Below are 72,089 nucleotides of genomic sequence, written 5' to 3'. Positions count from 1 at the left end.
GTTTTCTGCCCATTTATACCATTCTGAAGTTCAGGGTTTTATTGGAGCAGGATTGGTAAAGAATGATGCAGCAGATGGGGAAAAAAAGCGGAGACAAGAAACCCGAAATAATACTGTGGAAATACACCTCCTAGCCACAACTAATAGTTGCTTTTTGTCTGAGGGTTTGGTTGGTATCCTGTTAAAACAGTACAGGGTTATGTTTCCAGGAGACAGAGGATAAAATCAATAAAAGGGGGGGAAATCCTCCCAAATCTAAAATACAGTTCCAACTGGCAAAACTAGCTGCCAACAGAATTTAATCTGCTCCATTTTAAAAGGGCTTGTTGTTGGTCCTCCACTGTCTCCCGGAGTCTACCCAAATTCATGTTCATTGCATCAGTGATGTTGTCTAACCATCTCATCCTCTGCCGTCCCCTTCTCCTCTTGCCTGCAGTCTTTCCCAGCATCAGGGTCTTTTCCGGTGAGTCCTCTCTTCGCATTAGGTGGCCAGAGTATTTGAGCTTCAGCTTCAGTATCTGTCCTTCCAATGAACAGTCAGGGTTGATTTCCTGTAGGATTGACTGGTTTGACCTCCTTGTAGTCCAAGGGGCTCTCAAGAGTCTTCTTCAGCACCACAGTTCGAAAGCATCAGTTCTTCAGTGCTCAGTCTTCCTTTTAGGCTGACCATACATCCCGTTTTGAATGGGACAGTCCCATTTTTTTAACATTTCCTGACTGCCCCGTCGTTTTAATATAGATGTCAATTTTGTCCCATTTTTTTTAAAACGTTGGAGCCATTATTGGGAAAGCGAGAAAAAAAAGAAATTGAAATTGAAAAGGAGGGTGACTTGGCAGTAGTTCTCAATCTGGCAAGAAACCTAGAGCAGAACCACAGGAACAGCTGATTGCTGGTGAGCAACAGGAAGAGTCACTGCCATCAATCAGTGCAGTGGAAGACGGTTGGAAAAGCGCACCAAGCAGAAAAGAAGCCGATTGGATCTCAGGCCAAAATGGCAGGAAGAAAATAAAATAAAAGGGTGCGCCAGAGAGGAACAGGTTGTCGGGGACAACCATTCACTAGACTCCTCCGTTCCTGTCCTCCCATCCCAGCTCGCCACTGCCCTCAGCCCTCCATTTCTCCAGCCTCCTGCCGCCTCATTCCTGTCCTCCCATCCCAGCCTGCCCTTGCCCTCAGCCCTCCGCTGCCCTCACCCCTCTGCTTCTCCAGCCTCCTGCCGCCTCATTCCTGTCCTCCCATCCCAGCCTGCCACTGCCCTCAGCCCTCTGCTTCTCCAGCCTCCTGCCGCCTCATTCCTGTCCTCCCGTCCCAGCCCGCCCTTGCCCTCAGCCCTTCGCTGCCCTCAGCCCTCCACTTCTCCAGCCTCCTGCTGCCTTGTTCCTGTCCTCCCATCCCAGATCACCACTGCCCTCAGCCCTCCTGCAACCTCTCCACCCAACGTCACCCCTGCACCAGCCTCTCCGGACTCAACCATTGCCGCACCTCCCCCACATGCACCTTCCCAGCTTATTGTCGATAAATTTTTTTATCGTCTTTTTCATGAATACGGAATATTACATAAGTTTAACCCCGTCCCGTTTTGCCATCCCAATGTCCTGTTTTTGTCTCAAGGAAATATGGTCAACCTACTTATGGTCCAACTCGCACAGCCATACATTACTACTGGGAAAACTATAGCTTTAATTATACAAACCTTTGCCAGCAAGGTCATGTCTCTGCTTTTTAATATGCTGTCTAGGTGTATCATAGCTTTCCTCCCAAGGAGCAGGGGCCTTTTAATTTCATGGCGGCAGTCACCATCTGCGATGATCTTGGAGCCCAAGATAATAAAATCTGTCACTGCTTCCATTTCTTTCCCTTCTGTTTGCCAGGAAAGGGATGGGACCAGGTGCCATGATCTTAGTTTTTTTAATGTTGAGTTTCAAGCCAGCTTTTGCACTCTCCTCTTTCACCCTCATCAAGAGGCTCTTTAGTTCCTCTTCTAAAAGGGCAGTACCACAAAATTAGAGGTAATTGGGATTTTGTCTTGAACTTCTGGCATAAAAATGATAATCATCATTATTTGTTTTGTTTTGAAGGAACGGTTCCCTTCTTTCAAGGTTGTAAGGCTTCAAAATGGTGGTGTTGAATAATTTCCTTGATTTATTTGATATCAGTATAGCACATTCATTATTACAGACGTGGTCCGAAAATATTCAAGAAACTTTCAGGTTTGCATTTGTTGAAACATATTGAACTTTACTTGCCAAGTCAATCATTCAATTTTTTTTTCTATAGGAGGAATGTTTGAATACGTAAGTGGAGCTAACTACTTTGGGGAGATTCTTGAGTGGTGTGGATTTGCTCTTGCCTGCAACACACTAGAAAGTACAGCTTTTGCTGTCAGTACATTATTAGTATTAGGAAGTCGAGCACATATGCATCATCAGTGAGTTTTCCAAAATCTCAATTTCTCTTGAATGTTTATTTGAGTTTATATGATGGTCGTCATAAATACTTGCTGCATATATATCCTGAAGTTATTTTTCTTGCAGACGTCAGTGGTTATATTTACTGTCCAGTTTTGTCAAGGAAAGAAATAGGTAACCAAAACCCGGGGCTCATCTAAGTATGTTGCTTGGTCTTTGTTTTTACTAAAAGTACTTCTCAATAAAGAACATTAATTATCTTAAAAATACCATGCAATTGAGATAGTTCATCTGCAAGGAAGTTCTCACCCAATATTCCAAAGTGAACCTGCTTGATTCTTCTGTATATACCAGTGGGAATGTAGTTCTCCTTCAGAATTCATACACTTGAATGAATTTTTGAGATACCTTGTAAACAGGCCTACAACATATCCCTGGAAACAGTGGGATATGGATGATGTGCTTCCCCTTCTGTGGATATTGTATGGGGGAAAATAACTCATCTTTTATCCATTGAATGTCCCTTGAAGGAGTAGGAGCACAAATCTTTTTTATTATTATTTATTTATTTTCTATCCTGCCTTTATTATTTTTTTTATAAATAACTCAAGGCGGTGAATGTACCTAAGACTCCTTCCTCCTCCTATTTTCCCCACAACAACCCTGTGAGGTGAGTTGGGCTGAGAGAGAGTAAATGGCCCAAGGCCACCCAGCCAGCTTTCATGCCTAAAGTGGGACTAGAACTCAGTCTCCTGGTTTCTAGCCCATTGCCTTAACTATTAGACCAAACTGGCTCTCATTGATTGTCAGATATGTGTGGCCCCATTTTCAATGTAACCAGTGAGCTTGCCAAGGCTTTAGGTTTTGCTTGTAGATATTTTTAAAATAATTAAAAGACAGCCATTAAATTACCATGTGAATTTTGTTAGTTTTTTTTTAAAAAAAATCTATTCATTTAATGTGGAGAGAATGGACTTCTTTAGAAACATATGAAAGAAATGTGAACAAGATGTAGAATGATCTGCCATCCATCTTCTAAAATTTCAGAAGTACTAATTTAAACCAATTTTCCAATGCTCTCTATTGGATTGTATTCTATAAGACGTTGGAGAACTGAGCAATCATCTCCTGGCTAAATATACATCTTTGGAAGTATCATATAATATACCAGTTGTAACATATTTTTATACCAACTATTATAATTCTTACTATTATAGTTCTTACTTTTATTTAATGATTCTTTAGCTGTTTTCAGTTATACCTTCTATCTCTGGCCTTTGGCTCTAATAAAGATTCATTCATTCACCCCAGTTTTATTTACGTTTTTAATATCTGAGCTTTTCAGGCCTCTTATAATGTTTTTCCTGTACAAAATAAGATCCTTTTCAATGACACTTGAGTTTATTTGGGCTGTATAAGTTTAAAAAATGATTTAGAAGAAGCACTAGTCTCATGCTAGACTAGTACTTTTCTGCTATTCTTTAAAGCAGTTATGCTTCTTTTCAGGTTTTCACAAGAGCCAAAAAAAATGCATCTGCTTTTAAGAGTTCCATTGATGTTGTATTGCTTTAATGTTTCAACTCATTAAAGCAGCCACATCTTTTTTCACAGGAGTGGGGAAGTTTTAATAAATAGCAGGGGTTCTGTGCTCATATAAGTTCTGAAGCACTTTTTCTGAAATACTTTCAAAGCTTGTACAGTTATGTTTAAAGACATGTAGCTGGCTTTGTGCCTAAGGCAGGACTAAAATTCACTATCTCCTTTAATCACTACACCAACCTAGCAACCTAGCTGCCACATTTTACACCAGTGAAAGCATATTTTTCCTAATGTTTAGCAAAACATTAGAGAGCCAGTTTGGTCTAGTGGAAGGTGATGGGCTAGAAACCAGGAGTCAATTAGTCCCACCTTAGGCATGAAAGCCGGCTGGGTGACCTTGGGCCAGTCACACACACTCAGCCCAACTCACCTCACAGGGTTGCTGTTGTGGAGAAAATAGGAGGAGGAAGGAGTATTAGGTATGTTCCCCACCTTGAGTTATTTATAAAAATAATAAAGACGGGATAGAAAACAAACAAACAAACTGGGTTAGGTCCACTGGATTGAATTCTTCCCTCTAAGATTTTGTTATCCAATTCCTTCAATCTTTGCACATAGGTCCCTTCGGTTACCAAATTCTGAAACCATTTTTCATAAACCATAGCACCCAGAACTTTTACAACACTCCAACTGAGAATTGAAAAATATATGGTAAATTTGAACTGTATTCACTGTTTTCAATAGCAACATCACATTGCTGACTTACAACAGAATTATAGTCCTATATGCACTATAGATGTTCTGGCTTTAAGCCAATCTAACCTCCTCTCACTGTACAGGAAGAGTGTATACGCATACATTTTCTGTCCACACACACAAAATGTGGTGCAGTACCCAGCATCCTCACATTGTCAAATAAGGAATGCCAACTACAAATAAAAGCAATCCTGGAAATTCTCCCCTCCCCGTAAATGTGCAGAAGCCACACTCCCAAAAAGGGTAGACCAGGACAAATTAAAATAATTAACTTGAATTAATCTGTTTATTAAAATAAACTTGTCTGTAAAATGAGGTACCCACATTTACAAACTTAATTGATCCTGCATCTTCCTATGTCACTCATTCTCTCATACATACTCAACTGCTTTCAACTGTAAACAGAATCTTCTGATCTCAGCAAATTAGATATAATCCCTCCCGGCAATTCTTAGGTAATTAGTTGGGAGAAAAACCTCAGCTTCCTGTTAGGTAAAGATCATATTCCTTTCACAGACTGTGTTGTTATGTAACATGTTACATACCTTAAATTTTAGGAAAGCTTTATCTAAATATAAAATGTTTGAAATCTGTTAAGATTTCATTTCCTTAGTTTGGCCTTAATATTCCATTTTATCAAAGCCACATTGGCTTGTATTCCTTTGGAGGCATTTGGTATTCTTTCCATTTTTTGTCATTTACACATGTAATGCAGATTCTCTCAGCCCTACATGTGAAATCATTGACCAAAAAATTAAGAGTGAGGCCCAGGTCTTGCAGCAGCCTACCTAAAACCCCTGTGATGAAGACCTGTTGATAAGCACTTGCGTCTGTAGGAGTGGGGCAGAAGGGGCATAAGGTGTGCATCATGACACAAATGATGTGCTCACATGCTTCATAAGATGTCACAATTCAAGTATTAAGTTGAGTCCTTTGTGTGATATCATGATACGTGCATCATTGTTTAGATGTCATCATGGCTCGCTACAGATGCCACTGTTCTTGAGTCATGGAGTATGATTCTCCAAGCAGTGGTAAATTGTCATAATGCTTTTATTATCTAGCTCAGATTTAATTACTTTCCTTACCAAATACCATGGGAACTTTGCTGAAAATTTGTCTACAGTTTTCCCACAAACTACAAGGCTAGTAAATCAACCCCCCCAAAAAATAGAATTATTCTATCAGGATTTATTACTGACAATCCCATCCTCATTTATAATAATCACTGGATTCATTGTGGATATTTATCTGGGTCCAAACTTGGTTATACCATAGATATCAAGCAAATAATTTATTTAGTCAGGCATTTTGGTTATCTTTCTTGTTTTAAATCAGGATTTGCAACTTTTTTTCCTTGTTAAGGACCATATTCCCATAGGAATAACATATTGGGGACTGCTGGTGAATTGGGTTAGCCCAAAGTGGATGGGACTAAACACATTATCTCCCTCTGATATCCCCTTTCCCTCCAAACATTAAAGACAATTAGCAATTCCTTTAAAAATACCCTTCCTAGAGGTCTGATTTGCTTGCAGAGGGTTTTGGCAATAAAGCTAAAGATAGCATCAAATTAAACCAAAAGCCGCATGCTGCCCTAGAACAGGAAGTTGCATGCCTCTGAATATCTAGCTGCCTACAGATAACATGCTGTATATATTTTACAGAATATTTATTGGAATATTTAGGATGGAATATTGAGTATGATAGTATGGTCTTTATCAATGATTTAAACTGTATAAAACCTTATAGTATTTCTCTTATAATAATAACTTTATTACAGTCTTTGACCAGCCTTTACAATAAAAGCAAATAGTTTAATTCAACAATTGTCAGGAAAAAGGAAAACAATAAAATAATAAAACAATATATCTAATTAAAAATTTTGCGTAATTGTATAGCTTGGTAAAGATATTTGGCCACCAGGTGTGTGAGTGTAGAATCAGCATCCCTTAAACAGCAAAGGCATCAGGCCTATAGGATCAAATACAATTTTGAGTTCTGAAGTTAAAATCCTGATCCAGGCCTAAGCCTTAATACTTGGCACATTCGCTTCAAGCCTCAAAACTGCATTGAGGGTGCATTTTGGAGTACCAGACAAAGGCCTAAGGAAATTTGATTGGATGGTTTCATAAGCCTTTAGGTTTGTGTATGGGCCAAGTTGTATCCCATATAGTAGTTGGGCAACTGTTTCGGCCATAAACAGTTTAATTGCTTCTGAGATATAATTTGCCCCCTGTTGCCTGTAAATTTTTATTATTGCTTGTGAGCTCTTCTGGGCAGTAGAAGTGGCATAGTTTACCTGGGCTGTTAATTTCCTAGAGGACTGAAAGGTATTTAAAACATTTAACTTGTTCTGGTTCATGGGAGTCAATTGTCCACTTTTTGCTTTTGTCTTTTATTAGAGAAAACTAGGACTTTAGATTTGTCCTAGTTAATTTTAATTGCTCCTCCTTACAGTAGGGTGCCAGGGTTCTTAGTGCCTGCTTCGTGCCTATGGAAGACAAGGAGAGAAGAACTACATCATCTGCGTAGAGGAGAATTGGGAGATGTCTGTCAGCCAATTTTGGTGCATGGATATCAACTCTCTGAAGAGTTTTAGTCAGAGAGTTGATATAAATGTTAAAAAGCAACAGTGCTAAAATGCATCCTTGTTTCACCCCCTTGACAGTCTGTATAAAATCAGAAAGGTCCCCTCGCCAGTTACATCTTACTCTAAGGCTGGTTTTATCGTATAGCTTATGAATTAGGAGCAAGAGTCTTTTGTCTATAGAGGATCTGCTCAGAATGTCCAAAAGTCTGACCATTGAGATATTATCAAAAGCTGCCTTGAAATCAATAAAGGCAGCATATAGATTCAGACCAGAGTGGTTGGTATATTTGACTGCCAGGTGTTGAAGCACCAAACAATGGTCTATAGTAGATTGTCCCGGTTGGAATCCTGCTTGCTCAGGGTCGATTATTCTGAGTATTTCCCTTTTTACAAATCGTACACCGCTAATTCTTTTTCAGGAAAAGTCTTTTTTGCAGTACAGAAAATTAGATTAAAAACCCCTCTACCTTCGAGAAATATAAAGATACGTGGTTAAATAAAAATGTAATAAATACATACTACTACCTTGTTTTCAAGCTGCTTATCGACTGATTCCTTTAGAATGTTTGGATGTATTCTGCATGCACGACTGGGGTAGCTACAGCAGGGGAATTCAGTCTCGTAACTGCAGACAATGCAGGGCACAGGTTGCATCCCTCTTTTCAGGTTCCATTCTAAGCAAGGTAGTCATAATAAGACTGAGTGTAGCTTCTTCAGCCTCAAGATTGCAGTTTATAATGCTAAGGCTGCTACTTGCAAAGCATCTGTTATCTTAAATGAACATGATGACTTGGTGAGTATCACAAAGACCTGATTGAGATTAATTACTCCTGGCTCTGCCTCCATAGGCAGTCCATACTGTATCATACTAGACCTATAAGACCCAACTTTTCCTGCCTTCAGAAGTAAGCTTTCTTGTCAGTCAGGCCTTTTTAAAAGGATGATTTCAGTGGTTTACACTGGTTTTTGCTTGTCTGTATTTTGTTTGACTGTTTCCCTTTTGAATGCCATATATGTCGAAAGGAAAGATGTAAATTGAAAATAATCATAATTTCAGGTTCTTACATAACTTAGCAGCATTTAATTAGTATTTAAAGAACAACTATGTGCTAAGTGTTTGATGCTGATGTTACTGGTAAGAAACATTCTATCAATGTTAAACACATAATGGGAAAAATACACTTATTTACATTCCTTAAGATTTTGACATGTCTGGGTCAAACCATGTGTTCATTTATTTTTTTCCTTCTTCAGATGGTATCTCAACAAGTTTGAAGACTATCCACGGTCCAGGAAAATTGTAATTCCATTTGTGTTCTGAACTTTCCATCAAACTCTGTGCTTTGATTCTGAATAATGTACTACAATTGGGGGGAAAAGGTTAGCTAAAAGGCTTTTTATAGGTACTTCTAGGGGAAATTTATCTCAATGCTAATATGGTATTGAATGATGTCACAATGATTAATTTTTTCTTTAATATTAAAATAAATCTAAAAGCAGCAGAAAACTATCCTGTTGATTATTAGTAGTTTTGTTACTGAATGTTGATAGCATAAGCAGAAAGGGCTTATGCTGTTATAAACATGATTTAGAAAGGTATATCTGACCCTAGAACATAGATCTGAAGATGGAATGTCCCCTGGAATGGGTGGATATATTACATCTAAATAATAATAATAATGTTTTATATATTGTTAATAAAGAATGTGTATAGTACCATGCTTCTTGAGTTTGGTAACCTGCCTGGAAAATTCAGCAATACAACCCAGTTTTTACTTTTAGCAACCTGTAAGCAAAAGATCATAGCACAATATTATCTGTAATGATCTCTAAAGTGTATATTTTTGCATTTAGCAGTCTAACCAATTGAAAACACAACAAATACATATGGATAACAGCGTTCCACTACAACCCATAAACTTTAAATTTCCTGTAAGGAAATAATCAATTTACCTACAAGGGAAGGTAGTAATATGTAGTTAGTGGTATCTTTCTGCTCTCCTTCCCTCAATTAACTTCAGCTGAACCATGAGTGTTGTTTTATTAACTAATGCATTCTCTAAATCTCCATGGCTTGGGGTTTTGTTTTTCAAAAAAGGCAACTGTGGGACACCAAAACTCTCAAAATAACAATGAACCTGAAACAAAACTCTGGTATCTTGTTTGTCCTGAGTTCATGTCAAAACTAAAGAGCATATTGGTAAATTTTGAATATTTTGCATACCCTTAGTATATATTCTTCATGGTCAGTTTTGTACAGTGTAATAATGAAGACCTCCAAGGTCCCTTCCACCCCTATGATTCTATGAAGGTTTTGCATTCAAAAGGGGGCCAGGAAAAAATGTGGACAAGGAGAGAGCAAGCCCCACCCTTTATGTGAGAGATTATTTTTTTAATAAAGTAAACACATGAAGAAATAAATACTGCCATTTATTGATCAGAGATCTGGAAGATGAGCATGAAAGGATAATGCATTTGCGTATATGCTTTTGTCATGACTGCACAATGCTATTGTTTTTTTATTTCAGGTTTCCCTGAAAGATATCTACCCATAAACAAACATATACAACAATTTTGTCATCAAGTGGAACATTGGAAAAAAGAAAAAAATGTACAATATAAAAAGTAAATACATTAATTTCTGAAGATTTACATTTACAAAAAGTTAATCCGTAAGCGTGAAATATTATGGATACTTCGTATTTGCCAGCTTCCTCTGGGAGGGAAATAATTGATTATAAGTGTGATTTAAAACAAGAAATTTCTCATTTCTAAAACCAAATGATTTTATTTTTAAGTGAACATGTTTAGAATCTTGCCAATGTAGATAAATAAGTCTTACAGATTTTATTTCTTGTGAGGGGAATGCTATGTTGTATGGAACCATACTTATAATGTCACTTCCAGCTTCCTCTAATAGAGCAGAGTCTCAGAAGTACTAAAAAAACCAGTGTCTTTACTCTAAGTGAATCAACATTGCTAATCACTTTTAACATTCCATTGGCAAAATGCTACCAAACTAAGTATTACAAAAGGTACCCGTCTGGTTCAGAAACTATACCATGATGTTTAAGGCCAAGTTGTTGAAAGCAGGTAAAGCTGCAGTTCTGATGATGCGGATGTAAGAGCAGCATTTCTATAAAAGCTTATAGTATAAGCATCAGGCAAACTGTTTGATCATGTATTGATCATAGCATCTTGATTTGATAATAGTTCTTCTCCAGCCAAGACAATGTATTCTGCACTGTTTATTGGATGTTCATGACCAATATTACAAAAACTTGTCCTCCAAGGTCAGAACTAAACAACCTGATAACAGGTTTACTAAAATAGGAGACTGGTGGAAACCAACCTTCCAGGCCGAAAGAGAAAAGCTTCTAGCCAACTGCATCGCTTGAGACGGGAAAAGAGGCACAGGAACTAAATCTTGATTTCACTGTAAATAGGGCTCACATTTGACATGAAACAATAACTGGGATTCTTTTATAATGGCTTTATAACTTTTCTGCAATAAACCCAGTTATCTAAATTTTTATGTCCTTTGAAATCTATTCCTGGAGGGATTTTTTGTATTGACAGCTGATGAAAGCCTGGCAAGTTTATTGAAAAGTTAAATAAATTATATTCTAAAAACAGCATGTTTTCATGGATATGAATGACAGATGTTTTTTATGCTGCCTTAAGTGTCTGGTGTTTGTTGCTACTTTTCTATTATAACACAAATCTCTTCTGTTTTAAAATACTTTTTAAAAGAATCTATGAGAGTATGGAAGCAGTGCTCTTTAAAACACAATGGATAATTCGATATTGAATTTATAGAGGTAATGTAGCATACTGTAAGACTCAACAGAAGTATTAAGGACATTATTGTTTAACTATCTGAATGGAATATTGCAATATAACATGAATGGTTTTGCTACATTCATTTAGATGATCACAGTCTAGATCAGGGATGGCACGTACATTTGGAGTTTAGACACTTCATGTAAACCATCACAAAATGACTACGCTGGGGGCGTGGCCAATTAGAAAGCGCCTGTTTTTCAGAAAGGCAAACTAAGACTAAAAGGCAAATGAACTAAGAACCTGCATATAACTTAGAGGCCTAAGCCTCAAAATACAAAGCCACAACTTTTTCTTTCAGATTATTCCCTTCTCTCCGAGAGCAGGCACAGCTGTGCATAGACACAAACACTTCTCCCGTATTCATATGCTCACAGAACACACTTTTCTCTCACCCCCCACCATATCCCCTTGCAACCTTCTTAACCTCTCCCATTGCTCTCAAGTTCAGTCCTCTGTATCCCCAGTTTCTTCAGCTGCTTCTTTTCCCATTATGTTGTGCTTGTCCAGCTTGGACTCATTTTTCGCCCTGTAACACTGGGCTGGCTTCCGTTTTTTTTTTCTGGTGTATTTCTAGTCCTTTTCCTGCTAGTATCCCCTTAACAGGCAGAGCCTTGGAATCAGTCACTTTGTTCTTTTCTGAGGTGTAGGCGGAATGCTGGCTTGTACCTGTCCAACATCTTTATCTCCTAACAAGATTTGAAATTCACATTAAGCCCAAAGTAATCCTGGGAATAAAGTCAGCAGTAGCTGAAGGATTTGAAGCACTTCCCAATTATTCAAGGGAAAAGTAGGAATCAGCAGGAGAAGTTCAAGTTCAGGAGAAGCTGCTATGTGTAGTGGTATCTACCCCAAATCTACTGTAAATCCTGCATGGTTTATAATCAATTATAGGGGAGAGCCAGCTGATGTAGTGGTTAAGGCACCAGGCTAGAAACCAGGCGACTGTGTGTTCTAGTCCTGCCTTAGGTACAAAGCCAGCTGGGTGACTTTGGGCCAGTCACCCTCTCTCAGCCCTTGCCAAGAAAACAGGGATTAGTCCAGGCAGTCACCAAGAGTCAAAAACTGACTCAAAGGCACAAAACAAATTATAGGAAGAGTGTCCAATTATTACTGAATGTAAGTGCAGATGAGAAGTTTTCACACAAATACAATATTTTTAAACTCAGATTTTCCAGACAGATTCAGTGTTATTCTATTGCAGTAAAAACATCAACAAGACTAAACAAGATTCTTCTGGTAGTTTAAATATTAATGTTTATTGTGGCATAACCTTTTATGGAACAAACTAGCTCATAAATACTTAAGCCATGATAAATGTGTTTAGTCTTTTATTAAGGAACTCACATTTTGTTTCTAAAGATATTTTGGTATTGTTCCATGTATTGCAGGAGAAATTTCAAAATTTCCCTAAGAGTTCACTGAAATCAGAGACTAGCACACACATCCCTTGAAGCATAGATTCTTTGAAATATTGGAGGCAGCCAAAAAATCCTAAAAGGGACAGAGGTGAAATCTCTTTCTGTGTAGTTACGCAAATTAGAATACACACATAATCAGTACAGCAGAATAATTCATTGGGTATAGCAGCATATACAAGATGCTGAGGTAAGGCTAGTGAGGTAATGAGACAAAGTGCTATTTCAATTCCTGATCAACATTCTTGTCCCTAAATGTTTCTATGGCTGAGCTGGCTATTTATTTTGTCTGGGAAAGGTTTAGGGAAAGGGTAGTCCGCTTGACTTACCTAACATGTTTCTTCTTCAAATTCTCCCCTTTGGAGCTATGAAGTGAGTTAGGATCTTTGTAAGCTCCACTATTGTAGAACTTATATATTTTATTGAAATTGTTGTGTCTCTCTCACTTGTCACACCATTTGATTATATAATACCCAGAACTCATGTCTTGAAGTAGTACTGTGTGGTTTGGGTGTATTTTTCACTTCCTTGCAGCAGGTTTCCTGTATGTATCACCCACACAGAACCCCCAAGAGTGTACAGAAGAATCCAAAGATTATTGCTACAACCTCCTGTAGAATTCTTTTTCCTCAAGTGCCCAAGTTAGGATGTGAGCCAGTCTCAGTCCCAAAATCCATTAGAAGTGGTGGTAGCTGCTTCCTGGGAAAATATCATAGCACTGTTTAAAATTAGTGCATTCTGTTCTATGTTTCCAGTTTTGTCCACATAAAAACATCTCTTATAACAGGGAACATATTCTCCCTTGGACCACCATCAATAAATCCAGACCTCTGATTTTGCAACACCATCTTAAAGAAGATATCTCCAACTCAGTCCTACCAAAACCAAGTGGCTGTGGGTGTTTGAACCGCCCAGATTTGGGATATATTCCATCTTTGACCTTGGATGGGGTAGCACTTCCCCCTTTAAAGTTGGTATACAACTTTATTGTATCTGGGGGTCTTCCTGGATTTGCAGCTCCTGCTTGAAGAACAGATGTCAGCTGTGGCTAAGAATGCCTTTGTACAACTCCGTGTTTTGTGCCAGTTGTGCCCTTTCCTAAATCGGGCCCTTCAGACAGTCACTCATGCTTTAGTGACCTCACGGCTTGACTACTGCAATGCTTTCCAAATGGGGCTGCCCTTGAAGACCACCTGGAAGCTTCAACTGGTCCAGAATGCAACAGTGCAAGCAGTAATGGGCATGCCTCAGTATGCCCATGTAAGACCTCTACTTTGCAAGTGGCACTGGTTGGCAGTTTGTTTCCTGGTATGATTTAGGTGCTGGTCATTACCTATAAAGCACTACATGGCATAGGGCCTGGTTACTTGAGAGACTGCCTATCTCCCATACCATCTGCCTGGCCAATTCAATCATGCAGGGTTGGTGCACCCTGGGTTCTTTCCATTACACAATGTCATCTATGAGGACCCCAGAAGCACGCCTTCTCTGTAGCAGCACCTGCCCTCTGGAATGAGGTTCCCTCTGAAATCCAGATGGCTCCCACTCTGCTGTTGTTTAGAAGAGCTGTAAGGACCTGGCTCTTCACCCAGGCCTTTGGCGAGGGAAAGTGAGACCCCTTGCTTCATTCCATCTGGTCTGTTGTTCTTGCCATCTTTTATTGATTTTATTGTAATTGCTTGTTTGATTGCTGTGAGCCTCCCAGAGTCATTGGGAGTTGGGTGGCATATAAGTTTAATAAATCATCATCTACAGCTGGCCGTCCATCCTTCCAAGGTCGGTAAAATGAGTACCCAGCTTGCTGGGAAGGGTGACGACTGGGGAAGGCAATGGCAAACCACCCCGCTATAGTCTGCCAAGAAAATGTCGCAAAAGTGGCATCCCCCCAAAGGGTCAGACATGACTCGGTGCTTGCACAGGGGGCCTTTCACACACAGCTGGCTGACAGTTTATTTTCCCTGGAAAAGCAGATTTAGGAAGGGGTTATGTACTTGCCTTACATAACACTATTCTCTTTTTTCTCAGAGAGAGGGGGGGTGTATCTGTAGTGTGCAGTATCATGTTCTTATGAAACAATTTCTGTTTTATTGCTTTGGAACATGATCCCCAGCTGTTAAGGCAGTGGAAGAAGCACAAAGATTGCTCTTTTTTGCTACCTGAATCTCTTCGGTAAACATTTCCTTTCTCTCACTAATTCAAAAAGTGCTCCTAGCCTCACTTTCTGACCTGGTTTGCCCATTATAATAAAAGCTTTTCTGCATGAATAATATGTAGCAGCCCTTAAAGGCTTCACTGTCCCCCCCCCCCACCTTTTGCATGCCATTCACATGATGCAGTCCTTCATCTGTGTCTAAACTGGCTTTTCCATCTGCTTTTCCTGAAGTTGAAAAAACAGGATATTCTTAGAAGATCACACATCTATAGTATCATTCAAAGGCCCAGTGATTTAAAAATGCTTCTCCTTTCTTAGAAGGGAGTATTTCTGGGGCCAGATCCAATACGGTAATTTTTTAGAGCGCATTATAGTTCCTTCCTTTCCACTCCTCGAGTTAATGCACAGGCATGTACAACGGTAAATGCTCTCCCAGAAAGTCTTTTAACCTATTTTAACTTCTCTCCCCCCACCCACACATACACACACACACACACACAAACATACACTCACCCTCATTCCCCTTTCAACCCCTTTCAAAGTTTAACTGAGCCAAATGTCAAAGCCTGCTGTGTGTTCTCCCCTCTGTTTTCTGTAACTGGAACTTTGGAGTGAGGGGTGGGGAAACCACTAGTTTGTGTTTCCTTTCTGTGGTTGGGGTGGCTGGGTAGTCATATACTCTTTCCTTGCTTCTCAAGTCTTTTTTTTAAAAAAAAAAATTTTTTTTGCAAAGAACTAGCTGTGCAAATATACATTAATCACTTGCTGACATAGCAAGCCTGACTTGGGAGAACAGATGTTTCCATGAATTGATCAGTTTTGGACCAATCAAGATCTAAGCTTTGCTGGAATCTGCCCACTGGTCTAGCCAAAATACAGCAGGACACAGCTCAGGATGTTTACAGCTGTACAGAGCGATCATCCCTGAAGCATGTGCTTTTTATTCTGCTACATCAATGGCTGGATAGTGCTCGAAGACCTTTGTATGGAAAAGACTAAGTCATTTTTTTGGTACAGGCTACTAGTTTAATCCCAGTCTGAAATGTTAGTTTTCAGTGAGCACAGTTAACACCCTCTTTGAATTTATTTCTTGCATAATTAACTTTAAATCAAATAGGAAAGCATTTAAAAAATGCAAAGTTAAAAAATGATCATATTCCAGTTTTTTAATAAACAGAAAAAATAACAGTAAGCCTTTTGCAGGACTATTTCTAAAATTTGGAAGATTTTAAAAAAAGCATCCCATCTGTTTGGATTGTGAATCCAATCCCAAGGTACTGATAATAGGATATCTAGCATATTACAAATTATTTGCAGTATATATAGCTTACAAAACATATATGAATTGGCCTTGCTAACTTCAGAAAACTTCCTGTTCTTGTTCTTTTCCTGATTCTCTTGTTCCCATATAGCTCCAAGTCTCATTTAATTTGACATGATGGAAATTTATTCTAGTTCTAAAATCTATTGCCATTGCCACTGATTTTCCCCAGATGTGGAATAGGATTAAGTTTTAAAAATAATTTTATCAGAACTAGCAGGTAGCCTTTCAAAATTAAAAGTAGGAAATACTTATCTAGAGGAAATTTACCTTTCTATTATTTTTATTTCTCCAATGTACTTTTATTACTTAAGATACTTTAAATAATTTTCATCCTCTTCAACAATATCCATTCCCATTAATTAAACATTATCTTTCCATATTTCAGATAAGTCCCTCCTTCCGCTCAATTTAACTTTAAAATTACACTTTACAATTTGAAGGTTAACAGGAAAATTGCATCTACCAAGAGAAACATTTTAAATTTAAGTCTTCATGTAGAAGATTACAGAGGTGACAATGTGGTGGTTTCTTGCCATCAAAGGAGCATTGCTTTTTTATTATACTTTTTTTGACTTACTACTCATTCATGAAATAATAGTTGTCTTTTCCACTGTGATGAATAGATATTATCAGCAACACTTTTACAGCCCCATTTCTAAGCGATTAACTACTAATTCAAAGCAATCAATAAAAACAGTTCAGTATAAATCAGAACCCAGAGTTCAGAAACATGGAACCTGCAATCATCCACAATATTCCTTGATAATGTCTACAGATATGTAATTTTTAAAAATCCCTTGTTTAACAAATGGCAGGTATCTCACAAATTTGCCAAATATCAAAACAAGTTGCTATTTCAATTATTTTTTTGTGTGTGTGATTTCATGACATTTCATTGCACTACATCTCACAGGTGAAATATTGGGTATTTTGGGGAGGGGGTGGGAAAGAAAGAAAAAGCTGCTTTCCCAACTGATATAGAAATATAGATGTGACATGCATCTAGTTGCTAACCCTGTTGAAAAGAGGAAGAATGGACTGGATTGTCTTAATAGGTGCAAATGTGAACCCTTTTGTGAAAGACTACCATGAGGACTACCAAGATCATTGGATGCTGGTACTAGTCCAAAGGATAGAAGGTCTACTGAATGTGGCAGCTGAGATCTTTCAATGATAAGAGCCCATAGTGGAACTGATGAACAGGTACATGCAAGTAAGCTTTGTAGATTCAGAGATACTAAACAGTCCCCAGAGTGAAGGCAATCTAGAACAGACTGTATAGTCTTATCCAAAACTTGTGATGTTGTACAATATTTGCCCATTGTATGTATTTAATTTATTTGATAAATGTATAGCTCATCTTTTCGCCAGGAGCCGAGGACAGATTGCATAGGGATTGCTCTTCTTTTTCTCTCACAATAAGTGGGGTTGAGGTAGGGTAGGCTGTGAGGCAGGATGGGCTGAAGGAGAGTGACTGGCCTAAAGTTACCAAGTGAATTTCCATGGCTGAGGTAGACTGGAACTTGTATCTCCCCAGTCCTATACATTGTTACCATAGGCTAAGCCAGAGATACTATTGAAGTCCTGAACTGGTGTTTGGAGGCTATGAAGATCTGGATGGGTTGAAACAAGTTCAAATTAAATTCTATCAAGGTGGAGTCATCAATAGATACTAGGGCAATCTAGTAACATTGGCTCTGATAGTTGCTCTGGATAGGATTATACTCCCCCCAAAGGAGTTGGTTTGTGACCTAGGGTTCTCCTGGACTCTCAACTCCTGTTTAAACATCAGGTAGAAGCTATGGCTAAGATAGCCTTACCCAGCTTGGCTGGTGCACCAGTTATTACCCAAGTTGCTCCAGGAGCAGTAACTCATGCTTTTACCACCGCTTAACTAATACTGCAACATACCTTATACAGGGCTGCCTTTGTAAATGACCTGGGAGCTACAACTGACACAAAAGGTTTGGCTAAACTCCTGACAAGACAAATCCATTTGGCTAAAATAACACCTATTTTGGAATCTCTGAATCCATTGCCAGAAGGCTTCCAGGCCAAATTCAGAATTGTGGTTATTACCTTTAAGTCTTTTATGGTGCAGCACCAGGATACATCAAGCAACACCTTGCCAAAATTGAATATGCCTATCTGGTCTGATCATCAAGAGAGGGCTTATTGCAGGTTTCCCCTCCTTGCCTGGTACATAGGGGGTGGGCTTGGCAACAGGTCCCCATTTTATGGAATTCTCTCTCCCAAGAGGTATGGATGGCCCCTACTCTCCTGGCATTTTGAGAATGAGCCAAAGCATGGTTGTTCCAGTGGGCACTTGGCTCTTTGATTAGATTAACTGAATGGTGCCCATGATGTGTTAGACTTTAACTGATGATTTTTTTTTAATTATCTGGACTTGAGGTTTATTGATATTTTTGTCTCTGGCCGTGTTTTGCCCTAACCAAAGTTGTCATGAGTGCCGTTGAGCTGAAGACATCAGCGCAATGGCACACATGACAATAACAAGGAAACAGGGGAAGGGGCTCAAGATAAGTAGCCATCAACTTACAAAGACTGAAGGACAAGAGACAATGGCTAAGCGGATCGCGAGGCACACCCAAGCTGTTAGCGCTAACGCAACGGAGATCGCCCAGCTGACAGCAATCACCGGAGGAATAGGGAAACCGATGATGGGCGATCCCGGAACGCCAGCGGGGCCTCGCAACCCCTCACCTACCGGCAGGACAGCGTGTTGGACAAAGGGGGGTGACGTAACCGCGAGTGAGGGGGCGCTGACTGGCGTGGGGTATTTAAACCCCGCACCGGCGCGCTCCTGTCACTCTCAGCTTTTTTCCTATACTGTATCTACACTGCAAATAAACCAGAGCCTGTTTCACGGAATCAGCGTCTGTGTATTACTCGGAGGTAGGCAGCGCATGACATAAAGCTGAGAGTCATAAACTCAGCCTCGCCGAGCCCCACCAGACGATAACGAGCCGCGGGAGGAGTAGACGGCAAGAAGACCAGGAAGATGAGGCCGGCGCGACGCGGACAAGGGGGGCAAGCCGCACGGCAAGAAGCAGAGGAGGACCGATCGAGGCCAGAGGCACCGCGGACCCCCGGAGCCATGGACGCCCACCCGACCCAACCCGAGCCTCAGCTCCAACCCCAAGGGGAGATGGCGACGGAGGCAACCCGGCCACGGGAGGGAGCAACATACCTCCTGAGACCAGCGGAGAACCCCGCGCCCCACATCGCACCCCAGCAATGGGCGTGGAGCGGCAGCCCAATGGCAGTAAGCACGGGGGAGGACGAAGAAGCAACCCAGCAGACGGCGGAGGAAGCGGACCAACGGCCGAGAGAGACTGAACCCCACCGGCAACCCACCCCCGCCGACACACCGACGGAACCGGCCCCAGCGGCGGCGCGGATCGCGGACAAGGACGCACAAGCTAGACTCGCGGCCATGGAGACCCAACTGAAGGAACTCCGGACCATGCTTCAGTCGCTGATGCCCCCCGCGCCGCCCAACGACGTCCCCGCACAGGTCCACACCCTGAGCGAAGCGCCGAACCCCCACAGGCCAAATGAAGGTCAACAAACGGCCCAGGCAGACGACACCACAGGCCGGGAAGCGAGAGGAAGGGGCGCACAAAACGCCCAGGCCCCAGAGGACTTCCCCATCTTCTTTGATGGGAACCCCACGAAACTGTCGTTCTTTATCACGAACGCCAGGGAGTTCATGGGGAGGCACGGACACTCCTACGACTCCGAAGCGGACAAGATCGCTGCCGTGGCGATCAAACTACAGGACCGGGCGGCGGACTGGTACGTCCAACTGTACGAGTCCAGCTCCCCCGCCCTCGCCAACTTCCCCGCCTTCATCAACGAGATGAAAAGCTACTTCGAGGACCCACTAGCCAAAGTGAGGGCGAAAAGCGCACTCCAAAGACTTAAACAGGGTGCACGCACTGTCCCGGACTACGCCCTCGAGTTCAAAGCCCTCGCGGGGAAGGTCAACGACTGGTCCGAGACCACCCTGCTGGAAATGTTCAAAAGGGGGCTCAACCGCGACGTACTTCAATGGGCCCTCTACCGCAACGACCCAGAAACTCTACACAGGTGGATCCACCTCGCGGGGAAGGCAGAACACGCGCACCGCACATTCCTCATGACAACTACGGAAGACACGAACGACACCTGCAAAAAGGTACCCGCACCACACGTGGGGACGGCCAGCCCCACATACCCAAGGAAGAAATTTATTCGTGGGCCCTGCGGGAGGTGTGGAAAACTAGGGCACAAGACGGCAGATTGCTTCGCCAACCGACCGCCGACCAGTGTGCCTAAACCCACCTCGAAAACTAGCCCCAAACCACCTAACCCGCCGCCGCCCCCTCACCGCCAAATGACCGGAGCCACAGCGACACCAGAGGAAGGCTGGGACACCCACTGGGGGGAAGAGGACGACGTAGACCCAGACCAGCCGGCGGGAAACGCTCCCCGCCTGCCCTGAAACGCGTTGCGAGGCAGGCGGTGGGACAGCAGCGCGGACCACCTCGACGGAACGGCGAAAGCTCCGTGATAATGGCGGCAATCAAACTCTCTGCTGGCAACGGAGCCACCACTCGGGGTGCTCAAAAAACCTCATCCACCCCGACTTAGTCGCCAAACTCGACCTCCGCTGCTTCCCCCTCCCCACGCCGTTGGCATTCCACCAGCTGGACGGCTCAACAGCGGGAGGGAAACCAGCCACGATGCAAACCGAGCCGGTCACTCTGCAAATGGGCACTCACACTGAACGCACATCGTTCGTCGTCACCCACATCGGACGACCCATTGCAGTCCTGGGAATGCCATGGCTCGCGACAAACAACCCGCGCATCGACTGGGGGACCCGCACCTTCACATTTGGCGACAGCGAGTATCGGGCACCAGTTCCGGCGGGCAGAACCAACCCCACTGTGGGACGAGCAGAGGCGACTACACAGGACAACGCAGCTACCACAGCAGACCTACCGGAACAATACGCCGACTTCTCCGAGGTCTTCGGAGAGGCGGAAGCTGACCAACTAGCCCCCCACCGCAAGACGGACTGTCGGATCGACCTGCTGCCCGACGTCCCCTTACCTAGACCGAAGATCTACTCGATGACCCCGAAGGAGATGGCAACCCTCCGGGAGTTCATCGATAAAAACCTAGAGAGGGGATTCATAGAGCCAGCATGCTCACCGGTCGGAGCCCCCGTCTTATTCCGGGAGAAGAAAGACGGCACCCTACGGCTCTGCACCGACTACCGGGGCCTAAACACGGCTTCCCTGTCCAACAAATACCCCTTACCCCTGGTGAAAGACATGCTCGCCCACCTGTCCACGGGCAAAGTCTTCTCCAAACTGGACCTTCGCGAGGCGTACTACCGCATCCGAATCAGGGAGGGGGACGAATGGAAGACTGCGTTCAACTGCCCCCTAGGCGCCTTCCAGTACAAAGTGCTGCCGTTCGGACTCGCGGGGGCCCCCGGGGTGTTTATGCAGCTCATCAATGAGGTCCTGCATGAACACCTGTTCAAAGGGGTCCTTGTCTACATAGACGACGTCCTTATCTACACTAAAACGCACAAGGAACATGTGACCCTAGTCAGGCAAGTCCTCGACAAACTCAGAAGGGCGCAGCTCTATGCCAAACCCACAAAGTGCGAATTCCATAAAGCGCGCCTAGACTACTTGGGGTACCGAATCTCCGGAGACGGCATAGAAATGGACCCCGCAAAAGTCGAGGCGGTGCTGAACTGGGAATGCCCCCGCAACAGACGCCAACCCCAGAGCTTCCTCGGCTTCGCGAATTTTTACAGGTCATTCGCCCGGGGGTTCGCAGAGATAGCCCTCCCCCTAACGGACCTCCTCAAAACCAAAGGGGTGGGGGACACCCGACGCGCCAAGAACCCGGGCACAGTATTGAATTGGACTCCCGCGTGCCAGACCGCATTCAACAAGTTGAAAGCGCTGTTCACCACGGAGCCAATCCTCGCGCACCCGGACCCAGAACGGCTGTTCGTGGTCCAAGCCGACGCCTCAGACTTCTCCCTGGGGGCCATCCTACTCCAAAAGGACCCCACGGGACTCCTGAAACCATGCGCCTACCTGTCGAGGAAATTTTCCGAGACAGAAAGGCGATGGCACGTCTGGGAGAAAGAAGCCTTCGCGGTAAAATCGGCGCTAGAAACATGGAGACACCTACTCGAGGGAGCCACCCAACCATTCGAGGTCTGGACCGACCACCGGAACCTCGAGGCCCTCCGAACGCCCAGACGCCTCAGTCCAAAACAGGTCCGATGGGCCCAATTCTTCAGCCGCTTCAACTTCCAGCTGAAGTTCATGCCGGGTAAAAAGAACTTCCTGGCCGACGCCCTTTCCCGACTGCCCCAAGACGAAGAGCCCGCCCCAGACACCATTGGGACGGTCCTATCCGCCTCTCAACTGGGGATGGCCGTGACCACCCGGAGCGGCGCTCGGAGGCAGCTCGACTCTACGGCGCAACCGACGGTGGGACAACCTGTGACCAGACGACGCCAACCGCAACTACCAGGGGGGATACGCACGGACCTCGCCGCCGCCCTCAAAACCGACCCCTGGTTCCTGGCAAACGCCGACAAGGTAACGATGGCACAGGACCTGGCATGGGGGGAAGGCAGAATCTATGTCCCGGACTCGCAACGCCAAGCGATCTTGCATAGAGCCCACGACGCCAAGCAAGCGGGACACTTTGGGTTCCTCAAGACCCTACACCTAACAAGGCGTCAATTCTGGTGGCCCGCGCTAAGACGAGACGTGAAAGCATACGTAGCGTCCTGCCCAACATGCGCCAGGGCCAAACGGGCACCAGGCAAACCCGCGGGGCTTTTACAACAGGTGGCAGAACCCTCCCGCCCATGGGAGGAAATCTCCATGGATTTTATAGTGGACCTCCCACCCAGCCAGAAGAAAATGGCCATTTGGGTGGTGAAGGACTATTTCTCGAAACAGGCCCACTTCATCCCCTGCACGTCGGTCCCGTCCGCACAACAACTAGCCAAACTCTTCCTCATCCACGTGTACAGGTTACACGGATGTCCTGCACGTGTGGTGACCGACAGGGGCACACAGTTCACTTCTAAATTCTGGCGGGCCTTCCTAAAGCTGACGGGGACCCAACAGGCCCTATCCACTGCCTGGCACCCCCAGACGGACGGAGCCACAGAGGTCCTCAATGCCACCCTAGAGCAATTCATACGCTCATATACCAACTATCATCAAGACGACTGGGCCGAACTGCTCCCGTTCACCGAAGTCGCATACAACAACGCCGTCCACACGAGCACGGGGAAAACTCCGTTCGAGGTAGTCTCGGGGCGCGACTTTGTCCCCATACCGGAGCTACCACAACCCCCGGAACTCCAGGTGGACGCTAGCGACTGGGGACGGAAGATTGCGGAATCGTGGCCAATAATCACGGCAGCGCTGAAGGATGCACAGGCGGCCTACAAAGAGCAGGCCAACAAGCACCGGCGCCAACAACCGACGTTCCAGGCGGGGGATATGGTCTACCTATCCACCAAATTCCTAAAGTCACCCCAACCCTCGAAAAAACTGGGGCCTAAGTACATCGGGCCGTTCCGAGTCACGCAGATAGTGAACCCGGTGGCAATACGCTTGGACCTGCCACACAACCTACGGAGACTCCACCCGGTGTTCCACACCAACCTCCTGAAACCGGCAACCACCTCTCGATGGCACCCAAGCACGCCACTGCCCTCACCGGTGATGATCGACGGGCAACATCACTTTGACGTAAGGGACATACTCGACTCTCGCAGGCAACGGGGAACTTTACACTATTTGGTCAGGTGGAAACACTTCCCCCACCCAGAATGGGTGGCGGCGTACAACGTTAACGCGCCTGACCTGACCCGGGCTTTTCACCGGGCATACCCCGACAAGCCAAAACCAAGACTAGCAAACCGTCACCTGCATAACCCCTCCCCCGCGGGCCCCCCCCCGCCTACCGTGCCCCAAGGGAAAGGGCCCCCCCAAGCCCGCGACTTGGGTGGATCTCCCCCCCCCGGGACCCCCCCCCACCCCGGGCCCACGAGGCAGTAACAAGCGGTCGCCAGCACCCTCCCCCCGCCCCGGGCCCACGGGGGAGTGGCAAGCAAGTCAACAGTGCATCCTGGGGGCAACGCCCAGGAGCACACATAACAAAGGCGATGCACTTAGAATAAAAAATAAGGGCCCTACCTGGAGCTGATAAGCACCCGACCAGCCACGCCTCTCTCCTCGTCGAACTGAGCCAAACAAACAGGGTGTGGCCGGAGCATGCGCACGCCCAGGGTGTGACCTGGGCATGCGCACTAAGAACACACCCTAGAGAGACACGTGGCAGAGGGCGGAACAAAGGGAGGGGCGAAAAACACTCCGGCGGGAAATTCAAAAAAAAAAAAAACCATTTTGACAGCTCTCCTGGTAAAAAACCAGAAAACCGGGGGGGGGGGCACTATTCAGACAGGGGGCAGTATGTCATGAGTGCCGTTGAGCTGAAGACATCAGCGCAATGGCACACATGACAATAACAAGGAAACAGGGGAAGGGGCTCAAGATAAGTAGCCATCAACTTACAAAGACTGAAGGACAAGAGACAATGGCTAAGCGGATCGCGAGGCACACCCAAGCTGTTAGCGCTAACGCAACGGAGATCGCCCAGCTGACAGCAATCACCGGAGGAATAGGGAAACCGATGATGGGCGATCCCGGAACGCCAGCGGGGCCTCGCAACCCCTCACCTACTGGCAGGACAGCGTGTTGGACAAAGGGGGGTGACGTAACCGCGAGTGAGGGGGCGCTGACCGGCGCGGGGTATTTAAACCCCGCACCGGCGCGCTCCTGTCACTCTCAGCTTTTTTCCTATACTGTATCTACACTGCGAATAAACCAGAGCCTGTTTCACGGAATCAGCGTCTGTGTATTACTCGGAGGTAGGCAGCGCATGGCAAAAGTCCATTTTGATTGGGACAAGCTATATATATTTCACAACTAAGTAAACCATACTTTCTGTTGACCCATTTGAATTCCAGAAGGGCTCTCTAATCCCTGTTCTTTTTGTGCACATGATCATCTTTTTGCTAGTGGACTGGCTCTGTGACCTTCATAACAAGAAGACGGTAGATGTTTAAAACATTTGAAAGTAATTCTTCTGCCATAAGCTGAGGAAAAATGTACAATGGCTCCTAGATATGTCTGTAAATTCTGTGGTGTAGCTGTGGGAAACTATACCCAAGACCTTGAGAAGATACAGACACACACACACACACACACATGCCTATTCACATGTGTCAGATGCTCCCTTCTTTTGGAGGGTGGGGGTTCTTGGAAATAAAGAAGAGAATGAGGACCCAAATGAGAGTACCGGGGTCTTCTCCTTAGGCCAGGGTTTCTCAACCAAGATTCCATGGAACCCTAGGGTTCTGCAAGAGGTCACTAGGGGTTCCCTGGAAGATCACGATTTATTTAAAAAATTATTTCAAATTCGGACAACTTCACATTAAAGAAGTAAGTTTCATTCTTTATTTTTAATTTACAAACACTGTTAATGCATAGATACAGGCCTACACATGAAATGAATGTAATAATTTTGCAACTTCTGGCCTATATTTGAGCCTGAATGTTCAGGGGTTCCCCGAGGCCTGAAAAATATTTCAAGGGTTCCTCCAGGGTCAAAAAGTTGAGAAAGGGCCTTAGGCTCTCTTGTAGGGGGCTTTCCCTAGGTGGCTCTGTAGGGCTGGGCAAGGTGGCACTTTCTTATGCCTTCCCAAAGTAGTTGAGCTTTACACTTAAAATGTTCAGCCCTGGACATTTTTTTTCTTTTCTTGGACATTTTCACCCTATTTACTGTGAATCACAGTAAATCATTTTAATTACATCAGCATCCATTGTTGTCCTATGGCAACAATTCTGCAACATTATATTTAACCCTCAAGTGGGTATGCTGGAGCACAGAGTGCACCATTACTGCTAATAACTTCAATAAGCTGATAGACATGCAACTCAGTCGCTCAGTACCTTCCTTTCAGACCTTTGTCTTGCTTCAGTAATATTGTCAACTTCCTGAGGTCCACAGCTATAATAATAATTAATTTTTCGTGACTTGCAACATCTGCTTAGTGTGCTATTCACTACCACTCGACCAACTCTGTGGATAAATGTTTTCAAAAAGTGTAGAAAGAAAAAAATTCTAAAGCAATGAGCGAAGATTATCAGATTTTAAAAAGCATTTTGGAAGGCTTTTCAATTTTGGCACTTGGTAAAATTCGGCACCCTAGGTGACTGCCTAGGTTGCCTAGGCCTAGAACCAGCCCTGACTAAGCCAACCGCCTGTTATCAGATCATGTGGCAGGATGTAAGCACTGCCTTGCTGCAGCGTTGAAATAATAGTATGCAGAGTAGGAGTAAAAGGTACCATGTTGTACTTTGTCTCTTGAGGCAAAACGCCCAGGCATCAAAAGATACAGTAATGTATTAACCCACAAAAGAGTTCCCCCCCACAAATAAATCTGCAACTTTAGGGGGAGGTTCTTATGTTCACTGATAACTGATGAAACCATAGCCAACTCAGAATGGGCATAACACCTGAAAAATGGAATGTCTGTAAAGATTAATCCATCCCTTGGGACTGGCAGCTTTGTAATACAGCAGCTGGGCTTTCTTCCCTACAGTAATACCATCCAGTACTCTCTCTCTCTCTCTTTTTGGCTGTCTTTTCTTGGGAAGAGTAGAGCCTCTTTCCAGTTGAGCTGATTCTATGCACTTAACTGGCCTTGGCTGATCTTGAAAACTAGTTGGATTTGTTTAGTACTTACATGGGAGACGATCCAGAAATGCTGCCGCTGTATAACTGGGAAATAAAGAACAAAGCTCAACCCTGGAAGAAGGAATGGAAATCCAGGCCTGTATTGTGGCCAAAAATCACCAGGAGTTGAACTCAGTTTGAAGGGGTTTATATTTTTATTTATTTGGCTGGAGGGATAGGAAGTGCGTATATGGTTTTAAATACATGTGAAAGAGTGGCTGGTATACCCAGATGCAGGATCAATTCTTTTTATAAATATTTGCAGACAATTCATTAAAATCTGCACTTATTAATTCACTCAATGCTAGATGCACACACACATAAATGTGTTGCACACACACATTTATTGGAGGGAAAAGCATTTCAAGGATTGGTTTCAGCTGGAGTTGGGGAAGCTGGATATTGCACAGGATTTTTTGTCTACTGGTATAATTTCTTTGTCTCCTCTTCTGTTGTGGGAGGTGGATGCGGTACATTTAGGGTTGATGCCCTTTATGGTAAATATGGTAATATCACTAACAAGTTAACAGAAGGCAGGAAGACCCCTGCCTAACTCAAGCTTCCCCCCCCCCCCCGTATTCTGAGAAATCCAAAGCAGCTGCAAAGAAGGCCATTTCTCGGTCAAACAGCTGTGTGCAATTTAAAGGACCACTGGAATTGGGCTGCGGGAGTGTCTTGGGAATAATTGAAGTGAACTAGCTTTCTCCAAAATGCGGCCTTCCATGTGTGTTGGAATCTAGCTAGGAATTCCGACTCCTCTGATGTAGTCAGGTTGAAAAAGGATGCAGTAAGTTGTCTTTCGCTCCTTTAGTGCAACCTACCCGTATTGGGATGTCCTGACCATGTTTTAAAGATTACCGAGGTTTCCATCATTAAAGAGAGACCTAAGTTTTAAACAACTTGCATTGCTCTCTTTTCTAATATTTTCCGATGATTCTGATGAAAAGCAGCTGCTTTGAACTGTTTTAATGTTGATTTACAGACGCTTTCGCCCCCAAGAGGAAGAAAAAACTCGCATCCAAAAAGCCAGGAAGTCACTCTCGAAGCGCGCCTATCGTGCTTTCTCTTTAATCAGAGAGGATGAGGCGAGGTGCCCTCGTGGAAGACTGCCACTGCGCAGGCTCAGCGTTGATTTTAGTGAGGGGGGCCGCGAGGAGGTTGCATGTGGTGCTGATCGTTAGCGCCTCCTCCGTTTTCCACCCCTTCCTCCAGCCGGAGCGCCCCGCCTCAGATGCCATTGCCGCCGCCGCCCCTCCTCCTCCTCCTCCAGGCGCGTGTCTGACGGGCCGTCGGAACCGGCTGGACGGGAGGGCCGGATGGATGGATCCCCGCGTAGCCTGGATCCAGCCCGAGCAGAAAGGCCCCGCCAATGCGCTCTGGATGCAGATCTGGGAGACCTCGCAGGGCCGGACCGGCGGTGGCGGCGGCTCGTCCTCCTCGCCGCCCTCTTCTTCTTCCCCCGTCTTCCCGCCTACGGCCGCTACCCGTTACTCCTTCTGCCGGTTTAGCACAGCGGCCGCACCTCCGCCGCCCTGTTCCGAGGCCGCCGTCGCTGCTGGCGGACCTCTGTCGTCTCCTCAACTGATCTCCAAGCCGGCTTCCCTGCGCCTTCTCCCTGCTCAGAGCGCGGAAAGGCGGGCGCCGCGCCTGCTGCTCCTACAGAAGTCCCTCTCGGCGTCGTCGTCCCTCTCGTCCTCGTCCTCCTCTGCGGAGTCTGGCGCTGACAGCCCCGGTGGTGGCTCTTCCTCCTCGCCGTCCTGCGTCCGGGCCGGACCTGGGCCGTCGCCGGCCTCTTGCAAAATCTTGGCATGCGCTGCTGAAGCGAATCCAGTGAAGCAAGGAGAGCTGGAGGAGGAAGGAGGGCAGGGTCCGCGGCCCTCCGGTGTGGCTGTTGCCGCCCCCTCTCCCCATCACCATTACTACCACCACCACCACCACCACCATCAGTACCATCCGGGGCGCAGGAAACGGGAGAACAAGGCCAGCACATATGGGATGAACTATCTGCTCTCTGGCGGCTGTGTCGGTATCGGCCGCAAAGGGACCGCCCTAGCTGGCGACAGCAGCCCCTGCTCTCCAGCGCAGCCTGGGTGCAATCTTGCTCTAGGCACGCCTTGGAAAAGCAGGCAGTACAGCTCAGGCATACAGGGGTGAGTATTGGGTTTTCGTAACCCACGCACGTTGTATGCATTAACCTTTTGCCATTTCAGTTGCCCCATCAGAGTTGTTATTTTGGGAATGTAGGCGGACAGTCATGGTAGATGTGGTCAAGGAAATAAGGGAATGGGCTTTCTTCAGTGAAATGCAGGTGCGAAGACTCAATTTGCATCAATGTGCATCGGAACAATGGGGTTGTGGTGGGGAGAAAGCTAATCTTTCTCCCTGGGTTGTTCCCCATACAGTATTTAAATGTGTCCCCCAAGCTGCTGTTTGTTCTGTGGGGAAATACTAGTTGCAATATTTATTTATTCTGTTTTCTACCCCACCTTTTTTTTTTTATATGGCAAACATACCAAATTCTCCTTCCTCCTCCTTTTTCCCCACAACAACAACCTTGTGAGGTGAGTTGGGCTGAGAGTGAGTGACTGGCCCAAGGTCACCCAGCCGGCTTTCATGCCTCAGGCTGGACTAGAGTAGACCAAACTGGCCCCATATGATGGGGAAATACTTCTGGAGGGATAATTTGAGCAATTGATGTCAGGAAGAGGTTGGCTCAATCCATTATACTTCTCAGTTCAAGATTCTATTTAGAATGCATATGAAAACCTTTTATGCATACTTAATATGAGGCCTAAAATGGTTAAAACCAGTGGTGGCTTTTTCAAGTAAAACATTAATGAGGTGTTATAACTTGCTTTCCCTGAAACTTATAGTCAGGAAGAATGTTTTATGTATACATTTTAAGTGTAACTCCTAAGATGCTTTTTGAATATGCTAGGTAGTGAAATGAGCTTTTGAAAATGTTTGAATTAGAAAATTCAGTATGGGTGAAAACGAAAATACACAATACCCTCATTGGAGTGTGATCCAAAGCATGCTTGTATTATAGTTGGGCAGCATACTAATTTAAATTACTATCATTATCATATTTATTTATTTATTAATCAAATTTATCACTGCCCATCTCCCAGAAGGGACTCCGGGCAGTTTAAAATAAAAAAATAAAACTATAAAGCACTATAATACATAATACAATAAATATAATAAAAACCTCGATGGCTGAAAGTTCTTTATGATTTGCAGACAGAACTGGGTCCTTCTAAGAAACTAACCATCCCCAAGAATGGCTACTCTCCCTCCTGCCCCAGGCATAATTACAGAACCAGATCTTTAGCTGTTTCCTAAAGTCCAGGAGGGAGGGAGCCAATCTCAGTTCCGGGGGAAGGATATTCCAAAGGGCAGGTGCTATTGCAGAGAAGGCCCGCCTCCTGGACCCTGCCAGATGGAATTCTCTTGCAGATGGGGTCCGTAGCATGCCCTCTCTGCATGACTGGGTGGGACGGGCTGATGTGATGGGGAGGAGACGGTCCCTTAGGTAACCTGGACCTGTGCCATGTAGGGCTTTAAAGGTGATAACCAACACCTTGAATTGGACCTGGAAGCGTACTAGCAACCAATGCAGCTCGCGGAGCAAAGGAGTGACATGTGCTGATCTTGGGAAACCCAAGATCGTCCGCGCAGCTGCATTTTGCACCAGTTGTAGCTTCCGGATACTCTTCAAGGGTAGCCCCAAGTAGAGCGCATTGCAGTAGTCTGTATGGGAGATAACCAGGGCATGAGTGACCGTTCGAAGGGCCTCTCGCTCCAGGAAGGGGCGTAACTGGCACACAACACAAAGTTGCACAGAGGCCCTCCTAGCCACGGCTGCCACCTGCTCTTTGAGCAGGAGCTGTGAGTCCAGGAGGACCCCCAAGTTATGCACCAGGTCTGTCTGGGGCAGTGCAATCCCATCCAGAACTAAAGATGACAATTTCCCAGAAATCGAGGAGCCATTAATCCACAGCTGCTCCGTCTTCCCCAGGTTCAGCCGCAACCTGTTGTCCCCCATCCAGACCCCCACAGCCCCCAGGCACTTGGAAAGGGTGGCCACAGCATCACTTACTTCACCCGGGATGGAGATGTATAATTGGGTATCATCTGCATATTGATGATACCTCACCCCATAGTGACGGATGATTTCACCCAGTGGTTTCATGTAGATGTTAAAAAGGAGCGGAGAGAGTGCCGAACCCTGCAGCATCCCACAAAGGAGGGGCTGCGGGCCAGATCTCTCGCTCCCTATCAACACCGACTGGGACTGACCCTGGAGGAAGGAGGTGAACCAGCGCAGAACCATGCCGCCCACCCCCGACTCCCTAAGTTGGTCCAGAAGGATACCATGGTCGATTATCATTATATTTAAATAAAACCAAATAAATAGTTTATGCTACTTCTGTAAGTGTAACCATAAAAACTCAGATTGATTGATTGATTTAAGAAATTCATATTGTGGAACAATTGTAGCTTCTGGATGGTTTACAAGGGCAGTTCCATGTAGAGTACATTGCAGTTGTCTAACTGGGCATTGACTAAAGCATGAGTGACCACAAACAGAACTTCCCAAATCAGGAATGGTGCAATTGGTACACAATACAAACTTGTATGAAGATCCTCCTGGCCACAACTGCTATCTGCCCCTCCAGCAAGACCTGTGGGTCCAGAACACACCCTAAATTACATGCAGTTCTAAGTGGGGAAGTGTAAGCCCCACCCCCGGGCCAAAGATGGAAGATCTTCATTTTTAGAATTGGGGGCCCACAGCTACTTGGTCTTGTAGGGTTGAGCCAAAGCCTGTTCTCCCCCATCCAGGCACCTACAACCTCCAGGTGCTGGGCCAGAACCTTGACAAACACTTGGTTAGCCAAGAGCAGAGTTACACAATTGAGTATCAAGATAATGAGACTGCACCCCATGCTGGTGGATTACCTCCCCAGTGGGTTTGTGTAAATTAAAAAAAAAATGGGGAGAGAGTGGAGCCATGAGGCACCCACAAAACAGGAGGCTTGGGCTAGACCACTTTCCCCCAACCCCATCCTGCTGGTGTTTCAAAGGCCTGGCTCTTTGCCTAGGCCTTTGGCAAGGGTGATTAGAGCCTCCTTGGATTGTGTGGGTTTGTTTCTTTTTCATTCTGTATGGTTCTTATCCTTGCCATCTTTTATTTTTGTCTCTTACATTTCTTGTTTTTAATGCTTTTACTTGTGAGCCATCCAGAGTTGTTGGGAGTTGGCGAGCATACAAATGTAACAAATAATAATCTAGAATCAGCCCTAGAGGAAGGAAAAGTACAGATAGTCCTCAGTTAATGATGGTAATTGGAACCAGGAACTCCATCGCTAAGTGATGTTATAAAGTGCGACATCACAAGAACTGCACTGACTTACAAAGGCACTGGTAGTTCAAGTTGCAGTTGTTAAGCACGATGTCACATGATCACCATTTGTGACTTCCTGCTGGCTTCCCCATTGACTTTGCTTGTCAGAAGCTGGCAGTGAAGGTTGCAAATGGCAATCGTGACCATGGGATGCTGCAACCATTGTAATTGCAAGCTGGTTGCCAAGCGCCTGAATTGTGATCACGTGACCATGGGGAGGCTGCAATAGCTGCAACTTCAAGGACTGGCCATAAGTCTCCTTGTTCAGTGCTGTTGTGACTTCAAATGGTGGCTGAACAAATGGTTGTTAATGGAGAACTACCTGTAGTATCACATTTGATTAGAATACTGCATTCAGTATTGTTGCAAATAAATTCATAATAAATTTCTTATACGTATCAAAATGTAAATGCAATAGCAAGCTTTTTCTCCTGAATTGATTTTAATATGCTTAAACAAATTTGCCATGTTTTCCAGTCATCCATTTCAACAGTTCTTTAGTTCTCTTACGAAAAAGTCAATGGAACTCTACCCAGTTTTACTGTCATTACCTGTAAAAACACTTGCATTACTTAATTCTGTTTAAGATAGTGTCCACTCTTATTCAGAACTACTTGAACCATATTCTTTTTCACAAAAAATGGTTTTGTTAAAGTCTGTACAGTTGGAGTTCACCACACTGACAGCGCTTGTGACTGATTCTCTAGAAGAAAGCGACTATGAAATATTAAATAAGAGTGGTGGTGCTTTCATATGCTTACCTCTTCCCCTTTTTGTTTCAGTTGAACTGAATGTTCTTTACTAGAATCTACTGTTAGATTGCTTAAGATCTTTAGTGTCTCTTCTACCATATGCATGGAGGCAGATGCTTTAGAACAAAATTTAGTGGGCTTTTTGTATTTAATGGTATTAGATATTTTAATTTTTAAAAGAGTAATAGTATGTCCTAATAGTACAATAAAAATAAACATGCAATAATATTTGAAAATATCTTGAAAAAATAGCAAGCCATATACAGACAACTAATACAGTGAAATAGTAGAAAACCATCTCAGAAAGTATTAATCTAACAAATTGCTCAGCTAACATTCTGGAATATTATTAACTTCCTGTATATTGCTTTTATTATATAGTTTCAGGACTGTTTCTTAATGTTATCAAGTATTTCTTGATTCTTGTGGCATTGTTAGCATAATCTTACCTGCAATGTTTATAAATAGCTCTTTCCTTCCTGGCTTCACTATAATGATGTGTTACATTAATTTTTAATGGTTAGGTATTATTTGACACTTTCAAAGTAATCAAAAGCCCTAAAAGCTAAACTGCTATAAAATATATCCAAGTTCTTCAGCTTAATTTTTTAAGATAGTACTGCTCTGTATGTTTGCTGAAAGTGAAGGAAAAATAATGTCTGAGATGGAAACATTTTTGGTTTTTGTTTGGTTTGATTTGACCAAAATCAGGTAAATTCATCACTTTATTTTTAGATTTGGATTATGCTTGACCGTGTGTGGCTTATTTTCTCCTATTACCTGGAAATTGTAGATATCCTAGTAATAATTATCTCAAAACTATTACTATTTATATTACTACATACAGTATACTTGTAAGAGCCAGTGTGATGTGGTTAAGATGCTGGACTAGGAACAGAGAGGCCCATATTCTACTCCTCCCTTGGGCTCAGTCACTGTCTGCTACCCCTAGACCCAGGAGTGGGGGTTGAAAGACAGATGTCACTTTACCCTAATAAATTATATGAACTATTTTTTAAGTAGCTTACTGCTAATTAGTTAGTGAAAGATAGTTTTAAATGAAGGGTTTTCAAGTTTGAATTGCATTCTCACCATCAGCTCAATCTTCCTTCAGGCCCAGAACAGAGTCATTGAGAGTTGGGTGGCATACAAGTTTAATAAATTATTAATTGCTTTGAGCTATAGTCTACTATAAAGCTTGCAGTCAGTTAAATATACATTTTGCCAGAATTGAATAGCTAACTTAAATTGCCAAAAACTTTCCCGAAAGTGTAAGATAGGCCTGTGCTTGTGTGTCTGTTTATAAGTTCCCAAGGCTTTCCAACTGTTTTGACAGTATAACATCAAACTATGTTGCTTTTTTCCCTTCCATACTTGGAGATAAATGGAGAAAGTTTCTATTAAGTCTGGAATTTGTTACATTCATAGATGGTGATGACAGTCTCATAGTGGCAAACACAGCTGACTACTCATTACAGGAATAACAATTGGGATCTGCAATCAGATGTAATGTATCAAAAAGTGAGTGCTCCGGAGAGCCATGTATCTTACAACATAATCCTGTGGAAAAAGGACACAAGAAGGACAGAATAAGGATACTATTTTAAACACTTGCAAATATTTCCATTATGCTATATGGTGTTAGAAAACCTCTAGCACAGGAAATAAATATTTTCTATTACTTTTAGAGTGGGAAAGATGAGACAGAAAGTTTTTATTTAACTTTTTGTTTCCTTCCAAAATAATCCTATGTAGTGCAGAGAGATTTTTTTTTTGAAACCTCATAGCCCATACCCTCATCTTTAATATTCAACCATGTAAGTATTTATTACGTATTTGTAAAAAATCTTATTAAAATAAAACAAAGACATTACAATAAAACAGAGCTAATAACCCATCCAATATGAAAATTTTAAAACTAAGCACTGTTTCAAAAACTTACAATTCGAAACAGGCCCATAATAGCAATTGAAGTTTATTAAAAGAGACAGTGACTTAAGTGCAGCCAAAAGCACTGGTAATTAAAATCTTTAGTTGACTGAATAATCTAGATTCAATAGCTGATATAACTCAGGTAGGAAAGGAATTCCATAATCAGAGCACCTGTATCAAGAACATCTCTCAAGTTACTGTTTTACTTTATATCACACTCTCCTGAAGAAGCCAAGAGAAATGTACACGAACAATACCCAGTAAAAACTGTGTTCCTTAATAGCAATTTGATATAAACTACAAGCAGTGAAATAAACTATAAAGCAATACAGTAAAATACTGGGAGTTCAATAGCCACCTATCAGGCCACTTAAGACTGACTCAGTGCTGTAACCAGACTTGAAGCCCAGGCAATGTTCTCCCAGGAATGTTCTGAACATGCACAGCCATTATCCCCTAAGAAGGTGATAAATCAGTTGCTGTGGTAAACAAATGTATTGGGTTAAGTAATAAAATTTACGATCAATTAGTGGGGATTATGTTTTCTTTTGCACAAAGCAGGAATGTCACAAGTACGTATTTGCAAGCATATGTATATATCAGTGCATTCATAAGCGTAGTAAATGTGTTGGTAGTACCAACCATATTCCTTATGCTCATGAAAACTGATGCACTTGGAAGTGAATCTACAAGGCAAATTACAGTATTCTGTGATTCCTCTTTGGACGTATAATCCAAATCTGAATGTGATATCCCAAGTCTATAGTTAATTTCCTGAAGTAGCTATCTCATATTTTATCTGAGCCCTAGATGCCTATTGATTTCCAGCGCAAACCACTGTTGAGTATTAATGATCAGATTTACAAGTAAAATATATTGTTAGTTTAACATAGTGCTACCTTGCCCAAGTATATTTTTGGTGTATCGTACTGAGATATTTAGCTGAAGAAAATTCAGTAATGCTAATGCTTACTTGCCAACTTCTATCACAGCTATTTGTTTGCTTATGGTAATTCACCAAAGTGTTTATATTCTGTTCAGTTTGTATACTTTACTATCTACAAGCAAGCTGTTTTCTGTCTTCTTATATACAAAATGTGTAACCATCATAGTTTTTTTCATAGATTTTTTTTGTCCACGGATATTATGTTTTATGTTCTAGCTTTTTAATGAAAACTGGGTATGGGGAATAGGACAGCATTCTGGAAGAAGTTGGTTAGAAGACTGAGTGGGAATTTTCTTAGTTGCTGAAAATGGAGTTTTCAGGAAATCATTATCTCCACCTCTTCCAGCTAGAAAAGCAGAGTTCCTGTTTTCCTGTCTCCTTGTCATGAGTGCCGTTGAGCTGAAGACATCAGCGCAATGGCACACATGACAATAGAAAGGAAACAGGGGAAGGGGCTCAAGATAAGTAGCCATCAACTCACAAAGACTGAAGGTCAAGAAACAATGGCTAAACGGATCGCGAGGCACACCCAAGCTGTTAGCGCTAACGCAACGGAGATCGCCCAGCTGACAGCAATCACCGGAGGAATAGAGAAACCGATGATGGGCGATCCCGGAACGCCAGCGGGGCCTCGCAACCCCTCACCTACCGGCAGGACAACGTGTTGGACAAAGGGGGGTGACGTAACCGCGAGTGAGGGGGCGCTGACCGGCACGGGGTATTTAAACCCCGCACCGGCGCGCTCCTGTCACTCTCAGCTTTTTTTCCAATCTGCATCTGCGCTGTGAATAAATCAGAGCCTGTTCCACAGAACCAGTGTCTGAGAATTATTCAGAGGTAGGCAGCGCATGACACTCCTGGTGGAAGCCTTTTTCCTTTAATCTTGCATTCTGCCATCTCAGAATCTGAGAATAAAGAAGGATATGATGCTGTCTGCATTAATCCTCTGGCAGGCTAGAAGAAACTCCTCCTCTGAGTTGGTGGTGAAGGAGTGCCAGCAAAGAGAACCTGATTGCCCTATAATCAGCCTTCTCCCTGGCCAATTGCTGCTAAGCTAGACAACAAGAGGATGTATTAGGGCCAGTGACTTCTAGAAGCAGGCATCAGGAAATGCCAACAGTGGCAGTGCTTCAGAATTCTGTTCTTGGATCCAGTAGTGTGGTAGCACCCTCTCTCCCGAAGCCTCAGTGGGAGCGTACCCACCCAATCTTCCTTTATTCTACCAACAGGATGGGAGCAAAGAGCCAGAGGATGCTAGATGTAGAGATATGTGAAGGGGTGAACAGCCCTGAGAGAAGGAGGTCCAAGCTAGTCTAATGATGCCAGCATGGCAGCTTTGGAATTTAGGAGTGAGGATAAACTTTATTTGGGCCCTAGCTACTCAAGCAAGGCATAGGAGACTAGGGAAGGCCCAAACTGGTCTTCATGTCCACTGTGAAGGCTCTGGGACTAGAAAGTAGGGATATATTTTGGTTAGGACCTAGCTACCTGTGCAAGACATAGAAGCCCAAGCCCTATCCCCCTTTTCCAAGAACAGAATTATACGTGACTACACAATGATGGGAGACCCCCTACCTTTGTTCATAAAGAGCCATCAATTTCCATTTCCAGAAGCCCACCTAGTGAGCCCCTTACCAACTTATGTATAGGCATACAGGTGAGTGGAGGAAGGAGAAAGTTACAATTTCATTTTCAAGTTGCCAGCCTCAGATGCCCTGAATGGTATAGAAGATCACTCCTTCCTGAGATCACTCATTCCTCAGGAGGTTCAGGATAATGTTTTTCCTGTGATCTACATCTCCACATTAGAAACTGTTACAACATTAACCTTTTTTCCAGTGATGCTTAAAAGATCAATTTAGGTGCTCAGCTTCAAGCAAGCCCAAAATAATAGCTCATGCCTATAGAGGTTCCTAAAGGACAGCAGAGAGTAGCCAAGAGGGAGTAGGTAGAATCAGCCAAGCCAAAGGCTCCAGCAATAGCAAAATGTTTTACCTCCAACTTAAGGTGACCATAGAATGGATAGCTATGTTTAATATCAAAAACCTGATGACAGCACTAATTTTCAAAGTAAGTGGTTCTGAAAGAGAAGTGCTTATAGTCCCCAGTGAATGGAGAGTCCACTTGGAATCCCATCGGAGAAAAAGCGTTATAGTGTTCTCCTTGCCTATAGCTCTGATGAAGGGGAAACGCAGAAGTCCTACATCTTGTTTTCATATCAAAGACTCTTCTTTTGGATAGGAAACAGGCAAGGGAACATGTGGTTGGGCTTTCAGACTCAACAAACAAAGCACCCTTTGCTAAAAATGGCAAAGACCAAGGAAAATGCTCTTCAGCATGACACTATTACTCCCAAGGGGTCATTCAACTGCAGAAGTTCTGGCACACTTGTCAGACCAGGTGAGTGCTGGTGCCCAGCCACAATATGCAATATTCATATGAATGAACATAACATAATGCATACTAAAGCCAAAAGACACTGTCTCCAAGAATATCTCATGACAAATTACATACCTCAAATATCTTCATCATGGTTTTTTACACTGCTGAAGAATAACAGATATTGGAGAGCCATCCTTAACTTTGGGTCTTAGAATAATCTTGTCAGGTGTTGAAGCTTTAGGATGGAGAAACTGAAATCAAAAGTGGAAGCCATCCTACTGGATATTTTCCTAGAGTCACTGGATTTGTCAGAGGCATACCTAAAGATCTCAGAATCTCCTGCTGGTGATTTCATAGGTTGTATACAAGAGCACTCTGTTTTAGTTCAGAGTATCCATTTTCAGGCTGGCCTAATCACCCAGTGTATTCATCAAAGCAATTTTATTTTATTTATTTATTTCTCAAATTTCTATCACCGCCCATCTCCCCCACAAGGGGGACTCTGGGCAGTTTACAATAAAATTGACAAAACCATAAAACACATTAATTACAATACAAATGATCAATATAAATAGAGAATAAATAGATAAAAATCCAAGTAGCATCTCATTCAGTAGGGAGGGCACTATGGCACCAGCCATCGCCAGGAAGAACTATATACTGTGGTCAATGGTATTGAAAGCCGCTGAGAGGTCAAGAAGAACCAGGATGGATTCACTCTCTCCATCCCGCTCCTGCCAGAGATCATCCAAAAGTGTAACCAATGCTCTGTCTCATATCCTGGCCTGAAACCTGACTGGAAGGGGTCTAGATAATCCAGAATCCTCTGGAGTTGTAATGCCAGCACTTTGTCAACCACCTTCCCCAAAAAGGGAAGGTGGGAGAAGGACGAAAATTGTCCAACACAGTAGGGTCCAGTGATGGTTTCTTGAGGAGGGGATGTACCAGCACCTCCTTGAAGGCAGCTGGAAACACCCCCTCTCTCAAGGATATATTAACGATCGCCTGGACCCAACCACATGTCACTTCCCGGGCTGCCTTCAGCCAGGAAGGGCATGGGTCTAGATGACATGTGGTGGCATTTACAGTCCAGAGGATCTTGTCCACTTCCTTAGGCCCAACAGGATCAAACTGTCCCCAGATAACAGGGTAAGTACGTTCCCTCGGCATCTTCTCAGACTGTGCCTCACGCTTAGAGTCCAACTTGGAATGGATCTGAGCGATTTTATCCTGCAGATGCTCAGAAAACTCCTCCACATGGCCCTGTAGGTAGGCTACTAAGTCCACCTTCCCCAAAAGGGATTGAGTAATCTTAAACAGGGCCATCGGGTGGCATTCTGCGGATGCAATAAGAGGGGAGAAATATTGACATTTCGCCACTCTTATCGCCACAAGATAGGTCTTAATAGCGGCTCTAGCTTGTGTTCAGTCGGATTTGGTTTTTGTCTTCCTCCAGCGGCGCTCTAGATGTCTCTTAACCCTCCTCAAAACCCTCAAGTCCTCTGTAGACCATGGGGAGTGTTGGGTTGAATGGGGCAAGAGAGGTCACACAGGCGCAATCCTGTCCAAGGCCACAGTTGCTTCCCTATTCCAGGCTGCAGCCAGGACCTCCGCTGGTTCGTGCAGTAGATCCTCGGGTATAACCCCCCAGCTCCTTCTGAAACCCCATCGGGTCCATTAGTCTCGAGGGGCAGACCAATCAAATGGGTTGTGCCTCCCTGCAGAGTGGGGCGGCACAGGAGAATCTCAGGGTCACCAGGGTGTGATCTGACCATGACAATGGGGACGGATCTAACTTTCCCCTCAGATCACATTGCCACTGTTCAAACAAGAAAACCAAGTCCGGAGTGAGGCCACTGTCTTGAGTCGGGTCCCAAATAATCTGGGACAGGCGCATGGCTACCCTGATAGCCATGAACTCCTGAGCCACCTCTGAGGCACACCCCAGGGATGGCAGGTTGAAGTCCCCCAGAACCATAAGCCTGGGGAACTCCACTGGCAGCCCTGAGATGGCCTCCAGCAGCTCAGGCAGGGAGGTTGTTATGCAGTAGGCTGGCTGGTATGTCAGCAACACTCCCAACTGTTCTCAAGAACCTAACTTGAAGAACAGGATCTCATAACTGGCCACTTGTGGAGCAGTGCCCCTGAAGGCCACTAGAGACTTCAATGACAACCGCCACCCCTCCTCCCCTATCCCAGTGTCTCAGCTGGTGCCACACCTGAAACCTTGCCGGGCACATTTCTGAGAGGGCTACCCCCCCTTCCGGGCCCAGCCAGGTCTCAGTGATACATGCCAGGTCTATCCCCTCCTCTGTGATCAAATCACATATGAAGGGGGCCTTGTTGGCAGCTCTTGTGGGCCATTTAAGAACACAAGAGTCCACATTTATGTGTTGAATGCACTCTGAAGCCAGGAAAGAAGTGCTAATAAGCAGAAGGTGAACACTTATGAACCTGGCAAAGTTATAGAGCAAGATGATTGTAGCACTGGACTTGGTTCCATGTGCCTGCCACTGCTGAAGAGCTCCATAGAGGCTCCCTCTCTCATTTCAGAATCAGATTACCAGCTGAACCCAGCTGCATACTGTATAACAGTGCCAAGCAAGGTAATCCAGTCCCTGCATTAGTAGAGCTAGAGTAGTCCCAGACAACTTGGCAGAGGAAATGCCAATCAGAACTGGTCAGGAGTCAAATGACCAAATATGCCAGTCTAATGTGATGAGGAACACACTTCCAAAGTTGGTCAGGACTTCTAGTGGATCATCGGCTCATTACGAATTAACAGTGTTGATCAACAGACTAGAGGAAAGCGAAAATGGGTCTGACATCTGCAGAATTTCTCAGAAATATGGGGATGCCTCTATATTGACTTGTTCATGACAGCAGACAATAGGCAGGTGAAATGCTTATTCTCTCAATTTCAAGACAACAGAACTGAGGGGATCAGTGCCCTAATGGCACCATAGCTGAAAGGACAATTCATGCCTTACACAATGCTACCCAAGGTACCATAGAAAATAAGCTTAAGCTGTTTAAGGTATGGATAATTCTAGTCAAACCATTCTGGACCAGGAGGCCATGTTTTTCTCTTCTGAAGGAGATGAAAGAGGAAACTTTACAGCACTTCCTGAAATGTTCAGACATCCTATCTCAAGTTCCAGTATTGCACTGAGACTCATAGCAATGGCTATTGTCAGCCCTCCCAGGTAAATCAGACAGGAAACATGACCAAATGAGCTAATTCTACTTTATTGTATGGCTACATTAACAGAATCTTGCAAGTCTGAAAGTACAGATCTCCTGCCCTCCCTATTTACCGCCTGAATAATTAGGGCGGGCCCTTCCTAAGTTTGTTTCTCTAGCCATTATTCTGTTGTGGATTCCTTTCTATTTTATCTGATCGTTCCCTAGGTGGCATCTCTTCCCCTCTTTCTTCCAAGGCCACCCTCACATTCCATCATAGCTATGCACCTGAAAATTTAACAAGGCAATCCTGAACATGGATTCTTCAGGTTAAACAGTGGAGACCAGCTTGGTCTCAGGGCCATGTTCTGTTTGGTACAACTTTGAAGGATAATGCAAAAGACAGAAATCTTTGGTACTGACAACAGAGGTCCCTGAATTATTGGACTTTCTATAGGAAGAGTTGGAAAGAGGACTAGCAATTATCAGGCTGCAGACACAGACAGCTGCTTTAGACCCAGTTGTCTGGTACAAACAAATAGCACTTCCTTCAGACCATCTTCATGTGAATGAATTGCTTAAGGGTACATTTCTGTCATTCTCAGTGATCCACCATTTACTGATTGTACTCACCATTGGTATAGTACTCAAGTTCTTAATTTCCCCCTCAAACTCATTAGACAAAACCCCACTAACTTTCTTAAGTCTGCCCTTTAGTAGCTGTAATCTCAGCTTGGGAGGATGGGGGATGGAATGCACTCAGTTCCTGGAGGTTTTATGTGTTCCACTAGGACAATGTTTCCTGCCCATATCCCTGCTTCATGCCTAAAGTGAGGTTCCTAATTTCATTGAACACAAGAGATAGACTGTATTTTCCAACTTCTTGGTTCAAGGTAGATGAGCTCGAGCTCTGAGGATCTAACATACGATGAAAGGCTGATAATTTGTCTCCTACAAACAGGATATCAGTCGAGATGGATTTTCCTCTCCACAATTAACAGAGTGAGTGGGTAAATGCCCTGTCGTCGTGTTTACAGCCAGGAAGACACTGTACCCTTCCTGTGCTACAGCTCTGCAAGGAGCGAGCATGTTAGCAGTCTTAATGCAGAAGGACAGTTAACAGAAGTTAGTATGGGACAGAGCCACCTCTCTTTAAAAACAATTTTAAAATAGATGAGTTTACCTCCTCAGATCCAGATTTTAGTTGCACTGGTCACAAAGAACAATACAAACTTTTCCACCTGGAAATGCTGTTGAAGAATATCCCTTTTTCTGTCTGTTCAGTTTCTGGTGACCAAGGACAATAATTGTACTTACTGTGGAGTACCTTACTGGTCACAGAAAGATGCACCATATTTAGGATAGGAAGTAGATTAAGAGAGTATCCAAGTGGCAAGATGTGAATGACTTTACTGCACTATGCTGACTCTTACATGTTGTTCTTCCATTCCCATGTATCTTACCAGTTACAAGTGGAATACATGATAAAGGAAGAGTTGAGCCACACTCAGTTGAAGTCACTACATACAACTGATGGGAGGGGTTTTCCTCCATGGAACAGGCAGAAGTCTTAAGCCCCGCCTTCTAGCTACTTGAGGTGGAGTTAACCTTTTTTCTGTTGGGTCCATCTTCTGGTGATCAGAAAGGTACTTCATAGTAAGTCCAACTACTGTTCCACACTTCTAATGTTTTGCAGGTTCCATGTGTAAATTTAATTTATTTTTTATAGACCTTAGTTTATGTGTCAGTTTATCAAGAAATATAAGGAAAACAAAAGGATTCTCTACATTGTACAACCCTACGGAGACCCAGATTCTGTTCTATCCTTGGCCTGAGAAGCTCACTGGGCTCTCTTTCAGCCCAGCCTATCTCACAGATGGTTACTGTGGGGAAAACAGTGGGAGGAGAGACCACTATGTTCACTACTTTATGCTCCTGAACAAAAAGGTGGGATATAAATCTAAATAACAATAATAATAACAACAACTATGATTATGGAGGTTGATGGATGATTAACATGGACAGATACATGAGCATATATGTAAAGTGATCTCAACAATGCTACTCAGAAGCAAATTTCAGTAAACTGAGTGGTACCTATTAATAAGTATGTTTAGGATTGCACAGCATTCTGTGTAGCAGAAATTGCTACTAATAATTACTACTAGTAGTAATGAGCTACATGTAAATGAAGAGAAATACTGCTAGTGTGAGCGAAGTATGGAAATCTTAGGCTTCATTATGTTTTATTATATCAGTATCACAGAAGCAAATTTGGTACTTAAGATACTTTATAATCCTTTTATTGTTCGACTTCTAGAAAATGTATGTTTAGAAATGGAAGCCTAGAATAATTGTGCAACTAGAATTAGAATGTTTTACTTGCAAATCCAGATTAGCATCCATAGTCACCAGATTAGCTCATGTGGTTCTCTCTCTGCTGCTATTGACTTTTTTTTTATTCTTCCTATAGGCTCCATGAAGAAATAATTGACTTTTATGACTTTATGTCCCCATGTCCTGAAGAAGCAGTTATGAGGCGAGAAGTTGTGAAAAGAATAGAAACTGTCATCAAAGATCTTTGGCCTACAGCTAATGTAAGTTTACCTCAAGTTGGTGCTCTGTACTCCATTTTAACTTAATTTTGATCCCACACATTTTTTAATTTAGAATTTTAGACATTGCTAGCAATTAATTCAGTACAGATGTTTTTCTTTCCCAGGTTCAGATATTTGGAAGTTTTAGTACAGGACTTTATCTGCCAACAAGGTGAGTCCTGAGTTTTTTTACTAATATTGTTGGCTCTAATGTTATGCAACAGTAGCAAAAGGGATACATGGCACCTTACAAAGATTGAGATGCACATTACCACTCCAGCGTCAACTGGTTATCAAGATGTCAATACAGGAAAAGGAAGGAAATTGAGCAGCAGTAAAAAAACATTTTCTTTCTATTTCTTTTTATTTTCTCTTTCTGCACTTTTGCTCCTTCCTTCCTTCCTTCCTTCCTTCCTTCCTTCCTTCCTTCCTTCCTTCCCTGTTTATTAGTTTGTGTTAGTTTTTATGTTCTTTGTAAAACTTTTAATAAAGATTTATTTTTAAAAATTGAGATAGCTGAAAAAGATGTCTTATTTAACCATGGTTTAATATTAACTGAGTATTGATTCTTCAGGTTTAGCTGCAAACCTGAAAAATCTGTTAGATCGCTTAACATATTAGACTATTGTATCTCTAGGTATGCTAGCATTTCTAATTTACCATCTTTTGTACAATAGTGTGAACATACAGAACATTAGTATTCATCTTTCTTCAACTTTCAGATACAGAAAAACTATGAATAATTAACTCAGTTATGAAAGAACTTCTAAATTAAACTTTATTTTTAAAGGCAGAAATACTAGCATTAGCTATCATGGATGCTTGTTTTAGGCTAAGGCTCTGATGTAATGATTCTGCAGTGTATTAACTTTTATATCTGCCTTCCGCAGCCTTGTGCTCTCCTGATGTATTGGACTATGCCTCCTAACAACCCAGTTGGCTGGAATATGACATTATAGTCCAGTATGACTGGAGAACAACAGGTTGAGAAAGGCTGCTGTATATATTACACTATTAAAATTCTGATTTGGAATGAATAACTAACCAATTAGCATTAGATTAAGCATTATTAAATAGACGTATGTCTTCCAGTTGTTAAAGCATTTGAATTGTCGATCTGCATGCAGATACAGCTGAAGATAGCTTTTGAAGCAGTTTACAAGCTTTACAAAAGACATGGCTGCTTTGACAATTCACAGATACTTTGAATATTTTGTGAACTATCTCTTTTAAATTATGTTATTTGCCTATTCTTCAAAGAACTATTGTATAATGTCTAAGCTCCTAATAAATATGTTTTATATCTATAGTGATATTGATTTAGTGGTTTTTGGAAAGTGGGAGAGCCCACCTCTACAGCAATTAGAACAAGCCCTAAGGAAACACAATGTGGCTGAGCCGTATTCAATTAAAGTACTTGACAAAGCTACAGTAAGTAATTTAAAACAAGTTATCCTGAACATTTCATTACTGAGGGAAAGTTACATTGTCAGCCATGTTTATATACTTTGGTTCATTGTTTGCTTGTTTACACTGTGTTTTTGCCAGTTTCCCCAACTGCAATTTAGTAATGTGTATTGTTTGTGAAAATATTCTTTCCAGTTGCCTTCAGTTTTCCTGTCTTTCTCATTTGTTGGCATTAGATGTAAATTAACTCGTTTGTTTTCAGACCATTTGAACATTTGGCATGACAAAGAATGCCTAGAAAGTTCTATTTTTTTTAATATATTGATTACTTAATACTTCAAGTTTGCATTATGAGTTCTTAATACTTGATGAAGAATCATGTATGTGTCCTGATAAATCTTCATTTTGAAACACATTTCACACACTATTGTCCTTTTGTTTTTGTCCTTTTAAACCTGAATTAAAGTCCTGGTCACATCGCTGACAGATGATGTGACCAACTTTGCTGGTGCTGACATTTGAAGATTTCTCCTGGCACATGTTAAGCTGTCTTTAGCTTGTGAGTCATAACTTCTTTTGCATAGGTGGAACTTCACTAAAGCATCTAGTTTGCGTCCTGCCTCTATTTTAATGTACACATAAGGCTTCAGTTCTTCCTTTATTACTGTGTCATTTTCCTCCCAAGGAAAAGAGCAAAAGTGATATTTCCCTTTTGCTTTAAATCTGATATTACCAGTAGAGTTCAGAGCTTTAGTATGTCATTTGAATTCTAAGTAAACAGATACACATGCTGTTTTTAGACCAGTACATTGCTGTAAATGAGACAGAGTTTAACAACCTAAACTTAAATGCACTTGGAAGTGTATGCCATTGATGTGAATAGATCTGTGAACATTCCATGGCCAAGATACCGAATCTCTGGATTTATTTTAAGAAACTTCTTTAGATTTGCTGCTAAAAGCAGATGGCTCCCTGGTCCTGCTATTGCACTGGAGACAATAACCAAAAAGATACTAGAAGACTACAAGTACTTTTCAGTATGCAAATGTGGTAAATCCTTGTGGTGTATTTCTCTCCTCTTCCTCTCCCAGTGTCAGAAACAAAATACATTTTGCAACCCACCCAACTATATCCCAGCTTTCTGATTCATAGCAAGTACTCAAGGTGGGTTACTAATAAAAATATTTAAAAATAATAGTACAATAAACCAAGCAATACAGCAGAGAATTAGTAACCTAATATTTGCATCAAAGTTAAAGAGTACACTAAGCCAGACTGAATATACTTTGCATTTACCGGAAGAAAATAATCTTGCCCGGCATGAACCCTGGCTGCCACAGAAGAAAAGTTCTCCCCCATCTGCTCCATCTCAGTGGTGGTAGGATCCTGAATTAGACTATTCTATCAGGAGGTGACTAACAATAGGATTGGGCACAAAGAAACTATTCTTTGAATTACTAAGTTCTAAATTGTTTGGCTTTTAAAGAAACAGCATGTTCAGTTCAGTTCAGAAATGGACTGGAAATCTGCAAATGAAATTGCGATTGAATCACATGCTCTGCAAAATTAGATCTGATTAGGACACTTGAACTAAATGAAAGTAAAATGTTTTCTAACACTTTGTGAAGGCATGCCCAAGCATATTATACTAGAAAATTGTCCCAAGTAAATGATTGTGGTAGGCTTTTTCTAGAAAGGGGTGCAGATAGTATCCATCTTAGCTGAGCAAAAACATAGCAACAACTGCTTCTTGGCCATCTAGTAAAGAATAGATACAATTTAAATCTTAAAAATTTTTTAATGGCATGTTAATAATGACTTCATCACCTTTGCCAAGATGACCTTCATAATGTAGCCTGCATTTTGAAATAGTACTTCTTTTTCTTCAACACTGCACAAGAGCCTGTGACTCTTTTCTTCTTTTAAAGTGCCAGTGACTCTTCCATGTCAAAGAAATGGCAATGAGGGTTAAATGAGTAGTTGCCACTGGCAGCGACATATCTTATAATATGTATAGAATGTTATTAAGTAATGGAGGGTGCGTACTATAATGGAACCTACCATATTAGGTTCATAATAGACATTTAAGTTAGCAAGATCTCTTGGCATCTGCAACACGAGTATGAAGGGATAGTAACATGCATATAGAGAGCTAGTTTGGTCTAGTGGTTAAGGTGCTGGGCTAGAAACCAGGAGATTGAGAGTTCTAGCCTTAGGGATGAAAGCTGGCTGGGTGACCTTGGGCCAGTCACACACACACAGCCCAATTCACCTCACAGGGTTGGTTGCTGTTGTGGGGAAAATAGGAGGAAGGAGGAGTATTAGGTATGTTCACCGCCTTGAGTTATTTATAAAAATAATAAAGGCAGGATAAAAATAAAATAAATAAATATTGAATTTGTATACTGCCAACTCCTACCGGACACATGGCAGCTCACAACATAACATAACATGCAAGATAAAGAAAACATCCATGGTACAAAATGTATAATATATAAACATAATAACAATAAAAAGCAACAATAATGAAGTGTAATAAAAAGAGTTTTATAACATATTATTATAAAACAAAAAAGAATCATTCAATGGCAAACAATCATTCTCTAAATGCCCATCTTATGTTATACCTGAGTAGTTATTTAAAAGGATGAAATACATTTACTTTACATCTTATATTAGCCATGTGCTAACAAATGTAAAATGGGCTGTCTAGAAGAACTGGATATTTTTAAATGATTTGAAACATTAATTACTCACCTTAAATGTCATATTCATTATTGACATCCACTGAATGACGGATTTTATTACTTTTGCAGGTACCAATAATTAAACTTACAGACCAGGCAACAGAGGTGAAAGTTGATATTAGTTTTAATGTAGAAACTGGTGTGAAGGCAGCTCGACTTATCAAAGACTACATGAAGGTATAGTAGGCAGAACAAAAAAAAATTGGTATGTCTTGATCTTTCTACTGTTTTTAGAACTGAAATTTGAAAAATGCAAAATACAGTTAATGGTTGTGTGCTTATGTTAAATGCCACTTGGAATAGCAGAGAGCATATACTGATGGATTCTGTACTTCATGGCCCTCTTAGCAAATATGTTCAAGAACTCTCTGAAATACTTCCCCACATTCAGATCAAATGTAAAATGTGATAATGCAATCAAACATTCTAGACTCTTCCTTTAGACTTGATGGGCATCTTAAAATTTTCCTTGGCTGAAATCTTGGAAACCACATTTTAAACCCTAAATCTGTGGCACCAAAAGAGTATCCTGAGAAATTATATAGCACTAGACAACTTGTGACCTGTTTGGTCATCGTTTCAGTGATATTTCCTTACCAGATTCCTCAATGCCTTCAACAATGGCACAGCTTCTAATGTACTGGAAAAGTCCTTAAAATTCAGGGAGAGATGTACCTGCCTTGAAAGTAGCCAATGTTGAACTGTATAGTATAGTCAAGCATCAGGAGCTGACCACAGGAAATGTTTTATGACATTTTGTATTATGTACTAAAATACTTTATGATAATTTTTATGCCATAAAATGTTTTATAAAATTTGCCAAATTTCTGTTCCATGGAAGTCATGGGTCCCAAATTTTGGATGCATTCTATAAGTTAGCCCATTTGAGGTACCTTGGTTCAAAAATTGTTGCCCTATGATGCACCATTTCACCCAGCTAAAGGTTACAAAGTATCAGACAGACATGAGAGTTTTAGTAGTATAAAAGATAGCTAGATGTGTTGTACAGGCTTTGTGAGATTTCTTTGCTTTCTATCAGACCTGTTGTTTCCAATTCCAAGCTGCCAAAATAATGGGCACAATCAACCCTCTCTAAAGTTCCTCCAGGGTCCATACATCCTGGGTAGAGTATCAACCTAATTACAAAAGTAGCAGAATTTATGGCAGACTTCTGTTTGGATTGTTTGTATAAAGTCTCTGAAATTGTGGCTACAAGTGCTTGTGGCTGAAGCATAGCTGTTGACCCTTCAGATGCTCATATTCTGGCCATTGATACGTTATCAAGAGACTCATGAGAAGTAAACCAGATTGAAAAGCAAAGTAAATCCAGATAGATTGGTAATTGCTGGAAGCAGTTCATCATATTACTCAAGCTGAGCTTCATACAAAATGTCTTCCATGTCGTGGAGTGGAATCTGTGACTTAAGTCTTGCTCAGGCTTGCTTTCCTAGCTGCACTAGTGATATAAATGGAAAGATGTTTTTTGCACTTAACAGCACATTTGGCTGTAATGAGGAATCTAGCTCTACATGCAATTGCTTTCAAACCAACTAGAATCTTCTGCTCTTAGGGTTCCAGCTCTTGTGGAACCATTCATATATAAATTGGTACCATGCATGAGACAGACAAAAAAAGATGATTTTCCTTTTCCAGGAAAGCAAAGACAAGGTAATCAGCTTGACATGCACTGGTGAAAGTCCTGTTTTTCTAGTTTAGGTCCAGAGTGCAACAGTAGCCTATATCAACTTGGGTTTTAGTCAAGCATTGAACTAAGAACAATTAGGCTAGTTTGGCAAGCATGTAAAAAATTCCATCACACCTGTATTATGACAGATAGCGTGATTACCAAAGACACTATTGGTCAGAACAGAAAACATCTTGAGAAATCTGCAAGAACAAAAAACGTTATCTAATATTATAGGTGGAGAATCCATTGTGTTTCTACTTAGTGCAGTATATTCAAGGTTTAAAAGCAGATTGACTTACTGATGGACAGCAGACATCACATTATGAAGTACTTTGGAAACTTAACATAAAAATGGGGGAATATCAGTTGTTGACTTGCTTGTAAGCAATAGTGAAAAATAAGCAGAACCCAAACATGGTGGATGTTTTATATGGTCATTTATGCTTTCTTCATACAACCTCAAAGCAATAAAAGCAAAATTTTATTAGAGACTTACTATTACCTTAGAGACTGCATTTCAACAACAATGAACTTCAAAATCCTTAGGCTTGGAACATTATAAACTTGCCCAAGTCTGTTGCCCCAAATGGAGAATATATTACAATATATTACAATATAGATAAAATGGTTTGCTTGAAGATAACAGTATCAGTCCATGGTTAGATTTATTCACCAAGGTAAGGGAAAATCAAACAAACTACATTATGGTTTCCTGCGGTGTGTGAACCCTGCTGTGGTTTGTAGTTAGCATTATTTATGAGCCTAGTAATTCAAACTTGTTCAATGAACTGGTTAAAAGTAATGTCTTAACAAGTTTGTGAATCCAGCCTGTGTGTTGTCAATACATTTATTAGATGTTGTAACTCAAAATTTGTGCCCCTGCCACTGAAGCTAATCCTTGCTTAGTGACACAATTGGGACTGGCAACTCTATTGCTAAGCGCCACGATTGCTAAGCAGAAAATCATGTGACCGCAATGGGCTTATAATCTTACTTCCCCCTCAGTCGCTAAGCAAAAAATCACATGACCATAACTTAAGGTTTCACTTCCGCCTTCTCCATTAACTATGCCTGTCTCAAGCTGTTTGCGAAGCATGTGAATGGTGATCACGTGACTGTGGGACTCTGCAACAGTCGTAAATGTGTGCCTGTTGCAAAGCACGCAAATGGCGATTACATGAGCATGGGATGCTGTGATGGTTATAAATGCAAGGATTGGTTGCAAAAGGTTTTGTTTTTTTTTGCTGTTGTAACTTCAAATGGTCACTAAATGAGACAGTTGGTAAGTAAGGACTACCTGTAAGTCTAAGAGCTCTATATTCAAAGAAATATATACAGAAATATATGCACTATTTTATATTTGTATGTATCTTAATGAACAGAGATACATTATCTGCTTAGATGTTGTTCTTAAAAGAATAGTTGTTCAGTCATAGATTATTTTGCAAGTCACACCTGCTTAACTGTAGCATGTGTTGCCTTTTTTCTTCTGCTTGGGTTTTGAGAAGTGATCTTGCTTTCAAACTGAACATTAACATGAAGTAAGTTCCTGCTGTTAGAATAAATGGAATTAAATTTTCTGTGTCTACAGAGTGTGTATATATGAGTATTTGCTTGCTATTTAATGATTTTGTCCAAACAATATAAGATTAAGAACATTTTCATATGTTCACAGTGGTCCCTTAATTTTTTTTATCGTCGGCTTATTCTTTCTTTTATGTGTTTGTACCATATAGTTATGTAACAATATTTGTAGCAACTGCCTTAAACTTTGTAATTTTGGTATTAATAGTTTATTAAATTTTAATGAGCCAAACCGTTGCCAATTCTTAAAAGGAATAAATATATAGATAATATTCATTATTTCATTTGCCCAACTATTATTGTGTATGGTATATTATTTAGGTATGAGTTCCTTTGTATTCTTGGTAAATAATCTTAAGCACAATTGTTGCCTTTTAGAACTGATTCTGTGTTTTTCATTTGCAGAAATACTCATTGCTGCCTTACTTGATTTTAGTATTAAAACAGTTCCTTCTTCAGCGGGATTTGAATGAGGTTTTTACTGGTGGAATTAGCTCCTACAGCTTAATTTTAATGGCAATTAGCTTCTTACAGGTATGTCCTTTTCCATAAGTATCATTTTAAAAAATCCATGTGCAAGGATTGATTGGGGATATTTGTTGTTTACTTTATGTGCTTTTTTTTGAGAAATAAAAACTTGTTATTCGGTAAAACTTTATCACAAACCTTCTGAGAATTAATAAGGATAGAGTTTATGGAATTCTGTAATGTCTTTTTTAACACTGTCTAAATTTTCACTAACTAAATTTTCACTTAAATGCTTATTTTGGTTGGATGATATATTGGTTAGATGATATGTGAATCTAGTTTATTACATTGGACTGTCTATAATTATTTGATGATTGATTGTGGCATGTCATTCTTTAGAGAGTCCGCTGTCTTTTGGAAAGCTTGGAAATAATCCTGTCTTTATTCACAGCACAAATGGGCAACTTCCTAGAGCCCAAGAGCTGCATTTGTTTTGACTGAGGGTTTCAGTTTGCTGCCATAAACTCTTTACCAGCTGTAACAATAGTGTCAGTGGGCCAGTTTAATGAAAGCACATAAAATATTAAATATACGAATACCCATCAAAACATGACAAAAACATATTTTTGAAACAGGTCTTAGAAACATTTAAGTTAGGGACAAATATCTTAAATAGCATCACACTAGATCTCATGAAGAGAAGACTATACAAGCTACTATAGATGGGTTGATTTGTTATTCATGTTCCAACATTTTAGAATGCTTTAAATTTTTATTATTAAACTGATGTAAGCTAATGAATGTGTTGGATCTACTGAAATCAATCAACTTGAAGTAGGATTGACTAACCTTTTATTCCACTGGGTTTATTCTAAATGCATGTTAGTTTTGATCCAATCCAACTGCCTTAGTACTACATTTACTCAAAAAAGATGATCCTGAGTTTAAGAAGAAGCCTCAGAAAAGAAGAATAGACAAAAAAAATGTGAAAACATTGAAAACATCCAGTGTGATGCCCATTTCCTCACTTTGGCAATCTAGAATTGCCAAGTGCAGCGAGACCACTCCCCAGAATGTGTGCATGTGGCATACTTGTTTATTATTATTATTATTATTATTATTATTATTATTATTATTATTTCTACTACTACTACTACTACTACTCAAATTTAGCCACCGCCCATCTCTCCCAGAAGAGGGACTCTGGGTGGTTTACAATAAAATCCCACATAAAACATAAACATTAAAATCACATAAAACAATTATGATAAAACACAATAAATAAATAAAATCCAAGAGAAATGTAAAATCCAGGCTGGTGGGAGGGACTCTAGGGTGCGAACCATCCCCAAGAATGGTTATTCACTTTCCCGCCTCAGGCGAGACGGCAAAACCAGGTGTATACATATATGTTCTTTGCCATTAATGTTAATTTAAAAAAAAACTTTATGAGCCATACTCCAAAAAAAGAGGGGGGCAGGGCAAGAGCCACAACTGGTTAAAATTCATTGGCTAGAAAATAAGGTACCCTACTAAAACTTTGATTGTCCATCTGCAAATAGTAAACCATTCCCTTTATACATACAAACCACTGTGACCCACAAGTTTATATTTCCATTTTCCCCTAGTGTAAATAGCAAAAAGGAAAAACAAACATGGTGGAGATGGGGTGAGGTAACTGGCATATCAGAATGGGTTGAAATTCATTAAGTGAGCAGCGGGGTTGAGCCCCATTGGTCTAGAATTTATTGGTGACAGCAAGTCTTCAGAGGCATTCCCACTACTTCCCCTGCAGCCATTTGTACCTAATGCTAATTCCTTCCTTTCAGTAATATTTTCTGTTATCAGTGCATGTAAGATAGTCTTCCCATCCACAATTTATAGATAATTATTTTCTTGTTGGGTAAATATAGTACCTATTTTAGTATTAAACTGGTAATAACTGCTATTGGTTTTTACCAACTCTAGTATGTGTACTCTATATTAAGTGTGAGAAATCTGTAATGCAGTAGAGATTCCACATCCTTGATAAACATCAGACATAGCATAATATCTATCCCATCTTCATCCAGGTTTAGAAGATTTTTATTCTTTAAAATTTGGGGATGAGTTGGGACAGAATCAGATTTATGCAGTGGAATGTATTTTTTCTAAGAAAGTAATATAAAGACGTTTTGTTCTTTCTTAATACTGGCAAATACTGTTATCTTGCAATGTAAAAAAAAGCTGTTAAAAATTGAAGAATTACTTTTAGCTGATAATATATAAATACCACTTGCCATGCAAGAAAATAAAATCCTGTGGTTTTCATTTATAATAGTTGCACCCAAGAATTGATGCTCGAAGATTTGATGAAAATCTAGGAATGCTTCTAATAGAATTTTTTGAACTCTATGGAAGGAATTTTAATTACTTAAAAACTGGTATTAGAATAAAAAATGGAGGTGCTTATATTGCCAAAGAAGAAATCATGAAAACCATGACAAATGGATATCGACCATCTATGTTATGTATTGAAGATCCTCTTCTACCTGGTGAGATGGCATAAGCTGCTTTATGTAATTTCTGTTGAGAATAGAGAAGCCCAGAAACTTTGGAAGAAATGTTTAAAAGAATACTCTTAGATCTTGTTATGCAACATTTTTACTACATTTATAGCATGTCTTTTTGGGGGGGAGGGGACTGAAGGCAGCATCTGTTACAGGAGTTACCCTTTATTTTATCCTCACAAGAGCAAACCTGTGAAATACTTCATTCAGTTTCCTTCATGGTTGAATGGGAACTTGACTTGCATCCAGTCTAACTACTAACCCTAACTACTACTTGTAGTGTTCTTTCCCCTATTTATATGAGGGAGCCCTGTATAACTTCTAGGAAAGATGATAGAAAGCTCCATACACCCACTCCTCGGTTAGCGACCATTCACAAATATGACAGTAATAAAAAAATCATTTTCTGACCAACGCGCACATTTACAGCCAATTTCATGTATCTGACAATGCACACCAGAGTGAGAGTAACACTGGCATAGCTGTATGAGAGAACCTTCATCTGAATGAGATGGCAGCAGCCAGTGATCTTTGCAGTGCTCTCTCAGTCATGTGTTCATTTACCAACCATTTCACTTAACGACCTAGACGGAACAGAACTTGGTTGCTAAAGAGGAGTGCGCGTATTTGCATGTTTTGCATTGTACATGTCAATATTTATACTAACATCAAAATAGGACAAACACATTTCTGGGATTACAAATCTCTTATTTTCCATGTATTTAGTCTGCAGTGGGAAACAGTATGACCAAGCTAATCGTTTTATTTCCTTTTGGTTTGTCAACATGTTGTATATGCAATTTATTACATTGTGAGATCCAAACACTGCATACTGGATGCTAGAAAACATATTCCAAGAATAAGGAGGGAGTTAATGTAAGAATGGAGTTAAGGTTTGATATTTGTACTTGATTAATCATTAAAATGAGAAAAGAAGCATAATGTACAACCCCTGTAGCTCAAATTGATAGAAAGGACTATTGAAATACTTCTTTAGAATTGTACACAGAAAACAAACCTTGTTTTCCAGCTGAATCCCAAGCCCATTAATCCTGTTCAAGTTAGGGCAGATATTTGTAGAACAAACTAACAATTTTAGATTTGACTGGGGTAGTTGCTTAACTTCAGAGAACTTTGATAAGTGTTATGCTCAGGGCAGTGTGAATTCTCAGTATTGAGGTGAATACTAATCTATAACCAGATTATGCAACCTGGTTTTCCCTCCAGATGTGTTAGACAACTCTCAGCCCCAATTAGTCTTGCCAGAACAGAGTATTGTGGAAGTTGAAATCTGTAAGACTTGGAGGTACCAGATTGTCTAGCCCTAAACTGGCCTCTAGGAGCCATCTGTTTTTTAATATATTAAGTAAGCCAGGCTACTTAAGCCTGGTGCTATTTTCTGCCTGAGTGATGTTGTTTAAGTAGTTTAGGTTTGGATTGTTTATTGTGTTTATTGTGTAGTTCCACAGAGTTATCAGATAAGCTATGCAATTACGTTTTTGTTATTACAGCAATTGCTTTTCTATCCATGGGCCAAAGAATGAGTAAAACTTAATGACCTAGTAACAAAGAAGTAGCTCTTGTTACAATAGGAAACTGTGGATTCAAGGCTTGAAAAGAGATTTCTTGGTATGGGAAGACTTCCTAGTTGGAAGGCATTGAATAAATAACTAGCCAGATTTATATGTGAATGAACTTCATACATAATATACAGATTTGACCTGATGTATATAGCTGTATATCTGGAGTTTTGCAGCCTCTAAGTCAAATTAAATCAATAAAAAATAGCTAGCATAGACATAAGCTGCCTAATATTGAGCTCCCAAATCCAGCGAAGAACAAAAGTGATTACTCATTCTTCTTTCAGCTTTAAAGGAAGGTAAATTGAAAATGAAAGCAAGAATGCAGCAAACAGTTATCTTAAAGAAGTACCAGTTCTGTATGTCAACCAACCGATTAATCGGGGCGATCAGGCACCAGTCAGTACATATGCTTGTGCATAAAGAGTGCAGATATCTCCTTGAGATATGCTGCATATTCCAAGGGTTTTAAGCATTACAAGCATTACAAGTACAGGCAAAAGCAACTGGGAGTCAACTGGGTAATGAGTGTGATTTTTAAAAATTTGACTCTTACAGGCAATGATGTTGGAAGAAGTTGTTATGGTGCCATGCAAGTAAAGCAAGTTTTTGACTATGCCTACATTGTTCTAAGCCATGCAGTATCACCACTTGCAAAATCATATCCTAATAGAGATTCAGAAAGGTAACTATTTGTGAATGTGTTCATTGTGTAGGCTGAGGTATACAGCCTTGTAAAAACCAAGGGCTGCATGTGGGCTTTGAGTGGCATGCCAGGTGCTGCAGTTAAAAAAGTGGGCAGGCCAGTAGAAGTCCTGAGGTTTTTGAGGAGTATATATTTAAGCTTTAAAATATAAAACTTTAGAGCCTAATCAGAACTCAAACTGCACATTGCGCTGCCAAAATTTGTAAGTATGGCCAGAGGAGGAACTCTGGGTGCTGCAAAGAAGGATTTTGAAGAATGTATTCAGTTCTGAGGCTGCATATTACTTGTCCTATTGTAACGCAGCAACCTGGAAAAAAGGGCTAGCATCAGTTGCAAAAAAACTGAAATTGCCATTGAATGTGTTAAAAAAAAAAAAAGGTTGAAAAAAGTTTCTTTGCTCTTATGTTATCCATGGTGAAGTTCAGAGTTAAAAAAATTGCTTCACTGCTGCATCTTGATTTCTTATGCTAGTCAACATTTCTTCTAGTACTTTAGGAAGAATTATTAAAGTGACAGAAGAAGTGATTGACTACAGAGCGTGGATTAAAAAAAAATGGGGAAACAAAGCTAACTTTTCATCTGATCTTGGTAAGTAAATATGTTGATCCTAAAAAATAAACTTCTGATATTTTTTTTAATCATAGTTTTCCAATTCTTATTTTCTTATCCTATGTTTCAATTCTAACTTTGTACCTAGCCTACCTCAGTGGCTTCCCCCAATGCTTCGTTATGATTTGTTGATAGAAACAGGTGAATCCATGCCTAGCACAACATACAATTCCTGATTTTAATTTGTTGAAATTAATAAGATATGCACTGTAGTTCATTTCATTGTTACATCAACCATTAAAAATCGTTGATACAGTATCTGAATTAATCAGCAATGTTTTGTGCAATAAAACTAACAAAACTTTAAAACTAACAAAACTCAAAACAGAGCTATACTTTTTTTAAGTGAAAAGGAAATGTACTGACATATAAACATATATGTGCTAACAGATGTTCAGTTGAAAGAGAGAGAACCAATATCTCCAGAGAGTGCAACCCAGAACAGAGATGCTGAATTGCTTTACAACCAACCTTTGACTTTGTCATTTACTGGTATGCAACAGTTATCATCGGGCTCATCTGCCTCTTCAGTGTCATCTCTTTCTGGCAGTGATGTTGTAAGTTTTATCTTTTTTCTGCTTAAGCTGCTCTCTACATACATGTGAAAGTTAATATCTGAATAAGATTACAGCCTATTTTGTAAGATCATGAATACAAGGTAAGATTACAAACATTACTGTAATATTCATATTATTGAAACATCCATAAGCTTGAAATCACTGTTCCTGTTAAGCTTTCTCTAAATTTGTGTTAAATAATATATAATCTACCTAGAAATATAACCAATGTATTACCATAAGTAAATGATCAGAAAACTGATTTGAAACCATTATTTTAATTAATGTGAAGATTTTAAAGAATTGCTCAAAATGAAAGTAGACTATAATGTTAGTTTAAAAAAAATTAAAAACCATGTTTCTTTTTCATTATTTCTATTATCTCATGTCTGTGATTTTAATCTCATGTTTACGATTTAACTCTGAAATGTTTTCTAGTTTTTAAGAACATTTATAAGTGTGGAAATAATTACACAGAAATTTAGCAGGTCCTAAAAGACAAAGAGCTATCAAAGAAAACAAAAGAGCCTAGATAAATTATGCCCTCCACACAGATAGTTATATCATGACTGCTGATCGGAGCATAGCAAGTAGTACACACTATAAAAATTGCTTACTAGCTCAGTCTTGGTATGAAAAATCAGCTGCAGTTCTGCTTAATCCAGAAGCAGCAATTGGGTAGTGTTAGGAAATGTTTATTCAAGGCACTTATTTAATTTATTTTGATAGTGTAGTAATGGAAGGTCAGAAACAGTTATTTTCCAACATATTTTCTCTCTGATCCTACTCTAGAGAGATTATTTCTGTAACACATGTCCAGCACAAAATCATCCTGCTTTAAAACTGTCTCTTCACATACATTTGTATCAGTCAAACAATAACAAACTCAGCTAATCTTTTAAAACAAATAGGCATTTCTTATTTTCAGTCCCAGTTCTCACAGGAGATAATATCTATGGCGATATATGCAGTATTCATTCCCCAGGAAAAAAACTGATCTCAGGCCAATATTACTGATTTAGGGTTTTTCCAAGGTACGTCTATTCTGCAGTCTTCCATATTTGTAACATATGTATTCTGTGTTAATCTGAATGTTTTTGCAGGAGACTTCAAATCCTAAATTTAGTAAAAGGCAGCTTTCTGACGTATTTCCAGTACCTACAATGACAGAACTTTCTGTTATTTGAATGTGTCATCCCAGGTTTCTTTTGTTTTATAAAATCTGTTTCATATAGTAAAATAAAATCCCATATTTTCTCCTTTTATGTAACATCAAGGATTCTGATACTCCACCTTGCACAACTCCTAATGTGTACCACTTCAGCCTGCAAGCACCATCTCCAGTTACGGCTGGATTACATCCAGCATTAACTATGCCAAGTGGTAAAAGTCAGTCCGTTCCTGCAAGAGCATTGATTATGGCAACGAATAATCAGGTATGTGAAAAAGTCCTTCTATTTTAATTTGTTTTGAAAATAATAATAAAACAGAACAGCACCTTAAAGAAAAATCTATTGAAGTAGATAAAAAGATAGCAATTCTTAGAATTAGAATTATTGAAATAGATTAAAATACAGCAATTATTTGAAAAACAATTTTAAGTAATTCGTAACATAGAAAACCTCAAAAAGCTTGTTAGCTAGGGTAACTAACAAGCATTTGAAATATTCACCACTCTACTAGAAATTTCAGGATTCATAGATGATTTTTAGATCAAGTGAAAAGTTCCTTCAAAAATATATTAGATTTGCCAAGCTATAGTTCTAAGAATATCTAGAAAAATGGGATCAAACTAAGAAAGCAGAATATTCAGCTAAGAATATTGAAGGAGACTGTGATCTAGAAGCTGCCAAAATATGATAGCACTACTTAATCTAATACATAATACTCATTTTCTAAAGGAATGTATTTGTACTTGTGAGTGAGGACAGACATGCGCATGCATATATGGAATACCAAAATATGACTTTCTGACATGATTTCTTATTACTAACTAAATAAAAAATGTTCATCCTGATTACAATTGATTCTATATTGTTGGACTAGATGGTTAATAATTTATCGTTCTCTGACATTTTCAATTGCTCCCATCTGACAGATTTCTTAACAGAAACCAAGAGACATACACATGTCCAATGTTTCTCTTGGAAGAGTAGAAGCTGGTCATGTCAACTTTATAATGTTAAATCTACAATTCAACCTTCAACTGGAGATTTGGAATGCTTTAAAAATAGAAATTAAAAATAAAAACAAAATCCAAATGAAAAAGATAGTATGAAAGTATGTCAATAAACATGATTATTGTTCTGTATTTTGATGGTAAATAAATACTGTCTTGCAAAGTTATGGAAGTAAAATACAATTCAAGTCATCTATTTACCATTAAGGAAAGATTCTCCCTGACAGAATATTAATTTAATACAGCTGTATGGTACAAGTAATAAAAATACTATGTGTACCAGCCAGACCTGCCGGCTCATGAAATGTCTTATCTCCTGGAAGCACAGTTTAGGGATGTAGGATGTGATAAAGCAGCTGCCAGGACTCATCAAATCCCCTGCTTCATCCATGTGGGGATAAATAAGTACCAAAAGAAGCCATAACCATATCACCTTGGACTTAAAACACTAGGAACAAAGCTGAAGAATCTGGGAGCTCAGGCTGTTTCTCCTCCACCTGTTCAGTCCATGGAAGAGTGACCCATAAAAGGAAAGAACTCAAAGTGATTGATTGACTTTGGGAATGATGTTGATAAGAGAGATTTGATTTCTGAGACTATAGTTCGTACTTTCTGGAGGATGGAGTGCTGGGCCAAGATGAATTAAACTTCACAAATATAAAGAACGTTAACGCAGGAGGATTTAAACTGAATCCTGTGGAAAATGGAGATGTAAATCCAGAAAATTTTAAGATAAGAACTTGTGCACAGTAGTAGGATGGGGAAAGTAACTGCTGGAGACTATGAAACTGCTCAACGAAAAATCAGGAAGGACATAAAATCCTAAAATTCAAGGCTTTTGTTGTCTGTACAGTAATGCTCATAGTGTGAGAAATAAAAAGGATCTGGGTTGTTATAGGAAGATAAAATAAGACATACTGTATACAGTACATACGCAAAAGCCATCATGTTATTCCCTGTGGAATTAATGTTATGCAAAGTGAAGAAAAGTAGTAAAAAAAACCCAAGCCAAATAAATTAAACACATGGGACAATTAAAAAAAAAGGCACACTAAACGTAGTTTACATTCATCAAAGTAAACTTAGGCTTTCGAAATTTAGACATGCCCTTAAGTACAGTTTTTACATTTCTGAATTTATCATCTTCAGAGCTGAAAAAGACACTTCTTGCCATTGAGGTCATTTGTTCTTCCATTATTAGTTATTGGGGTGCTCAGTCTTGGAAAAAGACACAGCTTCTTTAAGGAGTTTCTGCTTGAATCCAAACTGCTGCAGACCCAGAGCAATGACAGCTTTAGGAAGATCCTGTTATATACCCTCTACTTCAGGGAATAACAGCATATTGATTAAACCTTATTCTAGTTCTGTGAGTAATGTAATTAATCCTCAGTGGTGACTTCTATATGTTGAATAGCAACGAGGACAGAATGGGATGCTGTGCAACCCCACAGCTTAGTTTCCAGGGCCAAGGTGCAGTCATTCAGTGCTATCCTCTGAATCCTGATTCTGACTCCTAATTGACAAAATCAATTTAAAATTGTGCCATAATCACCGTTATTAAAAATGCCAAGATATCAAGAAGAGTCAACAAACTTTCATCATCTCCCTCCCCATAAAAGCAAAACACCAGGATGACTAAAGCTGATTCCGTCCCAGAACCAGGCCTGAAATCAGAGTGAAACAGCTTCAATTAATACATTTCTTCCATAGGTTTGATACATTATAGGTAGCACCCTCACAAGCACCCTGGAAAGGGGCATTAAGTCAATAGCTATTAAACCCCAGGTTCCAGAGAGTTTCTTGAGCACAAGCATATAGCCGCCTTCAAAGCATTCGTTAAAAGCTCCTGTCATAACTGGAATCCAGCTAAATGTATTTATACTAAACAGTGTAAAATCTTCTGCTACTATTTCTATTGATACTTTTAATTAAGCATCCCTTTAATTAATTATATTGTTTCATAAGCAAACTAAGACAACTCAGAGGTAAGTACTCATTCTTGATTACTCATTTTGATTGAAGGGCTAGTTATTTTTCTACAAAATTACTTTCCATAATGTCATTCAACTGTGAAGTAGGATCTTGCCCCATCAGCCTTCTGTCAGTAATAATGATAATAATGTCAATAACCCCTGTCAGTGATTATCCAGAAGCCCTTACCATTAAAGAGGCTATAAAACTTCTGCATTTCAGCCTTTGGCATGCAAGTCTTTTCAGTTTTCATCTTTGAATTAGGAGAATATAAATCTATTCTAACTCCTTAAAGAAAAGGTATGTATGGTTTAGGCTTCAGTAAATCTGTTTCATAATGTCATCAGATTCAGAAATATCTAAAATATTCAAATCAATGGTGTGTTGTGCTGGAAGTTGTCCAGTAATTTAGATCATAGAAGTGTCCCACTTCTATCTCAATTATTTGTATCTTGTCTTTGAGAGTACAGCTCCTTGTAAGTCAGGATATGAGTAAGAAAAATATAAATTAATGAAATGACAGCAATGACTATTAATGTAAAAAGTAATCAGAGCCCTTCCCATAGAACAATGGATGCTACATAATGGTATGTAGATCACTCTGAATTCAAAACACCCTATTTTGAGCCCAAGATGCACTGTTTCTATCATATTTGAAATGTTTCATACTTAAAATGTAAAATAGCTGTTTCAGAGTAACTCAGACTGGTTCAAAAATGAAATATTTTATGCATTCCTAAAGTAGATAACACTGGAATTGTCCTCATCTGCCTCCTGCTCTCCTAAAGATCTCTTTTGCAAGGCAATAGATGAAAAGTGACCTATTAAGATTCAAAAAGAGCAGGCCTAATATCTTCTTTGCCTGTTTCTCTCTCCTGGAATTCTTTGGAGTAATGTAGTACTGTATTAACTTTCCTGAATGGAACTTTTCCAAAAATTATTGCTTGTATGTTGATGTCTGAATGCTTTGTCCCTTTTTCATAACTATAAATTCATTACTTAGGAACTGCATGAGACATTAATGAAAATTTGGCAATAATATTAAATAGTTGGCAATAATATTAAATATTTCCTTTGTTTTCAGCAGCACAATGGAGTGAAGTTTACTGTGAAAGGAGCTCATAATCATAATCAAGGCAGCGGATACAATTCTGCCAGTAATGGAGCTATAAGGCAGCCGGTTAGCAACAGAGGTCATCTTCAACACAACCGTAATATTTGGAGGAGAAAGAAGTACAGGGACACTTTGCCTATTAGCCTTAGCAGATAATGGCCAACTTGAGAGTCCTCTTTAGACTAATGCAGTGTGTGTGATACTGCTCTGGGGGGATTTGAGACCAGCACTGAATACATCTGTCTGTGGATGTTGCCAAATATCTGCATCCAACGTTTGCATGTTTCTTGTGTGGTGGTGGAGTACATCTTAAAAGAAATAATTGTGCTTATCGTGAAGCCTTATTAACTGTGGGAGTTTGTCTTCTGCCTATCCATGATTAATACAGTGCTGAAACAGCTCTGGTAAGACTTGGGAGGACCATAAATGCTGTGGCACTTTGCTGTAGCTGCATTTGTTCATAATTGGTTGTTTTGTTTTGGAAGGATAATGGGTAGCTTGAATGTTACTTTCCATTGCAAAACTTCATTTGTGCCATTGTTCACCACCTTCCCATTCCTTCTGAAAATGGTTTTGTTGCCTTACTCACATCAAACATAACATGCAATAACTTGGAATGTTTTAATCATATTTTCATGAAAATATTTATGGAATGGAGGGTGTACACATATGCACACACATCTCTCTCTCTTTCTCTCTCTCTCTGTGTGTGTGTGTGTGTGTGTGATTTTTGTTTGTTTTATAGATCCTTTCCCAAGTTGCATTTTCTAAGTTGGGTTCATGCTTCTTGTGGATTAGCTGAGCAATCAATTTAACACATTAAGCTGATAATATTGAGGCTTCCTAATTTGTAGTGGAACTCTTGGTCTGGCTTAAATATTTATAACAATTATTGAGTTAAAAGGCATTTTGACTATTTAGCTCACTAGTCTGGCATGTAACACTAAATTCAATCTAATGAGCTAGAATACCATCTAATGCTCTTACAGATCTCATGTTTATTTTAGTGGGGATCATTTAGAAAAAATTGAACCTTCATCTTATTTCCTACAGCTGGACAAAAATTACTATTACAAATCTAGTTTGTTTGGGATATATACACACACACGCATATACACAGACACACACACACATATATATATCCCCCCTGACTTTTAACTGCAAACTAGATACCATTCATCAATTTTACTTACCTTCTGATTGCTTGGGCCCAAGTATTGCTAAATAAAGCATCCAACTTAAAGAATGTGGAGAAAGGAATATGTAATGATTCCATTAAGGAATCTGATTAGCAGCCTGCATTAGTTCTGTTGAAAGCAACTACCTAAAACGTACCTTCTGGCTTCTCTATGCATTCTGAAGTTTTAGTCTGTTGTTTTGTAAAGGACACAGCCCAGTGGTATTGAGGTAACCTGTATGGCAAGCAATTGATTTCAAGATGCATACAGATATACTATGCAAGTGTGTATCATCATAGCAACTTGTTAATTTTATTTTAAAGCCCCAAATTGTGTATATGGCCTAGCCCTAAATTTAAGAAGTACCGCATTTCTTACTATCACTTACTGCATATTTTTCATGCTTTTTCTTCTTTTGTTAAAAAACAAGTTCTTAAAATTTTCAAAGCACTGTGTTTAGTAGTGCTGCTTGAAGAAATTCTACTTTGACATCTTAATTGTACATGGAAATGAATGTTCTTAAACAGTGAATGTTAGACACCGAATGGTCAGAAGCTGATGTAGCACATGCTAGAAAAAAGTTTTCAAAACAAATGCAGGGCCTTTGAATAGCACGAAAGAAGAGATCGCAACATTCCAAAGCAGAGTAGCACATATTTTGTCTACAGTTCATCTTGATCTATTGTTAAATATCTTTTTAATTGACTGTAAGATAATCAGAAAGACAGGCATAAAAATACAAGGTTTACTATACAAGCCAGCATCTGTATGGAAAAATATATGAAGTTTGCAAGTACAAGGGAAATATGAACAAGAAAGTTACTGAAAATGTACACTGTGGTTATTTACCTCTATCTGCAAGTTGCCCAGCCATACTCCTTATCACAGGTTATAGATTATTTCATCTGGGAATAACTTTTGAACCTTCAAACTATGTTCTATACATACATGGTTTTTATGCCCCACTCATACTGAAGCCCTTAAGTATGCTACCCACCTTAAAAAAAAAAAAAGCCTTTCCTGAAGATTTCTTCCTTCCCCAAAGCAACATTTGATAATATTATCAACCTCTGGTGAACAGATATTCTACAACAAATAAATAGCAAGCAGATTGTGAATTGCCAAAACCTCAGCTCTGCTCAAAAATGGAATCAGTATTTTTGCTTTCATTATTTTTCAAACCTTTTGAATAGCTTGTAGTAGAATCTGGTATAGTAAGGGATCTAAACTTGAATAAACCATTCAAGGGCTGATTATAGACCTATAGTCATTCAACATGCTAGCAATATTGACTATGAATCTACATTATTGAAATCTTGATGTTCTAAATACTTCCATTTAAAAGCAGGATAGACTTAAAAGCAGATATCATGTCTCATTCAGTCATGATTGATTATAAATTGCACTGGCGGCCACTCTGGTTACATTCTATGCCTCTGTGGATGCCTGATTGAAATATCATGTTCAGATTCTTTTTTGTGTGTAATAACAATGTGGGAAGCTAAAAATACATATTTTTATGTGAAGTTTTGTATTCTTTGATTTTTAATAAATTTTCAAGGCAGGTATGTCCATGGTGTAATGTCTGTCACTGTGATCTTTTTATTTTCATTGTGTTAGCAGAATTCTGTTTTATAATCAAAGCAAAATTCCATTTAATCCAGTATTTTGTATATCAGGGTATCTAACCAAATTATACTAAGACATTCATAAAAAGGTAATGAGAGATAGCTACCCCTTTTGGTGGTCTGAGATAGTCAGTCTTTGAATCTGGATAGAGGGAAGCCAGTCCTGATGTTCTTTCATATCAATTTCCTTGAGGGTAAACCTTCACAAAACCATCTTTAAGATTTTGGTGGGAGGCATTTCAACATACAGTGTAACTTTGGGGCTACAAATATCACATCCAAAATCATTGAACTAGATCAGCAGTGTATTGAAATTATCTTGGCAATATTAAAGCAAAGATGCAAAATAGATGTTGTAAAATGTGTATGCGTGGGTAGAATAAATCAGATTTCAGTTAATGAAAAACTGTTGTCTTGAGGCTAGGTTTTCTAATGATACTATGAACTATATTTTTCTCAGACTGCACTATTGACAGAGTTCGTTAAACTATGCTAGCGGTAACCTTTATAGTATCTTAAGAATGCTCCATTTTCACATCATTTAAGCAACAGTCATGACCAACTGCATGCTTTTTATGGGAAAATCGTATTTTCATTATTTGACAGCGTTAAAGCGTTAATAAAGGTAGTCCACACTTACTGACCACTCATTCAGCGACCATTCAGAATTACAGTGGTGCTGAAAAAGGAGGATTACAACCAGTCCATGAGGTTGCAGCTGCCACAGCATCCCAGTAGTCACATGATCACAATTTGGGTGCTTGGGAACCAGCACGCATTTACAACAGTCGCAGCATCCTGCGGTCACATGATCACCATTTGCAACCTTCGCAGCAGGCTTCCAACAAGCAGTCAATGGCAAGACTGGCAGGAAGTCACAAGTTGTCCAGATTACCAGGAAACACACTGAGACAATGACTTGGTCTCTAATATTTATTAGTAGTACTTAACAAGAATCCTAACAAACTGAGGAAGCGTGGGAAAACCCAGCCATATAACCCCCAAAGGTTAAGGCAGTCCCGATCTGTGTCTCTTTGAATGGCTGAACAGTTCCTCAGTGCTACACATGCGCTTGACAGTCTGGGTGGGAGCCCCCTGCTTGCCATCCTTACTCATGACACAAGTCATGGTCACGTGACTTTTCACTTAATGACCACGCTGCTTAGTGATGGAGTTTCCAGTCCCTATTGGTGTCGGTAAGTGAGGACTACCTGTCTGGCCAATTGTTCTAACAAGGTAATTTATCCTCACTAAAAAACAATAGTTGTCTAAAGAAATACATAATTACCTACATTTAGCATACATTCTAATACTTATAAAGAAACTCTGCTTTAATTTGCTTTACTTCTAATACTTTTAAATACAAATTTAGCAGATTTACAGTATGTTGATGCATGAGGCAAAAAATAAAATTCCATAGCTCAGCAATATCTCTTTTTAGAACAAGGAAAAGAATGGGTGAGATTTTGATTGTCCAGAACTCTTCAGCACACAAGATGTAACAAAAAGAGGGTGTGGGAAAGAAGGAAGAAAGTCCAAACGTATGCCAGAATTTAGCCATGAGATCTTCCAGATACAGATTTTAACTGAATGGTTGAGGAGGAGGAGGAGGTATAGCCAGTACCAACTTTCACTAAGTATGAAGGATAAAGAATATGGTTGCTGTGCTGTTCTCTGATCATCACCAGTGTAAAAGGTACTTTCAGAACTTAACTATATGGTGTTAATTGTATGTAAGCAATTAAAATTGCTGTGGCAAGCTATGGAAACAAAATTATGAGGGGAATGGGTATTAGCTCTTCCCCTTCATCATTGTACTACAGTTCCTGGAACTATTCTCCCAAGTCCTTTACTTTTCGTACTAATAGATTGGTTCATTTTCATATATGTTAATACATTACACAGAATGTGTTTTTAGCTGTTTCTCCATTTTCTAGCATAAATTACGTTGAACCTTTACAAATACTGAAGGAATATCCCTTTTTGTGGGAGCCGGAATATAATTCAAATGGGTATTATAATTTAGAAAATTGCACATTAAAAAAAAACAACTAAATGCCTTCTGAATAACTGGCTGCCACAGAAAGGTCTGTCTGGTCAGGTAAGTATCAGTCTGTTAAAAACTCAGGCCTGTTTCATGGGGTTGAAGCTGGGCCTATGTGATCTCACAATGCTCTGCTGCTTTCTGAGGTTTTTGTAAACGAACCAATGAACTTTCAAGTCAGCTACTGCTCCAAAGGAATTGTGAGAAGAATTTTGCAGCGTTTGCTCTGGGGCTGTGGGTGACTGGAATCCCATGGCTAGGACCTCCGGTTCCTTGGCATTTTGTTTCCTCAACGCTGCTTTGGCAGGCTCCCTGTTCTTTTCAGAGCAAACTTGCATGGAGACACTGGAGACGAGAACGTTTTTGCTCAATGCAAACAGAAGAGGTTGAAGGACTCCTTCATTTGCCAGCTGGGGAGATACATTTTAGCACATCCTCACTGGACTTCCCTTGTTCCTGTTCCTTATCTTCTCCCTCTCCCACCTTAGTGAGCCGTGAGTGCATTTCTTAGGGTTTATTTAGCAAAAAACTCGAAGTGTGTTCCACCCAATACACTCTTTCTTTCTTTCTTTCTTTCTTTTTCTTTCTTTCTTTCTTTCTTTCTTTCTTTCTTTCTTTCTTTCTTTCTTTCTTTCTTTCTTTCTTTCTTCTCTGCAGACAGCCAATCTTACTGCATTCTCTCTATGCCAACCCCCAGCAATGAAAAGGGCATCCACTCTATTTGAGCGTTGTGCAAATGGTTTCTGCTTCTAAAAATACAGGTGGCTTAGCAGGGGGTTTAGCTGTTTTAGGGGGCACACTACAGTATGGTGCATTTTAAACAAAAGAGTAAAATCAGCATACAGCATGCCAGTATTTTCAAACCACTAGCCATGCTTCTGAACTATGAACAAAAGCTGGAAGCTCACTCATTCCAAAGGTAGGGCTTTGCCATGGCTGCAAGGCTGAAACTGATTGCAGAAGGAGCGTAATGACCAGGGACTACCTGGCTATCTTCTCTGGCAAACAAATGCCTGGAAATGAGTACCTTCCTTCCCATCCCTGTGTATGATTGCTGATTGAGCAATACCTGTAAGTAAAATAAAGTTGCCATCTAATTTATCTAATGAAATGCCCCCATCTCAAATAGTGCCATGCCATGAGCTTCACTGAGAGCCAGTTTGGTGTAGCAGTTAAAGGCTCTGGCCTACAAACCAGGAGACCATGAGTTCTAGTCCCACTTTAGGCACCAAGCCAGCTGGGTGACTTTGGGTCAGTCACTCTCACCCCTGGGAAGAAAGCAAGGGCAAACCACCTCTGAAAATGTTGCTAACTGCAAGGAATTGTCCAAGTAGTTGCCAGGAATCAAGGATAACTTGAAGGCACCTCAAAAAAGTAAAAAGCCTTATTATCTAACATTTCAGCCCATACGAGATTTGCAGTCTGCTGTGGCAAGAAAATCATACTACTATTGCTTCATTAAGTCTCCATAGTTGGCAATCTCTTGTTACCATACCAGTGTAACCATTCTATTACGGGTTGGTGTTTAGGCAAATTTGCAAGTCTCTCGAATTTTTTTAGGGTATTTGGGGGAGCCACTTAGGGATGGATTTCATATATAAAATTATTTAGAACATGAGAATTACAATTGTCCTAGATTCTCCTTGTGCATATTCACTACCTAATGAGGAAACAAGGAAATAATTAAAGAATTAGGAACTTAAAAAAAAAAGAAAACAATTGTCCATCAAATGCAAGATGCTTTCTTGCTCCTGTTTATTGGTTTTACTACAGAAAGAGGGCAGTCTTGCATTAACTTTCCTTTCTTACTAAAAATATAAAATACACTGCTCTCCCAGTCTGTTCATTTTTGCATCTTTGTTGTTCTTTGTGTTTGCTTTTTTTCTTTAGTTTCCCTGACTCTGAATCCAATTCACATTACCTGGAAAATGGTTTTTCTTTTTGTTTTAAATCAAAGAATAATTTGAAGAAATAAAAATGTTGACTTTTGACAGGATGTAAACAAAATGCAGACATGCTGGGAGCCCAAGGCAATCGCTGTGTTGGACAAACCATAGTCCTGTTATCAATGGTAGGAGTTGAAATGAGTCCAGTTTTCCCCACAACCCTCCCCAGCCTTGGACGATAACCAGAGGGTGAGGGTAGCCTCATGGATACAGGGGTGCCCTCAGGATGGGGGTCAAAAAGTCAACATGGCATCCATCAATCAAAATCAATGGAGTTGCCATCTTTTTAAACTCTTCCTGAGGACACTCCTGCATCCATGAGGCTGCCATATTGCCTTTTGTGGCCACCACCTTGACTTTTTTCTTCTTCATTTTTTGACCCCCTCCCTGCAGACACCCCTGCAGAACAGACAGGAACAATCAGCTTTTCTGGCTGAGGGAATAGCATGTTGAATATTGCTTATTTTTGATAAAGTTCAAGTTTTGGTTCACTCATTCCAAAATAAAGGAGAAAGCCTTGTAGGGCAAAAAAAGGAAAATGTGCTATACCCTACCCCATAACCAGGGAATGAAAGAAAGCTAAAGCTTTTTTTCTATTTGTCTCCAAAGCAACTGTTAAGGGAGTTATTTACCTCTCGCCACACTCTTTGTGTCTGCATCTTCTAGCAGCACATTTGTTTTGATTGTAGCATCCACCTTCCTGGTTTACGATTCAAGTGAATGCTGTTCCAAGTAGAATGTGATGCTTGTTTGAAAAGGCCTTCAAATGATAATACTTTTTCAGGCAGGAAGCATTGGTTTGTCCTTGCAGGCATTAAGTCCCTTAAGTGTAGAAACAGTTGAGAAACTTTTAGAATCCTAATTATGTCAGCAGGGCATAATTTTTTTATAAAAGCACTCTTGTGAATAAAAATGTGCTGACAGAGAGTTTCTGTATTCAGAATGGCTCTTATTTTCAGAGAATGATGGATATGTTTCACCTTTGATTCGTTATTTCAAATTCTGAACTGATTTCCTCAGGCATTTTTCCTGGTACTAACAAAGAGTAGAATTAAGCAATGTCCTGCATGTGTTTGTTTAGAGCCATATATTGGGATCTCAAATTGCTTAACCTGGCATGGACTTTCTCGAGTTCCTGTTATATTTCTGTGTTTTCCCAAAGCTGTTCTTCAATGGTTTTGAGCTATTATTTTAAAAAATAAGAAAGAAAGGGTCTAGATAATCTGTTTCCTCTAGGCCCTATGAAGCTGTACCCCAACCCCCTTCTCAAAACCTTCCTTTTAGGAAGGAAAGGTTGGAGCTTGGATGAAAATTCTCCAGAAAGCTAGGTCCAGTGATGGCTCCTTGAGAAGAGAACATATCACCACCTCCTTCAAGGCAAGTGGATCCATCCCTTCTCTCAAAGAGGCTGACAGTACTGCATGTTCTCAACCACATGTCACCACTTTGGCAGTCAGGAAGGCTATGGATCTGATAGGTCAGGTTAGCAATCCCAAGGATCTCATCCACCTCCTCAGAAGTTACAGGTTCAAATTCATCCCAGCTAACCATTCAAGACTGTGTCTCAGTCTCCTCAACAGGATCTGCCCAGTCAGACTCCAACTCTCAGCTGGTCTGCAAATGCCTAGAATATTCTTCACAGTGGCCCGACAGATGATCCTGTGCCACTTTCTTCCCCAGCAAGTAATGAATCATCTTAAAAAGTGTTGAATAAATACCAACCCATATGGATAGCTATCTGCAGATGCTATAAGAAAAGAAAATGTTTTGTTGCTCTTATTGTCCCAATTTAATCCCTAATGTGGGCTCTTATTCATGTTTGATTGGATTCATTGTTCGTCATTCTCCAATGGCTCTCTAAGCATCTCTTCTGGTATTTAATCTTTTGGAGCACCTCAGAAAAGCAAGGAGCATCCTGACTTCAGGTGGGGACAATGGTGGCTTGAGCTGGTTTTTTCTGCTGTCTGCAGACTGACCTGTCAAAGTGGCTTTTTTTCTTAGGTTCAGGCAGGCTTCCTTGGAGCCCAGAA

The 72,089-nt window shown here is 40.8% G+C and overlaps 2 protein-coding genes and 1 long non-coding RNA gene across 5 annotated transcripts in view; all 3 read left to right on the top strand.

The window, feature by feature from the left end:
* Nucleotides 1-8,708, top strand: part of SRD5A1 (steroid 5 alpha-reductase 1) — a 19,373-nt gene extending 10,665 nt beyond the window's left edge. For both annotated transcript variants that reach the window (XM_063298719.1, XM_063298718.1), the window contains 2 exons: nucleotides 2,279-2,429; nucleotides 8,552-8,708. In XM_063298719.1, coding sequence (XP_063154789.1) covers nucleotides 2,279-2,429; nucleotides 8,552-8,618 — 218 coding nt within the window. In that variant the 3' untranslated portion in view covers nucleotides 8,619-8,708. The remainder of the gene's footprint in view (nucleotides 1-2,278; nucleotides 2,430-8,551) is intronic.
* Nucleotides 8,709-28,147: 19,439 nt separating this feature from the next.
* TENT4A (terminal nucleotidyltransferase 4A) lies at nucleotides 28,148-64,296 on the top strand. 2 transcript variants are annotated; one of them, XM_063298716.1, is made up of 12 exons: nucleotides 28,148-29,053; nucleotides 43,982-44,105; nucleotides 44,231-44,277; nucleotides 45,416-45,536; nucleotides 48,329-48,436; nucleotides 51,936-52,064; nucleotides 54,319-54,532; nucleotides 56,686-56,812; nucleotides 57,321-57,421; nucleotides 57,833-57,999; nucleotides 59,277-59,435; nucleotides 63,237-64,296. In XM_063298716.1, exons 1-12 carry the CDS (start codon nucleotides 28,224-28,226, stop codon nucleotides 63,417-63,419), a joined length of 2,310 nt encoding a protein of 769 aa, XP_063154786.1. In that variant the 5' UTR covers nucleotides 28,148-28,223; the 3' UTR covers nucleotides 63,420-64,296. The 2 variants fall into 2 exon arrangements, with proteins under 2 accessions (XP_063154786.1, XP_063154785.1); XM_063298715.1 differs by having other exon boundaries at nucleotides 63,234-64,296.
* On the top strand, nucleotides 59,472-62,505 carry LOC134493889 (uncharacterized). The gene is made up of 2 exons (XR_010067617.1): nucleotides 59,472-60,930; nucleotides 61,761-62,505. It is a non-coding gene; the product is annotated as an uncharacterized LOC134493889 (long non-coding RNA).
* Nucleotides 64,297-72,089: the final 7,793 nt, after the last annotated feature.

This window comes from Candoia aspera, chromosome 3 (assembly GCF_035149785.1).
Source record: "Candoia aspera isolate rCanAsp1 chromosome 3, rCanAsp1.hap2, whole genome shotgun sequence".
Lineage (NCBI taxonomy): Eukaryota > Metazoa > Chordata > Lepidosauria > Squamata > Boidae > Candoia > Candoia aspera.
The sequence above is the reverse complement of the archived record's forward strand: the minus strand, read 5'-3'. Positions and strand labels throughout refer to the sequence as shown.

Coding starts and splice junctions, on each gene's coding strand:
- TENT4A (XM_063298715.1), top strand. CDS start 28,224: ATGGATCCCCGCGTAGCCTGGATCCAGCCCGAGCAGAAAGGCCCCGCC. Junction 52,065..54,318: donor TGGCAATTAGCTTCTTACAG/GTATGTCCTTTT, acceptor CATTTATAATAG/TTGCACCCAAGAATTGATGC. Junction 59,436..63,233: donor TTATGGCAACGAATAATCAG/GTATGTGAAAAA, acceptor CTTTGTTTTCAG/CAGCACAATGGAGTGAAGTT.